The sequence below is a fragment of the Populus euphratica genome, unplaced genomic scaffold, assembly GCF_000495115.2.
Source record: "Populus euphratica unplaced genomic scaffold, PopEup_1.0 scaffold81.1, whole genome shotgun sequence".
NCBI classification, from domain to species: Eukaryota; Viridiplantae; Streptophyta; class Magnoliopsida; order Malpighiales; family Salicaceae; genus Populus; species Populus euphratica.
In genome coordinates this window covers 161,210-231,572 of record NW_011499945.1, presented here as the reverse complement: position 1 = coordinate 231,572, position 70,363 = coordinate 161,210, and the positions used below count along the sequence as shown (strand labels likewise).

Below are 70,363 nucleotides of genomic sequence, written 5' to 3'. Positions count from 1 at the left end.
AATAGAGTCAAGTTCCATTTTGAAAAGCTCACTACGATTTCCAGAAAGCTTTATGAGAAGATGAACCAAAAACTAACATAGTCGAACAAATTGTTTATCATCTTCTATCTGGAATCAACTTTATAAAAATATCATCTTATCAAAAACTCACAAAGTTTCACTTTCACATAATTTATAAAACAGGAAAAGAAGATGAAATGCAATAATAATTGCTTGGAAATTAAAATCAGCCAATCTTGAACTATTATGGAACACGAAACAGACAAAAATTAACAGGATAACAGCAAATAATGACATGTGTTGAAAGGAATAAAGAGCGAAGGAGGATTCTCGCAATGTCATTATGATGGAGGAAGAGAAAAAAACTGAAATGCATTCAATGTGCACAATCAAAAAACACGTACCAAAAGTCATGAGAGTGCCAGTACTTCTTTCAACCTCCTGCAAACCCAGGGTAAGAAAAAGAAATTAACAACAAAAAGAAATTAAGAAAAAATAAAAAAGAGGGAAAGAGACAGCGCAATGACTGACCTGAACCATTAGCTGACGAGTTCTGCGAAGGCTCTCTGTGATGCTCTCTGCAGCGGATGTCATCCCAGCCTTTGTCCTGATGCAAAGCAACAAATCACGCAACAAGTGTTAACAAAACCACATAAAAAGAAGAGTAACAAGTTGCCCATTTTCTTTAAACAGTGCATGATATAATTTACTCCTTAAATCTATAAAGAAAACAATGAATCGTTACAGTATTCTGATTGGAAGTAAAAAGAAGAAGACATACTGCAAATTTCGCCTGCGAATAGTGGACTCTTCTCCACCACCAAGAAGAAGCTCTCTCTACAATGATTAATTACTATAATTTAAAACAAAACACAATCAGATTTAAAACAGAACAAATAAAATAGAAAAAGAGAAGCACCTCTTGTTGAGCAGCTTTTCTCATGTTAGCCTTGGCTTGCAAATTAGCATTTCTCAAACTCACCCGCAAACTAATTCCAAATAAGACACACAAATTAGTGTTTATTAAGAAGACAATTAAGGGAGAGTGTAAAGAGAAAGATTTACTCATGGTAAAGCTGTTTCCAGGAATCAAGTAATTGGAGGGCGGATTTGATTTGATCATCGGTAGGCAATTGAGGAGCAAGGAGATCGAGCTGGAACTGCAAGGATTGAAGCAAAGCTAAACAATCTTGTGCCAAGCCATTCAATCTCGGAAGAGAAACAGAAGAAGAAGAAGATTTGGCGTCGTAATCTTGAATTGCTTTCATGTGTTGTTGTGCTTTAGAATACGTCTCTTCCCATTCTTTCTTCGCCTTCTCCACTGCCTCCACTACCTCATCCATATCGCCCTCGTCCTCGTCCTTCGAAAGATGTTTCTTCTCCTCCTAATCCACAACCGCTACCGCTAGGAGTGATCTCTGCCTGTAGACCAAAATAAAATAAAATAATGAAGGGATAAAACTGTAATTTTCTTAAGGCCGTGTTTGGTCAGCAGTTAAAAAGTTAAAAATAAAATAAAAATTGAGGTAGTGTGTGCATCCAGTAAACACTGAGAAACACACCAATCAAACATGCTTTAAAAAGCACTCGGAAGTAATTTTAAACGAATTCCCAAACATCAGTGTTCAAAGAGAAGGGTAAAGGTGTAAAAAAATGGATAGATGATACGCTGGGCATGTAAAAATTTAGTTGGAATAAGTAGGATTCAATAAATATAATTAAAAAACAATAAATTAAAGGGATAATTAGTCTCTCAATAAAGACTCAGGAACTCGACGGAATAAACCATGAAGACTCGACTACTTAAATTGAAATCACACAGATGTTTTTATTAAAAAGCAACACCACCTAAATCTCCAAAGTTATTAAGAAGAGGGCTGTGATTGTTGAACTGATCTATTTATTTATTTATTTATTTTTGAAATGCGACACCTTTTTACGCACATTATGGACGACACCATAATGAAAAGACCAAACTACTGGCAAGCAAGCGAGTCTTGTGACCAATCATCACTTCTCATAGACCAGCTTTCCGTGTTTCTAAGAGCTTCAGTTCAAGAATATCCAGTGACAGGCTACATGCTTGAGGCATTGAATACAGTTGCATAATTAATTCGTTTCCAAAAATACATCGATGGGCAACAAATTTGCCCTCTTAACTGGGCCAACATACGAGTTACAACTACTGCTAGTGCTAGTGGAGCAACTGGGATCAAAAACAAAATTGCTGCAGCCACCGCTGCACTGCTTCCATATCACTTGCCATATACATGTAACGGGAAAATTATCCTTTTCATATACAAAGGATGGAATTGGATGGCATTTCCTCTCATCTTAGCAGCTTCTGCCAAGGCAAAGAAATAAAGTTGATGCATTAATGGAAAATCACACCTCCACAGACATGGTGGTGCCAAGTTTCAGCTATTTACCATAAGCAACACCAGCCAGTTTGAAGCCTTTAGCAGGAAGCTGGTTGATAAGAAGAGTTTCCAGTTGGCTAGCAATGCTCTTTCCGGGAACTATAAAATAAAGAAAAGAGGTGTGGCTTCTTTCTCATATACATAGGATGGGATTTCACAGGATTTTCTCCCATCATAGCAGCTTCTCCAAAAGCAAAATGATAGAGCTGTTGATGCATTAATGAACAGTCACACTTTCCAGAGAGAGATTGGTTGTGCCGAAATTCCGATGCTTACCATCAGACACATTTGTCAGTTTGAATCCTTTAATAGGAAGTTGGTTGATGAGAAGAGTTTCCAGTAAGCAAGCAATACTCTTTCCAGGGACTATGAAATAAAGAAAAGCAGCATTGTCCATTCCTTCCTTTGAACGATGTGAACGGATTCGGCTTTCAAGATCATCTGTCTGTGGCAATCATTGAGCAAAGAGTGTAACTAATAGAAGTTTGAAACTCAATAAATCAAATTGATGAGCTTAATCCATAACCAGATGCTGGAAATGAAGGTTTATTATCACACCTAGTATATCTGGGTTATTTTTATAGACATCTTGAATCAATGACAAAAATAAACCCTCGTGTGATGATCAATGTCTGAGTGTGAGCTCAAAAATAATAACAGGAAAGGAATATGTTAAAAGAAAGTACCACTCCAACATATAGCTTCTTGTCGGGTCTCAACATCACATAGACACATGAAGCACTGATTGCTGATGGAGGTGGCTGTTCCCTGGCACCAATAGCAACACAGTGGAAGGATACAACTTCTGATGTGTTTTTCTGTTTGTAGAGCTCAATCAGCTTCTTCTGGCATATCATGGTCATAGCTTTTTCAATATCTTTCTTCTCCACAGTATCCACTGCCTTTGTTGAATGGGTACTAGGATGAAGAGAAGCTGTGGTTCCACTCGATAAATGGGCTTCATCAGAATCATTAACAATCCTATCAGAAGATAACTGTCCGACACTGTTGACTGTTTTTCCTGAAATAACTCCGTTAGCATAAGCTGAAAAATACAGGTCTTCGGCTCTTTGGATTATACTTTCAGGGATTCCTTCCTTCTTAGCTGTTTCAAAAGCGAGACTTTCTCTGCAAATCCCATCTATCAACCTCCAAGTTGGTTTTGTTCGTCCATCCACATACTCTGTTCCCATTGCTTTATACACGGTGTTGCTGGTATCAAGTGGCAAATCAAATATGCTGTGCAAATGGGTGGACACAATTCCAAGACAACCAATTCTATCAAGAGTTTCAACAATGCTTCCAGCAATACAAGCACCCTTAGCTGTTTCTGTTCCTCGACATATTTCATCTACAAGCACAAGGCTTCTTGATGAGGCTCCAGTTACAAGGGACCGGATTTCTGACATTTCCACCTGAGCCATTAAAACAAGATAAAGAGAAACTCAAACAACCACATCTGTACAACCCAATCTGCAGGGTAGACAACAATTAACAAGAGATCAAAAAGCCACATAAATTGTAATGGAGCATAAAAAAGTCAATACCTGAAATGAACTTTTTCCATCAGCAGGACTATCGTAAGATTTCATGTGAAGCATTATAGAATCAAAGTTAGGAATCAAAGCTGACTCTGCAGGCACCATAAGTCCACATATTCCAAGTAATGCAGATGCACAGATTGATCGAAGCAAACTAGATTTACCACCTCCGTTTGGTCCTGTCAAAAGAAACAAGGACCGCATATCCACTGTATTCTGTACAGCACTGCCTTCTGCAGCATTAAACCAATATGGAGACAGACCAACTAATTTCATCCTGTTAGCACCATCCGAGGATTTCACGCCCTGCTCAAACCATCAGCATCAGAGACTAACAAATGCATAGCAGCTTGATGAGATAAAATCTTACAATACAATAAAATATTGTAGGGCCATAGTGTGACATATCCATCAAGTATAACAGCTACAGCTAGAGAAACATCCTTGAATAAAACTTCTAAGTAGCACGGACGTCATTAGACACTGAACACTACTAGGCCAGGTGATCAGAAATGCAGGAAATTGTACAATATGAATCAAGTGCAGCACATTCGCTTTGAAATAATCCATGTTCAAAGGACCATGCAGTATTCTATGATTCAGTTTTTGTCATACAGCAACATAATACAGAGGAAAACAAGATCAATCACCTGGTTGCCATTTTTAGTTTTAGTAAAAGCAACTCCACTAATAATAAGTAAATTATAGCTTCTGATGATAATTAATGATATTAGAGCACACCAGGGATCCAATAGCATGATGCAGTACATGTCTGATTGTTAGCATAGATGGAAACACAAAATTTGTGTTCCTTTTAGGCAGCTCCAATCATGGTTACACAACTAGGAGATGGGAAACAAACATTTGCAGTACATTCAAAATCTTTGTTGTTTGATGCAAAAGTGAAATGATAGTGCTAGATAGTACGCTTTGAAGGTTCTATACTGCAGACATGAAAAACAGCAATGTTAATTTGACCTGAAATTGACATGTTGCATACTACCTTTGAATCATTGAACCCAGTAAGAGTGGGAAAAACCCATTTTCTCCGTCTCCCTTCACTGTAATAAAATTGAAACCAAAATTAGATGTGGATCAAAGAACACCAAATATTTAGGACAAGTCAGACATGATAGTGAATCAATTAACAAAAGATTCACAACTCCAACATTTCAGATTACTAAGTCCCAAAATATTCCAAAAAACTTTAATTGAGATAATAAAATGGAAAAATGAAAGTTTTTCTTGCTGTTAATTACCAGCCAAACCCGTAGGAAAATGACCAAAGTCAATTGGGTTTGGGCAGGCATAACGCCCCACCTCATGAAATGCAGCCCACAACATTCGTGAGCGCGCACACGCGCAGCGGCATTGTCATTTCAGTGGAAGAATATGCCAGATAAAAAAATATGCATTCACAAGTTGATGTTGAAAAGTATAAACTTGTAAAGGCATGAACTCATCCAAATCACTTTGTGACATCAAATAAAAAAAAAAATTGCCTTCTGCACAGTTTGCTGGTTGAGCAAACCATTTAAGAGGTAGGTCAACTTATGAAGATGGGTTCGGATCAGCTTTATGAAGGTAGATAGGATGTTTCACAGACTGGTGGACTGTTTGTAACTGATAACCAGTGAGCCTAGTCTAAATCAGGTTTTTATCCAGCAGCCAAAAACAATACACATAAACTGACATTCCCATTCTCTTAGCCCATCCATAAGAACCTGTCAATTAAAATGGGGATTGATATTTTGTTGTTGTTCTTTCTATTATGGGTCAAGTAGATTCACTAAATTGTAAAGTATTTTGTACTCTTTTGTGTTTGTCTATTCCAGCAAACTTTTCAAATAAACACCACTGCAGAAGACAATATCATTCATCAAACAGTAATAAAATAGTTTCTGATAAGATTAGCAATGAAATTATGCTCAAACTCGTAAATTTCCAAAAATATGAGCAACCAACCTCACGTGAGCAAATAATGCCTTTGCAATGACAAGCACCATTGATGCAAAGACAAGGATATTGACTTTTGTTTGTAACTCAGCAGAAAGCCCCCTCAACAATTCCAAAACCTTTGCTTTTGCTTTCTCGCCTGCATCATGATACCTGAAACAGAGGTGGCATGAGTTGATTATTGAAACAGAACTAAATACAGAACAGAATCTAAGAAAGTGAAAGGGGAACATCACAGAAATCTTCTTTCATAGTTTCAAGTAAAAACAGCACACCTCGTTAAAGCATCCTCCAACTTAATTGTAGTAAACCATTCCTCACCAACTTTTCTGCCTTTAGAATCTACAGCAGGTTTAAGCTGTTTAATTTGTTCTTCCCCGGGGGTCCCAGCCCATACTGCTGGTGCAAACCGTTTTCCCTTGAACCAAACAGCTCCATGCTCTCGAGCATACAATATTTCTCCCTTTGGACCACCAAAGGGGGATGTGGTTGCTTTTATTCTTGAAATGATAGGAATGAAATCTTCAGTGACCTACAACAATGATGGAAGCCTATATTTTATGAACAAAGGAATATGCTTCATGCCTGTATCATGTTATTCATATTTAATTAACAAACAAATTAATTAAAAAAAAAAAACACCCTGAAGATGACAAATTTAGTCAGGTCAAGTCATAAAATTCCAAGGTTGATCGGAAGTGTCAACTTTTTTTATACAGGAGATGCCAAAATAAATCTTTCTGCACCAGCAGATTATGTTGTTTATGGAATAGTTGTTGAGATTGTGGAATAGTTGTTGAGATAATAAAAATACATGATATCAAAGCACCAATGTCTATCTATTCCAATTACAAGACCCATCAAATATCACTATGTTAGATTATTTTTTTTAAAAAAAAAAAAAAGATAATGATCCATAGAGTTCAAGAAATAGGACAGCACATTATACTGATTCTTGCCACTGGCAAGAATCCAAGCTGAAAAGCAATGATCTTAACATGGCTTCCAAAGTCTATGCTCATTAGAAGTTATTGATTAAGAAAGAGTTGACATGTCTGCACTTATTTACCTACTCTGAAATGAAAATTCACCTATTTTAAATTAATGACCGAATCAGGTAGAATATTTGTAGTAGAAGAAATCAAGATCCCACCATTTACCATCCTGTGCCGGTTATTTTTAATTTTATAGACCAATCACTCGTCCTAACTCTATATAGCAAGTCAGTTTATGTAGAACAGGTTAGTTGGTTCATGGACATCCCCAAAAACAGGGGCAGTGCAAGGAAAGAAGTGAAGGGGGTATCATTTAACATAAAAAAGGCATCAATCAGATAAGGGATTGTTGAAAATATAACTATGCAGAAATATATTTAAGACATTATGGCATTGAGACATAGTGCCTGAGACTACTTCAGATTGCACAGTTTTTTTTTTCTTTTTTCTACAGAGCATCCTATTCTACCTTCTCATCTTCTTAGATTTTTAAAAATAAAAGTATAAATGCCCCTTAAGTTAAGGGCTTCCCATTTAGTCTAGAACACTAAATAGTATATCTTCTCTTGTCACAGCATCCCGTTGTGCTTTTCCATTTCCTTTTTAGATTAAGCTTTCATGTGTCAGTTGGTCTAAGGCTGCTCAAATTACCCTCAAGTTAGGCTTTATCATCCGCCTTTTCGGATAATTTGTCAAATATCTTAACATAAAAATGGTGATACACCATGGGCCTCCAGAGTCACACTGTGAGCTATTAAATATAAAGCACTATGAACCAAGACTGGAGTCGCTGATAAACTCATAAATATGCATGATATGGATTGTGCATGACAGTGAATTTCTGATTCAGTAATGAACTACAAAATAAAAAATGAATAGACAAAGCTGATAGCTATGAGTTTATAAATATACCATCAAGAACATAAAAACAGAAAAAACAAATACTCTTCTAGGAGCATTGACAATTAGGGTAAGAAGCAAGGTGTCTACTCATATCATGAAAAGTTTTATTCCAGGGACTTACTGCTAAAGATAAGGCCTGTGCAGCCTTTTCCACTTCTGAAAATTCCTCCTCTATGTGGACCCTTTTCACACGACCTTTCCATGAAGACTCCATATCCTCAAAAAATTCACTTGGTACAACAGGACAGGAACTTATCATTTGATCACTTTCACCATCTAGGGAAATCATTTCAGAAATTCTGCCTGAAGCCCATTCACATTCATTAACCTGGAAAAAACAAAAATAATAATGAACACAGCTTACTGAACCAGGAAATCCATACAAGAAGAAAAAAGAAAACATGCCAAAAACATTATTATTGGGTCATGTTTAATTAGCTGTAGACGCAAATACAATGGCACTAGATTTTACTGCCACAAATTGAAGAGCTTGTTACAACCATCAGCACATGAGATCTTGTTCAAAAGGCTACAACTTAAGCTAAAAAAACTAAAGCATTAACCCAAGTGATCCAAATGGAATATCTGCTTATGGTGTCAATATTTCTTTAAAAAATCTAATTAGCATTTGAGATATAATTATGAACAATAAACAAATTAATAAAATGTTTCTTGTTAAAAAGAACAAATAAATAAATAGAGAAAGTAGGATCTTGATAGGTGCATTAAATCCATACAGTCCTTGGAACCTTGGAAATTTCTTGGGAGAGCCCCTCCTCAGAACAATCCCTAACCTAATAAATTTTCTCCAAGTTGTTATAATTTTTCGCCCATAATCTATGTTATTCAACTCCTTAAAAAGGAAAAATTTTCTCAATGGCCCTCCTTAGCAGAGTGGTGGCGTTCCACCACTGCCTTGGACGTTGTATCAATTATACAGAAAACAACAAGAATGATGAGAAAAATAAAAAACACTGCAGCATTTAAGCAGCCTTGAGACTGCCAAGACATTAAATTTGTTTACAGCTGCAAAGAAGTAAATGATGACACATAGTTAAACATTCTGGTAAAAAATATTAAATTGGTCTGATATATACTAAAGAAGTTGATGAATAAAAATATAAGTTCCAAATTCTAACAAAAAAGATACCACACTCCATGACTGCTTCAAGTGTCAAATTCAAGTTTTTCCTCTGCATTACTGAACAGCTAATTTTATATTTTGGTGAACATCAGCACATAATGCATCTTAAACAAGGCAACCATACAAGATAAAATCCAATGTTCTTCATTTAATGCATCCCACCCATCCCAGCATCCAAAGCATAATCTAGTGTTTATTGAACAAGTAAAGGAAGAAGTTTATTGAAAGGGTATCAATAACATATAGAAAAGGATGCTTCCACTTACTAATGTCTCAAAGTCAATTTTCAAACCAGTTGCCATCCAAGCAGGATCCATCAATGATTTCAGTATTTCATTGAGCTCAGAGTTTCTATACATGAACAATATTTCATCAAGTACATTTTTTATTCTACAAAACTCAATATGATTGGCTTCCTTCTGTTCAAGTAACTTCACAAGCTGCATCATATAAGAAACCAAGAATCAGATACAGAATTTGAAAGTTTTTGAGATTCAGCATGGATATCTTCAAAAAAAAGAATATTAATAAAAAATGATGACCATATATTTTGCCGAATTTAGGCAACAGTAAACATATTATGTTGTTATCATCTTCATACTGATTGAGTTCATGCAACCATTATTACTTCCCGGGTACATCGAAGGCAAATAGCAGGAACAGATATAACAATAAACAATGGTTTCAATCCAACAAATGCACTTTTACAACTGGGTAATAATTTCTTCATAGAAATTAACAAGCTCAAATTTTAAGAGCTTATTGTTTTTGAAGTTTTAACGAGGGCAATCACTTAACCATCATAGCAAGAGTCCAGGTCAAAATGTCTGAAACTCCAACAATTTTTTAAGAAATTTCCAGATCCAATCTTTCCCTCAGCATCATGAATGTGACTTAAAAATTGTAGTTCTTATCTTTTATAAATTCTATATTGACTGTATCAAGTTAAACAAAAGAATCGTGCCCTCCCAAACACATGATTTGAATTCAGTCAATTCACCATTACAATTTAACAAACGATTTTAATCAATCATCAAGAAATCATAGTAAAATCCTAAAACAGCAAAACATGGGGAGTAAAGAGCCTAACAAAGCATTAATGGGAAAGGAAACTCATGTACTACATTCCATTATAACTCTAATTCCAGTGAAGATGGAAGCCAAAATTAAGATTAAACAGTAAACAAAAAGGAAGCGAAAGAATGCAACATGCAGTTATTTTACATCAAACAAATTAAAAAGGTAAGTTAAAAACAACCTTTGCAGAGGACACACAAGTGAACTCCGGAATTGAGCATGTTATATTGCTCATAAGTTTGCATGTTGCTGCCAAACAAGAACAAAATAGTACATAAGAACATGATTGGCACTACCATAAGGCATAAGAACAGCAGAAATTCAACAGTCAAAAACTGAACAAAATAAATTCAAAGGGGAAATCCCATAAACTGCCCTGAGATATTGCTAGTTAAATTTTGCCATTATGCACTTCTCGGTATAACTTATTTCTAGCAAGACGTGTTGCCTTCTCTGGAATCTATATTTGTGCATTCGAACAAAAGGAAATCACAGTATTTAGTAATTCAGCTGAAATGAATACACTTCCAGCACCCAAAGCGTTTCTAAATTAAGATTAGTATGAAGATTACGTTGTCGAATATTTCCAATTGTTAAGAGAGACAGCGAGCAACTTTTTTGGAGTTAAACTCACAACAAAATAATTTACAAGTTAATGAGTTAAAGTAATTACAACCATGAACTTCATTTTGATGCAATTCAACAACCAATGAATAGCCTATATAAAATGCATATCAGAACTCACCTTGAATTGTTGATGCAATTTCATAAGCAGGAGGATTGAGAAGCAGATCTCTGACATACCTGAGATATCATGAACAATATTAAGTAAACATGAGCCTTATTACATCGCAAAGACAACAAGGGAACAGAAAAGTGGGTGCACCTTCATCTTCTAGATAGACCAAGGAAAATAAAAACTTCATGCAAAGCTATCTTGAAGAACATAGTTCTAATAACAACGAAAAAAGAAACAAAGGAAGCTTGAGGAAAGCTTCTTTGAAGTGGATGATAAAAAATGGCTTGGAAATATAGAAATTCCACCACCATATAAACAATTATATGCACAATTGAACAAGCTTTAGATTTAAATGGCTCTGCCCATGAAAGAATAAGTGCATACAAAGATTTGCATAACCTGAACTAGTTTTGATGTTTCATCCACCTTGATCAACATCCACTCCCCTGTCCCTAAAAACATCCTTAATAAGGAAAAAACAGATCAGGATGACCAATTTCCTGAAGTACTACATTTGATCATTCTTGCTTATTCTCAGCTTCCTTAATCAGAGAAACCTCATCCATTCTTTTGGATGAACTGCAAAGCAGTCTTCAAGGCACAATACTTTCATGTCTACCATTCCAAGGAAAACATTAAAACAAAAATTTCAAAGAGTTTGCAGATAATAAAATCTGGTACAAGAGTGCATTTGAAAAGCTCAGCTCCAATAGCTGACTTTCTTTTGTTTCACAAGTTTCCTAAAGACTGCAACTATATTGTCAATAATCAACTTCTGCTCAATAATACTAGTAATACAACAATTTTTAAAATCTGACCAATAAAATAATGACACTCTTAAAGTTTCAAAGTAAAAAACTTTTTATCTCACAAGAGAAAAAATAAATAATTAATAGAGGATCCTTATCACAACACACTGAAAAGGATCTTCATACCTTGCCTATCTAACCAATGATCATACTTAAATTCTTTGCACTCATTATGCTCCCAAATAAATTTCAAGCACTAGATGAACATTCAAAGAGTTAATTCACATCAAAACTTAGTTTGCAAGAACTACTGACTGCCAAAATTCTGTACATTTATGGTGTTCCTGAACTACTGGTCAAAAAAGAAAATACTAAGGAGTCAACTCAGGGGCAACTAGGGAACTTGAACCTTCTTAGAGAACCAAGTTCTAATTTAATCAACTAAATAATGTGGTTGACCATGGTTAATCAAAGTATCATGGTATCATTATTCATACACTGGGTACAAATTTGTGTAGGGACAGGTAGGTATTTTTTCTTCTTTTGAGAATTAAATTGAATGGATCCTTTATACACCACTTTCATGGGTGGGGATGACAAGCTCCCTTTTGCTTTATTCATGCCTTGGCAACAAGGAACATAGATTTGATACATTCATCAACTATTGCCTCTACATGGCTTTTTAAGAAAGAGGGTGAAAAATCACACTTACAGTTCAGGTAGACCTGTGCAATTTGATGGAAGTAACACCTTTAATAAACAAGGAATTCCTTCTGTTGGTATGGCACCTGGCAGTATGGAACAAATCTTGCCAAATTGGTTCGCATGTCGCAACCTGGTGCTAACGAAACAATTCAACATTAAACTGAGTAAATAAAGTTCAACTGACCAATTTGTGTTGCTGTTCCAAGGTGTAATGGTCTGGGCCTGTTTTCTGAAGACACATAAGCATTTCTGAACCCAACTTTATCATCAAGACCATAAAGCTCCCTGACCTAAAAGGTGTTGATATTCTTAGATTAAGTAACTATAATCAAACAGCAAACAATAGCACGAGCACAAGAAGAAATGTGTTTGAACCTTGAATAGAAGCTCAGTGACAGGATCTCCTTCAAACCATTCAAAATATCTGCCATTACATTCTCCCCACAACAAGCCACCCCGACCATACTCCCCCCAACGACAAGTTCCTGCAAAAAAGATGCTATTGTGAACAACAAAGTACATGGTATGGCCAAGAGAAGAGAAAATAACAACAAAAAAAGCTGCATGCTGTCACCGGTAATGAAGATTGGAACCTTCACCGAGTAACCCAAATATGGCTCTACAGTGCACTAAGAAAATAATATATTCCATGCAAGGGAAGCAAAACTTAAAGATGCATTTTTTAGGCTTAAGTTCCCAAGCATACGATGTACTTGCCTTTCTCATTAGTTTGCAATGATTTTAATATGATGTTATCACTGGAAATCAAGAATTGAACCTTCACTGAGTAACCCAAATATGACTCTATAGAGCACTAAGGAATAAAATATTCCATGCAAGGGAAGCAAAACTTAAAGATGCATTTTTTAGGCTCAAATTCCCAAGCATAAGATGTACTTGCCTTTCTCCATTAGTCTGCACTGATTTTAATACCAAAGAAGGGGATGACTGACATTTCAGACAAGGAAAGAATGAAAATTGAGGCAACACCACAAGTGAAATCTCATATCACACTCGAGAAAATCAAGAACGCTAATTTTTAGGTATGCCTAAAATAAGAAAAAGAACTGATGCGGTATGTGGGGAGTAAAAATTGATGTCAGTTTTTATTAAACAAACTGTGTCATTTCAAGAAAGTAGTAAAAGCCTGAAAAGTAAGAAAGTGCAAACCTGAGGAATTGTGTCTCAAGGATGTATGAAGGAATAGATGGTGGTACTGACAAGTACGAAGCTTGGTAACCAAAGCCTCTTCAGTCAGACCATCCTCTAATGAATATGTTTTCATGGTCTCTAAGACTGAGATCATGCAATAACCCCTTGCTGATTGAGATATCCCTACAAATGCCAGAAATATTTTACAAAAAGATAAGTTCGCTTTTTTTTCCTCCAATCTTATATGCACTGAGTTAACTAGATTAATGATGATGATAGTTTTTCATACCAACCACAGGCATTGGTTCTGGAAATTCAAGATCGTGATCAACCCCAACAAGTCCAAAAACATATGGACTCCCTGGACGTGCATGCCTAAATCCACAAAGCAACAAGTCAGAACAAGATATGGAAATTGTAAGTAAACAATAAAATTTTACATGAATAACAGGAACACAGCCTATCTTTAATTTATATGATCCCTTCATTTCTTACAATTTTCTCAATTGCAATTATCATTACAATCTATTTCAAACATCCAAAACAGATTTTATACATGCAGAATTTCAATTTATTTCAGTGCTTATTTTATATCAATCTCATTGGTGGTTCATTTCAACTGAATTTCACAAAAATAATTAAAAGCCAGCTTAGGCCAAGTAGACATTATCCAGTTTGAACAAGAGACAAAAAAAGAAATGCAGAACATAACACAGATCCTTGGTGTTATGTTGGTAAGAGGCAGACTGAACCTGCAAGAAAGTTAAAAAAAAAAAAAAGACTTCCTAGTGAAACACAAATTTAAAACGTAATGGAAAAATTATTGTAAATGACATAATGCGTTTCATGTTTTGGTCTTGCTCAATGCCATTTCTTTTGCGAAACACTGAGAAATGGTGCAAAATGATCTGCATATATCAGATACTATTATTGTTCCCACTAGAAGTACATAAGCATGCCTTCCAAGCATTAAAATTATTTTCTTTAGAAACAAATTAATGCAGAACACCAAGAACAACTTGCATGGAAAATGCATGAAACAAACATCAAACTCAACTGAATCACTTGTACATATTAAGTTAATTCCAAACATGTTCCTGAGTATGGGCAAGGTGAAAAGGCTTTAAAACTACAACATATATTTTATCTATGTCTCATTGTGACCGGAACAATTTTGAATAAATTGCTTTGGCAAGTACAAGACCATGGCCACCAACACCATTGATAGCATAACATTAATAGTGGGTGTTTTCTGCGTGATTACCCAGAAATGAAACGACCTTTACGTGAACGAGCTTGTGTTGGACCCTGAACCTCCTCCACTATGCACTGTAAGAAACATAATGGAAGCATTGAATAAAATCAGCCAGTAAAGGTTCATACCTTAAAATGGTAATATTAGGCATGATAAAATTAACACCACAACTACAACCACCCTCAATCCCAAACTAAATGGGATCAATGATATTGAATTAACACCACATGATGAAATAAATAAATGAATAAACAAAAGGGTCAATTTTAGTAATGCAACACTAAAATTATGTTGATCGAAGGAAAATAGAAGGATCGAAAATGTTAAAGTAGTCAAAACATATAACTTTTCCCTGAGAAATTTTAAATTATGTAATGTCACATTGCATGACATCATCAGTATTTTCCTTTCCACTTCCAACCAAAAAAATAATAATAAAACTTATGCAGCCTTAAGGGTTTCGATGGCAATACATTATAAAGGCACAAGACTTGATCTCTCATGCCACATTAAATAAATAGGCTTAAAAGGAAAAAAGGTTCTACAACCTTTGTGTTTAGCTGAAAAAAGGAGATCTGTGCGACAATTTCCATACTTACCACTGAATACCCATTCCGTGTCAAGTCATCTAAAGTTTGCCGAAGATTCTGCAGGACATTTTACAATGATTAAAGTTTCACCAACAATGAGAATGAATGGGATTAACAGAAAGCATCTTTACTCATTCTTCAGAAAATAATGCAGGGGGTAAAGAAAAGAAAGGGTAAAGCATGAAGTTTGTTAAACTAATAGGGTAAGTAAGATTTCTAGAAAAGAAAAAAAAAAGAGACAAGATCTATCCTCTATATATAAAATCCTTCTTCACATAACTGAAGAAACTAGGAATTATTTATTTATTTATTGAAAAAAGATTGACACAACTTAGAGGACAACTGCAAAGAACCTGATATATAGGGTTAGGATGAAAAAACAGCAAAACATCCATGTGAGGATAAACTGAATAAATGCGTGTGTGTGTGTGTGAGTGAGTGAGTGAGAGAGAGAGAGAGAGAGTCTCGCAGTAACACAAAATTGGATGTAATTCAACATCCCTCCTAGGACCATCTTCTAGATGCCACATTGCAATCAGAACTAACATCCTTTCTGCTGCATCATAATTTTGACCAATCACGAAATAGTACATTATGTCATTCCTTAAACTCAACAAGAAATCTTCTCAAGACTTTTGCTTAGTCATGCAAGTTGGGGAACGCAGCTTAATTGGCACAGGAGGCTGTAAGTTAGCTAAACATGAGTCTACACATTTTTCCCCTTCCTGTAAAAACTAGTAATGAACATGGCATGTGCAAACGTTGCAATAAAGTTCATAAACTTTCTAAATCTAAGAAATCTACTGTAACAAATGAGGGTTGTAAATCCAATACCACAACAGGGCAGCCAGCTCTAGGAACGCTATCAGATCGCAGCCCACCAAAAGGATTTAAACCAGCATATTCAACAAGAATACAAGCATCTATTCCGATGGCTTCATAGAAATCCCCAACCTGGAAACATAAAACACTAAGTTGACTTTCATCAACCAATTATAAACAAATATGCAGTGCGAAAGAAAAATATAAATATTAAGGGAGACAGACAAATAGGATTCATTGTTGTCTTGGATGAACCATTTAGGAGATTATGGAACACATACCCTGCAGAGCAAAACCTCGCGTGGAAACTTTGACTTGAATTGCAATATTTCCCAGTTGAGATTTCCTTCCTTCAAACTGCAACCAGAAAATTAAAGGTTTTCGTAATTAGTCCTTGTGCAGCAAAACAATAATAAGTAGCCTAAAGATGCATTGTGAGAGCGTACCTCCCATTTTTCAAGCTAGCATCCAAGCCGAGCAAATTGGAATACATAAGCCTTTTAACCAGATTAACAGTAGAAGGTTTCCTGCACCGCTGCAACTTCTGCGGTAATAAAATAGCGCGTGCGCGCACAAAAAGAAAAAAAAAATTACATGTTTCCAATTCTATTCCATTTTCAATAAAAGAATGGGAAAAGGAAAAGAAATGGAAGCTCACCTCCTTCCACCATATAATGTGTGAAAGATCCTTGTCGTCGAGAACATTATTGGATGCTTTAGATTTCTTACTATTTCTTGCAGTTCCTTTCGGATTTTTAAAGCAATAAATAGGTTGAGCCTGTCCGATCCTGCTGTAACTATCAGTATTTCACAATTTTTTTAGATGCTAAAACACAAAAAATATAATATAAGTTTGAATTAAGAGAGAGAAATTACAGAGGCGGTGGCGACAGGCCAAGTGAACTGCATTTGAAAGGAGCACGGAGGAGGAGAGCGAAAGAGCGCCACTTGGGAAGTGAAACGACGGCATTTCTAGTTGCTAACCAGTACATATTGGAATCTTGTCTTTCAGTTTTGGGGAGAATAATGAATATATTGAATTGATGATTTCTAATTCTAGGGTTTTTGGGGATTTGAGACGTTTCTCTGTATTGCTTCTGCTCTTCCCGCCACAAAACAACAGATAAAAGAATGCCAAAAGATTAGCTCTTATTTCTTGCTACTATTTTTTTTTACCGTGGGGACCACTAGTCACGAAACGGCGATTTTTCTGCTTCGTTTTCTTTTCAAATAATTATAAATTTTTAAAGCATTTTTACTTTTTCACCGTCGATAATGGATTTTAAAAAAAATTAGCTCGGCAAGTTAAAAAATTTAACAATTATTTAATAAAACAATATATTTTTTTCTTGGGAAATATTTATAAAATATTGTTATTTTTAAAAGTGATGAAGATAATTTCAGAGTAATGATAACTTAATACTAACTTTATTATTAATTACCTAACTTAAACGGTTTGCTAATTAATCTAGTTATATTTACTAATTTATTATTTTAAATAAAAAATAATAATTTTTTAAATTTTTTAAATATATTTCACGGGTTAAAAGATATATTTTTATATAACTTGTAAATTAAAAAATATATTTCAATTAAAATTGTAAAAAATTGATTTTAAATAATTAAATATAGATCTACTATAAATAAATGAATATTTATTATATGCATATTATATAAATAATCTGATAAATATATTAATTGATTGATATAATTAATCTAAATTTAATAAAAAATCAGATCACGTATATACTAGAATGATAGCTTGAAAAAATCCTAACTTTTTTATTATATCGTTAGATTATACTTAAATTTTTATAAGATTTTTTAGATATTTTTTCTTCAAAATACTTTTTTTACTCAAGTTTCTACCTTTTTTTTCGATTATCAGATCTTTAAATTTTAAAAAACAGATCTTTAGATTTTAAAAAACCGGTTCCGTTATGGCAATTTACTGATTTTTCTTACCGATAAGAACAAGGCATGCAAGCGAGAAGATGATGGTTGCAGGAAGATCGTTGCTGATAGTTGGTTCTAGCGAGCAAGAATGAGATTTTTTAAGATGATCTTCTCAGCGGACAATTGGATCTTATGGTGCTGTTTTATAATGAAGTTCATATGCTCGTGTAAATCTGGCTTGTGCTGCACGAAACCCGTCTATGTTGGAGGGGCCAGACGGTGTACGTGGAACTTTGCTGAATTCCATGAGAATTTACATGAAAGGGGAGCGCTAAGACCACTCACTGGCAAAGAAGCTGTTTGTGGCCAGCAGTCTCGTAGTGACCATGTTCTCTGCTACTGTCTTACTTGGTGAAAAAAGGCCTTTTTTAATTATCCCTTTCTTCTTCTTCATCATCTTTTGTTGAAGAATAAGTTTTTTAAAAAAAAAACATCTTTTCTCCTTGAAAAACAAAAAAAAAAAAAGGTTTTTAAGGTTGTTGAATTCAGCAAACTTGAAAGTTGTCGAGATGGATTACCTTGTATAAAAAAAAATCAAAACTTAAACATGAATTAACCCACTTAAATAATATATATTAAAAGATCCTTTTCTTTTATTATAGCATCATTCCTGTTTATTATTTCATATCACTTATAGATTGTAGCAGTGATTTTTAAATAATTTTAATTTGATACTCAAATTTTTATTTTACATGATTTAATTTTTTAAAAGCATTTAGTTGTATATTTTTTTTAGTTGAATTGAATAATAAATAAATGAAAGAAAAAAATAGGTGAAATGGATGGTGACCTTTAAATTTATCTTAAAAAGTTATTTTCATTCCTTGTTATCTTTTAGCTTTTAGATAACCAACTCATTTAATTTTAAAAAATTTAATTTTGATATAAAATTTGATTTTTTTCATTTTCTTGTTATTATTTAATGGAGAGGGACTCACTAGATTTTGATATAGATAAAGAAAGTTATTATTAATAGTGATTTCAGCTATTAAAGTGATCAATTTTATGTCAAATAATTTCACATAATGAAATGAGTTTAAAGTGCTTTTTTATCTTGAAAATACCTAAAAAATTAAACTCAATAAGATATTTGGTTTCGGGTTTCGAAGTTTTTTTTGCGTTTTTTCATGACATGAATTGGTTAAATAAGGTTCACAGGGTGTTTTCCATGTATTTTTAAATCAAAAATACATTAAAAATGATTTTTTTGATGAATTAAAAAACAAGAATCTTGTTTTTTAGACTATTATAATGACCGAAATCTAGGAATCTTGACAACATGTTATCTATTATTTTCGAAAGAAACATTTCTCTTGCCCCATTAATTTAAAAAATAAAAATTGGTTTACCAAGCTCAGTAGGATCTGGCCTTTTTTTTCTAATTGATAACTTTTTATATGTTTTTTTTAACATAATTTTTAAGTTTATGTTTTAATTAATATCCCTTCCTTTTTTACATATAAAAAATATATTTTTAAACTCCAATTTCCCTTATACCCCTTTGAAACCATTAATTTTAAAGACAAAAAAAAACCTCTTTATCCAAAAAAATAATCTCCCTGGTAATATTATCATGCCCCAGAACATATATTACTATTTATTACAATAATGTAGTTATTATTTTACCTCTCGGTCATTTTATCTTTAACCTTTACTTTAGGGTTAAGGTGATATTGTCACCACGACATAAAAATGTTTTTTAAGAATTGTATTGGGTTATTTTAGTAATTATGCTCGGTAATATATAGTAAAATTATAAATGCAACCCTTGAATAAAATAATCTAGTTTTTTATGTATAAGGGTGCTTTCGTATTTTCATGCTTTCCAAAACAATTGAATTACTACATTAACTTTACAATTTGTTTTTTTAACCTTGGCTTTAAGGGCTTGGTTGTAATTTCATTGTGGTTTGTTTATTAATATTATCTAGTCTCAAGGACATTTTCAATTTTCGCATAAAAAAAAGTTATAGGTGCACACCTCACATGTCAGCTATTCCATTATTTTCTAACAACATTTGTGACTAGCCCTAGTCGTTGTAGCCGTGATTCCGCCCTAGCACTTCATTCGCCATGGCATCCATTTTCTTTTTGGGTAGCGTATGTATGATGGTTCGACGTTTGACCTGAAAATACGTTTTTTTTTCCCTTTTTTTTCTTCCTTGAGTTGCATGCTGATCATGTAAAAGTTCATATCAATCCTTCAATCTATTTCTTATTTCGATTTAATCCCTCTTATCTTATTTACATTGATTGTTTATAATTGAATTTTATTTTTGATTTTATCTCTGATTATTTGATTTTTTTAATTTGTTTTCATACTTGATCCTCACTCTTCTAGTTTCTATTTGTTTTGTTTTAAATCATTTTATTGATTGATTTTTTTTCTCTGATTCCACCCATAGACATTCATTTTTATTTAATTTTTATGTCAAACTTTGTCATAATTTTGTTAATTACTATTTTAATCATTTTTTAATGATTTTTTTTTACAATTCCATCCCTCAATACATAATTTCTTTCGATTTTCTCTAAAACATTTAATTTCATCTAATTTTTATGTCGAATTTAGTCGTGATTCTTTTAATTGTTATTTTTTTATTTTTTTGATTGATTTTTTCTCTTAATTTCACCTCTCAATGTGTACTTACTTAAGAATCTTGTTGTTTTGTTTGTTCAAGTTTGCCTTTGATGGGTTTACCCAAATCTCATGATCTAAATAATAGATCTAAAGAACTAGCATGAGTTGACTTTTATTTTCTTAAAGTATTTTTTATTTTTGTTTTTTTGGCTGGAGTTTTTTTTCCGCATTCCTATATGTATACAGGGTCATTCAAATGTTTGATTTGTTGACTTATGTTGACTGTCGAGTTTGCTCAAGACTTTTTTTGTTATCCTTTTTTTTTCTACCTAGAAAAATTTGTAAATTGGTTTATAATAAATTTCTTGTCTGAATTCGGATCTAGAGTTTCATAAGTTGCAAGTTTTTTAAGATCTGACCATGTTTAGGATGTTTGTTGGAGTTTGCTTGATTTTTATAAATGTTTTCAATTTCATCACTTATGAATTTTTTAATCTTTAAAATTTGATACTTATTTTTTTAGTTGATATTTATTTTATGTGGGATTATTTGTTTTTATTTTTTCATTAAATTGCATCATCTCTCGGGTTTTTCTATCAAATTTTATCATTGTTCTTTTTGTTGTTTTACAGGTTTTTTTATTAATACTTTTCTACCAGTCTTATATTTAAAAATTAAATTGGTTGAGAATTATGTTTCTTAATTGAATCCAAGTAGAAAATTTTACAAGGTATGGTTTTTAGAAATTTTGACTAAGTTTAAGAGATTTGCCCTTTTTTTTTCGGAATTGATGTTGTCTTATTTTATATTCTCTTTTCAACTTTTCTTTTGTTATTTTTTTATTTAATTCTATTAAGTTAGCCCACAACAATTTTTTCTTATATTTCACCCCTATCATTTTTAAATCTATAAATAATCTATCATATTACAAATAATTTTTAGTTTCATCCCCTATAATTTTTCAAGTTTGGTTATAAATCTTTTAATTGTATTTTTTTTTGTTTGTGATAATTGTTTTTTGGATTTCATTCTCATCAAGTTTTTTTTTTCATATTATAGTTTAGCCCCATTTTTTTAAATTTTTTTTTCAAGTTTTTTATACTAATTTTTAATGATTTTATCATTTAAAATTAAATTGGATGCTTGGGTTCATAATTTAATATGTTATAAATTTGTTATGTTATACTAGATTTAAAAAATTCGGCCAGGTTTGTTGCCCTCTCCTTTATGTTGGTGTTTTCTTCTTCAATTTTTTGGAAGTTAGATTTTTTTTGGAAGTTTGACTTTTTTTTTCCTAGATAAGTTAGTATTTGTTTGTTTGATAATTTGAATAAGTTAAAGTGTGGTTTTTGTTGTTTTTTTTATAAATATTTAAAATTTTAATCTGACCAATATTCAGGACTTAAATTATATTTTTATGTGATTTTTTAACATAATAAAATATCTGGCCTGCGGAAGGAGCATTTTTTTCATGTCCAGTGAAGATCTAAAACGCTTTTTTTCTTAGTCGTAATTTACTCGGTTATTTTCCTCTTGGACTGATGATTAAAGCTATTTTCAGCAATAAGCTTCTCGCATTCGTTATATAAAAAATATCTTCTTTTTTTCTTGTAAACTACTTAGCTAAGCAACCACAATAATCCTTATGTTAAATCCAATTTGTGAAAAAAGATAGGTGCAAAGTATTTTTCACTTGAAAAAAATATTAAAAAGTATTTTTTAATTTTTGATATTAATAAGTAGAAATCATAAAAAAGCTAAAATAATATTAATTTAATATATTTTAAAATGAAATATTTTTTAAAAACATGCCAAAATATAATTTCAAACCACAAAAAACAAATGGTGATTTAACTATAGAGTTGCCGAATAGACTTTAGTCCACCACATCGCCCACATGGAAAACATATCACGTGTTCATTCAATAGTTATCAAATCCAGGTTGGGCTGATGGATGGACTCGTGGGCTTGATTGGTTCTGAATGTTGTAAATAAGGGCCTAAAATTGACCCATGACCCAAAGGAATCCTTCTTCTTCTTTTTTTAAGAAAAATTGAATCTTCGATTTAACTTATATTTTTTTTATACACGGAACAAAAATTACATTTTTCTTAATAAAATAAATTAAATCAATAAATAGCAAAAATATGTGCATTTCCTTGCGTGCAATGTGGCAATTAAAGGTTTTCCTCTTATTCAACTTTTTTTTATTAGTTACTACTTTATATCAACTTTTATTATATAAAAATTGAAAGCCTATTAATATATATATATATATATATTTTAAGTTTATAATTAAAAAAATTATGTTTTTCTATTGTGGGATAAGAAATATTTTTTATTTAAATATTTCAACTTAAAATAAAAATATAATATTTTTAAAACATGAGATAAAAAATATTTTGAAATAATATCTTAAATTTTATTATTTATAGTATATATAACATGCATTCATATAAATTATTTTTTATTTTTTTGATGATTAATATTAAAACCTCAAACTTTTTTTTTAAAATTTTTTCAAGGTTAACTGAGGTCATTCTATATAACATGAGACCCAATTCCTTTGTTAAGTCAAACCCTGTGCTTGGTTTGGTTACATACGTGAAAATATTTTCTCCATGTATATTTGTTAATATTTCATCTTTGCTTCCAATTTTTATTTTTTACCTGAATGTTTCTTCTACATTTACAAAAATGTTTCAATTCTCCCCTTGATTTTGAAATGGTTAACCAAAACTAACTTTTTTTTCTCATGTTTTTCTTTCATTTTGTTCTCATTCTCGCCTCCCAGATCCGTATAAATATTATAATAGCTAACATAACACTTTAAAAAACTTCAACAAAAATTAAATTAAATTAAATTTACATAGGATAACAACGAAACAACAACTAGTTATCTGATACAAACTTTACTGCAGGCCATTTTGTTTTGAAAAAAAATCAATATATAGGTTTTTTTAATATATTTGTTTGCATGAAAAAAATCTTAAGTGCAAATAAAAAGTTTATACATGTATATAGTGAAATAAATTAATAATTATTTATATCAATAAAAAAATCATTAACAATAATTAAATATATAGCTAGAAAAATCAAAAAATAAATATAAATTAAAATATTTAATCTTGTAATATATGTTATTTACTTGGTTGTATTTAATAGCTCTTTTATTGAAATTCATTTTAATTTTATAAAAAATTAGTATAGGTAGACACACATGAAATTAATTCAATAAAATTAAAGTAAAAAAAATATCATATAAGATTGTACTTATTATAATAACTATAAAAATTATTTTTTATTTTTAAAAATAAAGTTTATTAGTGTGTGTACACATGTGTATAAATCTTAGATGAATTAAAATAATTTTTTTAAAAAATACACCAATACAAAATAATTTTCAAACAACTATAATTTAAGAAATACTAAATAAAAAAACAAGAGAGAAGGGGTATTATTTTAAATATTTGTTTTTAAAAAGTATTAAAGTAAAACATGTAAAAAGAGCATTTAAAAAAAAACAAGCAAAATTATATAAAAAAAATATTAGGCGTTATTGGACCTCATGAGTCAGGCCAATATACCTGATCAATTTTAAAAGAATTCGTGCATGTTAAATTTTATTTTTTTAAAATTATTAATAAAATCAACAATATGTTGTCTATCTCAATGGGTTTTTTTTAAAGAAAATGATGTGTCATATACTTTTTTCCATATTACGTCTATAGTAATGGTTAGAAAAATCGAGATTTGTGGTTTTTTTTCTTATTAGTTCAATTTTTAATCTAATTTTTTATCTAAAATATTTAAAAATATTATAAAAACCTTGATAAATTCATCAACAATCTTAATTAACCAAAAATACCATATAAAACCTTAAAACCAAAAATCTTGTCTCAAATGCCCATATATTTTAGTGTGTTTTTATAGTTATAATAACAATGTACTAGCGATAACATTAAAAAACTAAGAGATACATAATCACAACTAGGGGTGTTCAAAAAAATTGAATATCTGAAAAAATCGAGAAAATAGATAGAAAATAAACATAGAAAACCGAATTGAGATGAAAAACAAATTACTAAAACTAGAAATCTTTCTGGTTCGGTTTGATTTCGGTTTTGCCACTGAAACTGGTGAACTAAACCGATCCACCCATAAAATAAAGTTAAAAATGACCTAGTATAAATAGTACAGTAAACCTAAACCTAAATGACATTACAATTTACTTCTGAAGCCGCTGCCCACACCAGACCAGTTCTTCTTCCTTTCCCCTTCAATTTTCATTCTCTTTGCCTCTTGCCCCTTTCATGTGTCTCTTCTCTAACCAATCAATAAGTAAACAACCCACACCTCCACATCCTTCTTGTATGCTTGGCTACTTGCAGCTGAAAAACACCCGAACAAAACCCATTAGCGTCTCTCTTCATTTGCAGGAGAAAGAGTCAAAAAGGTAAAGTTTACTGTTTATCCATGTGTTAATTTGGCTTGTAAGCTATAATTGTAACATTTGTTCCATTAGAGATCTCTAACCTCTGCTTCTTCTTTTTCTGTCCTCTTGCAGCTAGGTTTTTTACATCTTTCTTTAGGTTCGCCCCATTTCCCCAACCCTCTCTCCTTTCAGGTTTCATGTATCAGTTTATCTTGATTGCTTTGATCTGTATTCTTGATTTTTTATTTGTATTATTGGCTATCAATCTGTTTTTATCTTAATTGCTTTCTTTAGGTATCAATTTGTTTTCGGTTGTATTAATTATGGGCTGCTGGCAATAAGTTCATTATGTTTTATCCTAGCAATAGGTTTATCCTGTTCATGTATGATCTGTTAAATGTTAATTGTAATAGACGTTGGTATCAAATGTAAAAATAATAATAAGAAGAAAAAAAATAAAAAAAGAACTCCACAGCTCCCTCCACTATTAGAATTCGGTAATTAGGCGTTGGTATCAAATGTAGAGATACCGACTAGTGCTGAGTTTGAAACAAGTCGTACATGTGCTTGTAATGAACCATTATAATTTGTGTAATGTTTAGTCCTGCTAACTACTAAGTGCTAATAATTATATAAGAGAGTAGGGGTGTTCAAAAAAACCGAGAAAACCAAAAAAATTGAGAAAACCGAACCGAGATGAAAATCGATAACTAAAACCAGAAATCTTTCTAGTTCGGTTCAATTTCAGTTTTGCCACTAAAATCGGTGAACCAAACCGGTCCACCCATAAAATAAAGTTAAAAAGACCTAGTATAAATAGTACAGTAAACCTAAACCTAAATGACATTACAATTTACTTCTGAAGCCGCTGCTCATACTAGACCAGCTTTTCTTCTTTTCCCCTTTAATTTTCATCCTCTCTGCCTCTTGCCCCCTTCATCTGTCTCTTCTCTAGCCGATCAATAAGTAAACAACTCACACTTGACGTCTTTCTTCATTTGCAGCAGAAAGAGTCAAAGAGGTAAAGTTTACTGTTTATCCATATGTTAATTCGGCTTGTAAGCTGTGATTGTAACATTTGTTCCATTAGAGCTCTTTAACCTCTGCTTCTTCTTTTTCTGTCCTCTTGCAGCTAGGGTTTTTACATCTTTCTTTAGGTTCGCCCCATTTCCCCAACCCTCTCTCCTTTCAGGTTCCATGCATTGGTTTATCTTGATTGCTTTGATCTGTATCGTTGGTTTTTTATTTGTATTATTAGCTATCAATCTGTTTTTATCTTGATCGCTTTGTTTAGCTATTAATTTGTTTTTAGTTGTTTTAATTATGGGCTGCTGGCAGTAAGTTTATTCCGTTTTATCTTGGCAATAGGTTCATCCTGTTCATATATAATATGTCAAATGTTAATTGTAATAGATGTTGGTATCAAATGTAGAAATAATAATAAGAAGAAGAACAAAGAGAAAAGAACTCCACAGCTCCCTTCACTATTAGATTTCGGTAATTAGGTGTTGGTATCAAATGTAGAAACACCGACTAATGCTGAGTTTAAAGCAAGTTGTCCATGTGCTTATAATGAACCATTATAATTGTGTAATGTTTGGTCCTGCTAACTGCTAATAATTATATAGGAGAGTAGGGGTGTTCAAAAAAATCGAGTAACCAAAAAAATAGAGAAAACCAATGAAAAATTAACTAAGAAAACCGAATCGAGATAAAAAACCGATTACTAAAACTAGAAATCTTTCTGGTCTGGTACGGTTTTGCCACTGAAACTGGCGAACCGAACCGGTCTACCTAGAAAATAAAGTTAAAAATGACCTAGTATGAATAGTACAGTAAACCTAAACCTAAATGACATTACAATTTACTTCTGAAGCCGTTGCCCACACCAGACCAATTCTTCTTCCTTTCTCCTTTAATTTTCATCCTCTCTGTCTCTTGCCCCTTTCGTTTGTCTCTTTTCTAGCTAATCAATAAGTAAATAACCCATACCTCCACATCCTTCTTGTATACTTGGCTATTTGTAGCTGAAAAAACCCGAACAAAACCACTCGACTTCTCTCTTTATTTGCAGCAGAAAGAGTCAGAGAGGTAAAGTTTACTGTTCATCGATGTGTTAATTCGGCTTGTAAGCTGTAATTGTAACATTTGTTCCATTAGAGATCTCTAACCTCTCCTTCTTCTTTGTTGTACTCTTGTAAGCTTGCAGCTAGGGTTTTTACATCTTTTTTCAGATTCGCCCCCTTTCCCAGACCCTCTCTCATTTCAGGTTCCATGTATTAGTTTATCTTGATTGCTTTGATCTGTATCGTTGGTTTTTTTTTTGTATTTTTTGCTATCAATCTGTTTTATCTTGATTACTTTGTTTAGGTATCAATTTGTTTTCGGTTGTATTAATTCTGGGCTGCTGGTAGTAAGGTCATTCCATTTTATTTTGGCAATAGCTTTATCCTATTCATGTATGATATGTTAAATATTAATTATAATAGACGTTGGTATCAAATGTACAAATACCGACTAGTGTTGAATTTGAAGCAAGTCGTACATGTGCTCATAATGAACCATTACAATTTGTTTTAATCTTACTAATTGCTAACTGCTAATAATTATATAAGAGACTAGGGGTGTTAAAAAAAAACTAAGTAATAGAAAAAATCAAGAAAATAGATGGAAAATTAACCGAGAAAACCGAACTGAGATGAAAAATCGATTACTAAAACCAGAAATCTTTCCGGTTTAGTTCGGTTTTGGTTTTGCCATTAAAACTAGTGAACCGAACCGGTCCACCTGGAAAATAAAGTGAAAAATGACCTAGTATAAATAGTACAGTAAACCTAAACCTAAATGACATTACAATTTACTTCTGAAGCTGCCACCCATACCAAACTAGTTCTTCTTCCTTTCCCCTTCAATTTTCATCCTTTTTACCTCTTGCCCCCTTCATCTATCTTTTTTCTAGCCGATTAATAAGTAAACAACCCATACCTTTGCATCCTTCTTGTATACTTGCTACTTGCAGCTGAAAAAAACCCGAACAAAACCCCTCGACGTCTCTCTTCATTTACAACAAAAAGAGTAAAAAAGATAAAGTTTACTGTTTATCCATGTGTTAATTCAGCTTGTAAGCTGTAATCGTAACATTTGTTCCATTAGAGATCTCTAACCTCTGCTTCTTCTTTTTCTGTCCTCTTGTAGGCTTGCAGCTAGGGTTTTTACATCTTTCTTCGGGTTCGCCCCCTTTCCCCAACCTTCTCTCTTTTTAGGTTCCATGTAACGATTTATCTTGATTATTTTGATCTGTATTGTCAATTTTTTATTTGTATTATTAGCTATCAATCTGTTTTATCTTGATCGCTTTCTTTAGGTATCAATTTGTTTTCGGTTGTATTAATTCTGAGCTGCTGGCAGTAAGTTTATTCTGTTTTATCCTGGCAATAGGTTCATCGTATTTATGTATAATACGTTGAATGTTAATTGTAATAGACATTGGTATCAAATGTAGAAATAATAATAAGAAGAGGAACAAAGAAAAAAGAACTCCACAACTCCTTCTACTATTAGAATTTAGTAACTGGGCGTTGGTATCAAATGTACAAATACCGACTAGTGTTGAGTATGAAGCAAGTCACACATGTGCTTATAATGAACCATTATAATTTATGCAATATTTAATCCTGATAACTGCTAAGTGCTAATAATTATATAAGAGACTTTATAACATCCAAGAAACCTGACACATATAAAATTCACAAAAAAAATCTCCTTTCTCTATTGAGAGAAGATCCACAAGGGCCGAGCATTTTACTAACAATTCACAATGAAATATCCATTTTGACATTTCAAGTCAAGATCTATAAACTATTTACCAAGGGCAATTCGATAATTACATAATTGTTCATTGGCCATTGTCAAATTTAAAAGGGATAATTAAGTATTTTTACTTTCATAACACCCGGTGAAATGAGTTCAATATTCTTAGATTCATTTTTTCAAAGCTTGCATATAAGGATATTTTTGTATTTTTCTTTAATTTTTTAACGCATAGCAAAATAACTTAAATACCCTTAAAAGGAGAGTTTTATTCAATCTATGTCCATATGCATTTTTATCCATTTCAAACTGACTCGATGTCTTCTTAATTCTTGGACAATATGTGTAATGGATAAAACTATGTTATGGCTCGATGACCTTAATTTCTTATTATTATGGCACTATAAACTCTCCAAACAACCTTTTAATTTATATTTTTATTTATTTTATTTAAAGTAATTTATAATTTTTTTTAAATTTTATTATTTTTACATATTAGATTTGGTTCCTACTTTTCTGATTTATTTTGTTTCAACTAATTTTGATGGTTGGATTTTTTTCAGTGATTTTGTTCTTCAATTTTTTTCCTTGTCAGATATAGTCTCTATTTTTTTATTGTTATTTATTTTACTTTAATGAATTTTATAAATTAATATTTTATTTTATATTTTTATCTTTCAACATTGAATTGATTGAGAATTTAGTTTATTGTTTGAACTTGCATCTACAATTTTACTAGTTTGAGTAATTAATATGAGTTTATAAGATTTAAAAGGGTTTTGTTTTTTTTTTAAAAAAATATTTCATACAAAAAAACCTCGCATACTTTATAGCTGTATAATTAAATAAAAAATAATTTTTAATGTAAAAAATTTATTGAATTTGATAATGTCCTTGACTTACCTATAACCTGGGTTAGTTGACTTGAATTTACTAATTTTTTTTATTAAACGTATTTTTTACCAATTTTATCATTTAATGCTAAGTTAACTGGTGATTTAATTTTTTAATTTGGTTTTTGCAAGATCATTTCTGTAGGTTTCACTAGTATACCAAAGTTAACTTATATAAATTTAATATATTTTTATTTTCATATTAGATAAAAAATTATTGTATGCAGCTGAATTCATAGTTAAATTTTATTTGTTTTTCTAGGAAACATGTTAGTGATATTTATAATTTTTTTTGGTATTTAAGAATTCTTTTGCTCTTACTTTTGTTGTGGTGTAGAGCAATTTTGTTATTATTTGATTAAATAAATAATTTATTATAAAAAATAAAATAATTAGATATAATGGAATAGATGACCCATGTTAAAAGATAAATTATATCTATGTATATCTATTAACCTTTTGAGTTTATATTTTAGTTATTATCAACACTTTTTTATGGGCACAAAAAATCATATAATTAAATAAAAAAATATTTAAATAAATAAAGTTATTAAAATAAACCATCATGTAAAATTAAATATTTTCATTTGTCATATAAAATTAAATATTTTAATTTATATTAATTTCTTAGTTTTCTCAATTCAATCTTTATTTATTATTAACATTATTTTTTATATTTATTGATATGTACAAACTTTTTATGATTGAAAATACATTAAAAAAAATTATATATATATATTTTTTAAAAATTAAATTACTTGACATGTGATGAAATATGGGTCAAAAAATAAGTGATTATTTAAAAATATAATTGTGATTATTTTTTAAAATATTTTTTATTTAGAAATGTATTTAATTTTTTTATTTTAAAAAAATTATTTTTAAAATTAAAGAATTAAAATAATTTAAAAATATTAATTTAAAATACAAAATATTTTTTTTAAAATGTTTTTCAAAAATTAAACACGATCTAATTCATATTTTTAATAGGGTAGGATACAAAATAAACCGGACACATGAGCCACAAATCGCATCCCTGTATTACTAGCTGACTCGTGTGTCGAGCGTGCTCTTCGTCTTCTCTGTAGCAGCCTCCATTTTTTCTTCCTTAGGACAAGACAGGACAGGAACCAAACACGGCATTGCTAACCTAAAACGCTAGCAGAGCAGTGGTTTTTATCATCAAACATTGCCAGTCATGGCTTCCTCTACCATTTCTCCACACTCCACCTTCTTCATCACCAAAAAGGTTTAGACTTTTTTATCACAATCTTCTTCCTTTTTACAATTTTTTTTTTTTGTTATGGTTTCAGTTACTATGCACTCGGGTGAGATTTGTTTGTTTTCTGATGCTGAAGGATCCGGGTTTGTCGGCCTTTTCTTCATCATCACCATCACCCTTTTCGATCCCCAAATGCAAGAAATCAATTTCAAAAAAAATAGTATCGGTTATGGCTCCTCAGCAATCTGAGCGCAGGCCTGCCACAACTGGCTCGGTTAGCTTCCTTTTGTCTTGCTTATTCTTTTTTTTGGTTCTGACTAGGTGATGTAAATTTTTATTTTTAATTGCTGTCTATTTCATTTTTCCAATATTTGATTTGATGTGTTACCGTGGTGATGGTTTCTCGCATGGTGACTTTGTAGGTCAAGACTGCGTTGACAATGACAGAGAAAATCTTTGCTAGAGCCTCTAAGAAGCCCCAGTTGATCCCAGGTGAGAATGTATGGGTTAACGTTGATATCTTGATGACCCATGATGTTTGCGGCCCTGGTTCTATTGGGATCTTCAAGAAAGAGTTTGGACAGGATGCTAAGGTATTCGATTGTTTTAGACTAGCTTTTTTTGCTTTGCAAGTAGTTCTCGGATTCTTTTTTAAGAAAATAGGGTACTTGAACGGGCTCTTGTTGTTTTACTACATGATAACTTGATAAATTTAAATAGATTTTATGATTTAGCTTGGATTTCCTAGTGTGAGTGTAAAACAAGGTGTTCATCATGATACGGGTGTTTGATGCTGCATGAAACGGAGCCTAATACTTTGGAGGCTCTGTTTTCTTGAATATGGCATGAAATACCAGACTGATTCAATTTCCATTTGATTCCCAGAAACTCCATTTATTACTTAAGAGGTTTCAATAAATGGCAAATGGTGTTCATTTCTACCCAATTTTTTCCCATTGAGCATAATCTTTGAATTAATTCTTGAATTCAAGAACTGACATTCTCAATATTCCGATCCTCTCTCTCTCTCTCTGTTTGTATCTCTAGTCTTTTTTAATCTGTGCTCCAAAGTACCTACCTGATTCACTCTTTAAAAATTGCAGGTCTGGGACCGTGAAAAGGTTGTCATTATACCAGATCATTATATATTCACTAAAGATGAACGAGCAAATCGCAATGTGGATATATTGAGAGATTTCTGCAATGAACAAAATATAAAGTACTTCTATGATATCAAGGATCTTGGTAACTTCAAGGTATGGTTCAATGACAATTTATTTAATTAAAAATCCTATACATTTAAGTAATGAATTCGTGGTTACTGCTATTTTCTAACATTGAATGTGCATATTACTTTGTGGCTTTGCAGGCTAACCCTGACTACAAAGGTGTATGCCATGTTGCTCTTGCCCAAGAAGGTCATTGCAGGCCTGGAGAGGTGCAATTTTTTATCCTCACTGAGTTGTCAAATTTATCATTTATATTGAAGGAAAGCCAGTAATCATGCATTGTGAACTACAGGTCCTGTTAGGAACAGACTCACACACATGTACTGCTGGAGCATTTGGCCAATTCGCAACTGGAATTGGCAACACTGATGCTGGTTTTGTATTAGGCACTGGGAAGCTCCTGCTCAAGGTTTGGAAAATTGATCCTTTATTTTGCATCCTTATTCTTATAATGTGTAGGGTGCATGAAATACCTCATCTTATGACTTCACATCTATAGGATCCAGGCCTTTTACCCCTCCTAACTCCTCATGTTCCCCTTTGACCTTTCAATATGCTGGTGGTTTTGTTTCCTTTTGAGGAAGCAAATTAATTCTATTTGAATTAAGTCATCAGCCTGTTCTGTTCATTCCTTGTGTATTTTTAAACTGCAAGTAGCTGGTGCACTTTCTACATTCTTGCACCTGGATGTTCTAAAGGTCACTATAAGCCATAGCTCTCAAAAGACAAAGAAATTGATGTTTATGAAAAGTTAATCAAACTGTGTGGTTATTCATATTTTTTTAAGCTTGTAGATGTGTTAATTTTGTCATTTCTAAAAATTTGTTTTATGATCTGGATTGAATTGATTGTGGTATTGCCAACTTTATTTACCTATGATTTTGCTTCTTAAAATTGCAGGTGCCCCCAACTCTGAGATTTGTAATGGATGGTGAAATGCCTGATTATTTGCAAGCGAAGGACTTGATTTTGCAAGTAAGTTTACTGGGGTCTTAGGCATTTGTTTCCTTTAAATTGCCACATAACATATGCTTAAAAATAATAACTTCTATTTTCTGTATCAATTGTGCGATGTTTGTTGTCACTCTTCAGATTATTGGTGAAATATCTGTTGCTGGTGCCACATATAAATCAATGGAGTTTGTTGGCACAACTGTTGAAAGTTTAACTGTGAGTAACCATTGGTATCCTTAGGCGAGCAATATGTGTGCTTCAGGTTCCATCTGTGCTAGTTAAATTGCACTTCAATTGATTTTTTTATTGTTCTGATTGTCTGTCATTGATATAGATGGAAGAGCGGATGACATTATGCAATATGGTTGTTGAAGCTGGGGGAAAGAATGGTGTTGTCCCTGCTGATAGCATTACATTCAAGTACCTTGAGGTATGCCTCACTGATTTTTAGATGGACTATTCATCATTGCTTAGGTTTTCTTTGTTTTCATTATGGACGATATTTTCTTTTGCATGATTCTCAGCTATTTTTCCTAGGAAGAGTTTATAATGTTATATTTTGTTGTGCACAGGATAAAACGACTCTGCCATATGAACCAGTTTATAGTGACGCGCAAGCAAGGTAGGTTTGTGCAAACTACATGTTTTCCAAGAATTAATTTCTTAAGTTCTTAGGGTTCTTTTTTTACTTATTGTTTTAGTTACCCTATGATGTTTTGAGAATACATTACTGACTGACTGGTTTCTCCATTCTTTCCATTTGGAATTTGAAAAAGGTTTTGAAAAAATCTGCCTGATGAAACTACCTTAGACAATCAAAGTATTGAATCATTTTTAATAGAGTTTTTTGGGTGGTAAATTAGGGCTTTCCCAGCTGAAAATAGTCATCAAGAGTCTCTACTTCATCTGGTTTTCTGGTGACTCTATAATGGAATCTGTAAAAATAAAACAAAATGCTCTCATATATATACTGTTTATAGGAAAATGGTCATATATCAAAATTCTTTTTAGATTTTGGATCAATTTTTCTATAATCATGATCAGTCATTAACTAAATAATCTAAAGCAATTAAATTTTATAATGTGATATGGATAATTAAAGTTATGGCATTGAGCATATATATATATTGAGTTGACTTTTTGTCTTTAAGGTTGTCTATAGCTGTATTTTACTCCAGGCAGTCAGTGCCATAATTTGGTCATTTAGAAACTTTTTTACTGATTTGAAAAAAAACTCAAAGGTCATTGAACACTATATTATTTTTTCTGGAGGATCATGACTTTAACTTTATTATTGTAATAGGTAGTCACTACTAGAATATTGATAAGAAGTTCTGTGTCATGATTTTGGTATTCATTTATAGTGATGGCATGTTTCTTTGGCTTCTAGATTTCTTTCAGAGTACAGATTCGATATCTCAAAATTGGAGCCATTGGTTGCAAAGGTGGGTGATTTTTTTTTTTTATGTTTGAGTTTATGGATTTTTTTTTCAATATTTACAGTGGGGGACAAAAACTTTGACGGACCTATATTGATTCTATCACAAAAGCTGTCATTATCTCTTAGTTCTTAGAGATTGCTTTTTTACCATTGAAAAAGTGATGCAATCTTATATTTTTGCAGCCTCATTCTCCTGACAATCGTGCTTTAGCAAGAGAATGCAAAGATGTCAAAATTGACAGAGTATATATTGGATCTTGTACTGGTGGAAAAACAGAGGATTTTATGGCTGTAGCCAAAGTTTTTCTAGCTTCTGTAAGACCCATATATCTATTTAATTTATTTCATGATGTTATTGCTGCTGGACTGTTGGGTTGTTATTTCATCGCAGCATGGAGTTAATTGAAGCAGCAACTGAGGAAGAAATTTTGCTTTTACTTCTATAATAATTTCAATTTGATTTGGTAGAAGTTTTATGTGTGTTGGCATTTTAACCATGGTCAATAAAAGTGTAAATTGTATCATGTCGTTTGGTTGATATTGATTCCTAATTAGACTGGGCTTAATTTTTTTCATCTTTTTAATTTATGGATATTGGGGTATTTTTATTAGGATTATATTTATAAATCTGTACAGTTCCTACTGTGGTTGTCTGGTATTTTTGTTGAATCTAGAATCTTCTAGGAAGTCTTTTTTCGAGTTCTAAGTTAGCCACTTATGGCTCAATATATGTAGTTTTGATCATAGACAGCTAAGAAAAATATTTTTCGAGTTCTATCCCTCTTCTCAGACTTGATTTATCCTTTTGATTTTTGTCCAGGGTAAAAAGGTCAAAGTTCCCACATTCCTCGTCCCTGCTACCCAAAAGGTTTGCAGTGCTTATTAACTGTCTTCAAATGCGTGGATTAATTGTAGAGTACTTTGTTATACATGTAACATTGCATAATCATATCATAAAATTTATAGGTTTGGATGGACGTATACACTCTCCCAGTACCAGGATCTGGTGGCAAGACTTGCGCCCAGATTTTTGAAGAAGCTGGGTGTGACACGCCTGCGAGTCCTAGCTGTGGTGCCTGTTTGGGAGGTCCTAAAGACACTCATGCTCGCATGAATGAGCCTATGGTAAGTTAATTTTTTTCTCCTACTGCTACATCTTGTAACACGTATAGGTTAACCATTCTGCCTTTCTAGAGTTTCTTTCCTGATTTCTGCTATAAATAAGCTCTAGAACATATCGTGCTGGATTATTAGCTTGTTGAGGCCTTGCCTGATTCCAGAGAACAATTGAAGGGAAATGCTGACAATAGCATTTTTCTTGACCTTTTTTCTTCCCTTTCTTTCCCTCAAATCACTGTGGACGAGACTGTCGGGTATATAAATCCAGTTGATTATTTTACCAGTCCACTAGAAGTTACCCTTATGCATTGCTAATAGTTGCCTACCATGTGTACTTCTGCGTTATACTCTGACTGGGAAAAGATTGAGGGAGGCGTTTATGATTTTCAGATATTCTGTTAACTGCTGCAAGGGCTTTGTCATTACAGGTCTGTGTCTCGACCACAAATAGGAACTTCCCTGGTCGTATGGGACACAAGGAAGGCCAGATATATCTTGCCTCTCCTTACACGGCTGCAGCATCTGCTTTGACTGGTTTTGTCACTGATCCAAGGGAGTTCTTGCAGTAGGCATTGGTGTCATGTTACTTTGCACGCAAAACTGTACCGTAATTTAGTAACGTGGGAGAATAAATAGTTGGTGCTATTCCGAGTCCTAAAATTTCTAGCATGTCTCTATCGTTAAGCTGCTTGAATGTAACATGTTTACTTGAGGTACTATTCGCGTTTTAACCATTTTCAAGTGTTCATGTACAAGGGAATGGATTGTGGTATGGATGGAATATGTTGCTTATAATGGCACTCTACCCTATTTTACTATGAGATCAGGGGTGTTTGAGACATAAAGAAGTATTAGTAGGAAATATATTAAAATAATATATTTTTAAAAAATGTTTATTTTGACATAATTAAAAAAATAAAAAATTTTGAAAACTCTCCAAACAGGGGTATTTTAATCTGAATGATAATATTATTTTTTCAAGGGTTAGGGTAAGTGAAATGGTGATTTTTTACTGGAAAATATATTAAAATAATATTTTTTTATTTTTAAAAATTATTTTTAAAATAGTGTAATAAACTAATCTGAAAATATCAAAAAAATTAATTTAAAATAAAAAATTTAAAATTTATAGAAACACTACTCTTTTAGCCATAGAAAACACTTGTTAGGCAATGGTTCGTCATGTTAAGATGGACATTGGAGGAGTAGCTTAACCTGTGGTTATCTGGGCATGGCTCTTACTGTGGCATGCAAGACAATTTCAATAGGGTTCAACTTGAAACCGTTGAATCGCATTTCGTGTAGAGCATGCATGGAAAGCGAAGATCATTTAGACCCCATTTGGTTCCCAGGAATAAAATGAGTCAAATTATCATTTAACAGTTCGTCCAGCAATCATCCATTACCACTCTGTAGCCTGTTGTAGTTCCTACACTGGGTGCAAATACCAGATGGTGGACCAATCTGCATTGTAAGGTAAAAGTATTCAAGGAAAAATGCATCAAATGTAACGATCTTATAAACACTTGTGCTCAATTTAAATGTCTCAGCTCTCAAATGGACATAATTGCTGCTTTACTCTCTTTCACCTGTCAGCACATTCCTATGATTGCAGTGGAGCCAGTATGCACATATATACACAAGATGCTATCAGTACGACTGGAAAGCTTTCCAGCTGTGGGGTTCCAAGGCTATTATTAATCATGTTTTGCTTGATGTTCTCCATGTATGACGAATGTTTGGGAGACAAAAGTGAAAGAATGGACCTTAGATGGCGGGTCAGTAATTTATACTTCATGGCCTGGCTGAGAAAAGTATATTCAGTCTTCTGCATAAATACAAGACATCTTTTCATTTTACTTTGCAAGTTGTGGGAACCAGCAATAAAATCCTCAGAACAGTTGAAAGAAAGTTAAGAAAGAACTAAGCATGAGGCCTTTCACTGATGAGGGTTTTCATGTAAAGTAGTAGAATACAGTTGTCCCTTGATCAATTACTGTTATAAAGGAAAGTCAATAAGCTAATGGATCGCACTATTAATCAATTTAGTAGTCTGCAGTCAAAATCAAAATGATCACATAATCTTAGACATCAAGTTTGTCTCAATTCTTGGAGCAAAATCTCCTAACCCAGATTTCACTTATTGGCTTATATGCACTTGAACCCAGGTCCTTTGGTTTTTAGTTCCCTTCTGTTGTCTTCTCCTTTTTCTTTCAAAAAACAAAGAAAATAACCCCATCAACTTGTTCCTGCCAAAAGTTCATCACGGGGTAATGTTTTTTCTTCAAAAGGAAAGGACAGGACTCAAAGCGAGGTTTATCATGGAGTAATATTTTCCCCTTCAAACAGGAGAAGATTATCACCGAAAGACTGCAACTGAATTACTATTAAACATGCTCTACGTCATCTACTGGTGAAATTACTGTTGTTGCATTGTTTTGGTTACGTGAATCTCAGACTTACCAGAAGAAAAAATTAAATTTACATAATGAATTTCTTTGACCAGGTTTAAGTAAAAAATCTCACGTTTCTTCGACCATTTTCCTCTTTTGTCAAGTTTCCATTTTGGTGGATAATCACAACCACTTATTCTTAGCCACTCTCTTAATTTCTGCCAAAACTGAAACAGTTTGGACAAGGTAAAATTTACTGATCGGCCCTTCTTGGTTTAGTGTATTAATTAGGATTGCTGTGCTTGAAAGAACGTGATGAACAGAAAATATCATCTGTTGCATAATTGGAAGAACTGTGATGGTGGAATTTACTATTGATGGTGGCTTGCCAACTATCAGAATTGCGTTTTGCAGGCTCAACTATCAAGTAACATAGCTGCACCAGGTACTATACGAAGTTTAGAGTAACTTGAAGCGGACGTTTTAGTCGCAAGAAGATAGAATTAATCAATGCAGTTATGCCAACCCGCAGGCATACAATCAATGGATTAAAGTATAAGCATGTCAAAAACATGGCCAACCGATAACATGAAAACTTTCAAGCATTAAACCACACAAGCACTAAACTGAGTCCACTAGATTTCAGCAAACTCCACTCTAGATATCAAGTACTCCCATATTTACAGTATGAGAAGCAGTCAAGTGTGCGATGCCGGTTTGGCAGCACCACATAAGATGAAAAAAGAAGAAGCTAAAATGAATATCGCCTACAAAAACCAAAAACCAGCTAGAACCAGATACTGGTTCAGCAAAAACCCGATAAAACAGTAAAAAGAAGGAACAATCTTAGCAAAATATTCTGATTCATCAACTTCTCTATCTGTTTTCAAGCAGTGAGTGTCTCCATGTTACAGGAGTTTAAAATGATGAGGCAGCAGCGGCTAAACAGGCTTGCTTCTTTGTTTCTCATTCCTATCCTGGAGTCTTGGAGCTGCAATCAATTAAGCAGTCTTAGATTGTTAGAAGAAGCAAAAATAAGTGGGAAAACTAGGAAGCAAACACTGAACAGTTGATTGAAAACTTTGCATACCAAGTCCATTGGCCTCTGAGGTCCTCATGATTCGAAGCCTTTTTACAGAGGTAAGGAACATCCTGGAAAAAAATGAAAAGGAAATCACGCAAGAGCATTAGAAATTGAATGCTTGAACAGTGCAATTTTTTTCCTATTCAGAGAGGAAGGGTCGATACTTTTCTCAGGAGTTCTACATACAATCGGTCAACCTGGTTAAACAACTGAGGACTGATGAGAAATAATACATCACAGCAGATGGAATCATGGTCCATCAGTGCGAAAGCTCAGCTGACGGAACTAAATGTCTTGATCCACATTTATCTAGAAAGCGAAATGTTGCAGAACATGGTATAGGTAGAGGAATAGCGCACACCACTTAGCTTAATATGTGGGGGTGAGGTAGGCTTAGTTCACAATCAGAGTGACAGCTTATTTTCTGCTCCCCACTGATTGTCTCAATTGACAAGGTCGCCAAGAAACAAAGACATAGACACACCTGCCTGCTCACCCACCACACCGCCTCCTCTCGTCTCTCCTAATTAGTAATATGAATTTACAGTTAATGATAGTTGCGTACCCCCAAGGAACATCTCCCACGAGCATCCAGTCTCCCTCTTTATCTTCGTAAGTGAGCACAAACTCAGAAGACCCATCCAATAGCTTAGAGGGCTTTGATAGTTGCTTCTGTCCACCTGATAATTAATACAAAATCAACAAAACAGTATAAGAATACATCAAAATATACAGTACAGGTACTGGTATATAAATAACCGAGCTAGTTTTTCTTATGTTTGTGAAGCAATCAAACGTGTACAATACTGTGCTTAATGTCATTTGCAATGGAAATTATGCCAGGTTTATCGCCAGGATTTTTGTAGGCAGGGAATCTGTGTACTCATTTAATTTGCATTGCAATTGATGAAAATAAATACGTGGAGGGAAATAAAAGATCAAATCCAAGCTTCTATCCGACTTCAAAATTAAAATAGAGAAATTAAGGGCACCGTCTCACCGATGGAATTGATAGTGGTGGTGGACCTGAAGAACATTTCCTCTAATGCCTGGGCTAATGTTTCATAACAAGCATGGGCATTCAAATCTACCTTCCTTCCAATTGGAACTCCATCCATATTCACCTTGACAAATCCAAGATGCCCCTTTTCATTACCAGTACCAGTGGTCTTGTTACCATTACAGATTTTCTTCTTCAAATTCTCCTTAGATTTATCCTTCTCTCCAATTCCCTTGTCTTCTTCAGCTCTCGCAGCCTTTGCTTGGCTCACCAAGCTATTCATCCGATAAGCCCTTATAGGAGGCCACCCCACAACCTGACTGCTCCCAGGAAGAAATTTAATATAATCAGAAACTTAAACCATCGAAGGAGAAATTAATGAATTATGAAGGGAAGTGAGAAAATTCGCACAGACAGATCAATTCCCTGTAAGCTAGCTATGTATATTAACAAAAACAAAATTCAAGATTTTCTTTCATGTCAAAGGAGGAGAAGGGACATGAACATGGATAAATCAGGAAACGTAGGCAAACAAGAAAAAAATATTATCAACTAGCAAACAACCAGATACAAGGAAAAACAACTAAACAAGGGACGATACAACACATCAAGTGTCAGTATTGTAAAAGAAGCAAGCTTTATAAAACGACTTGCTTAACAAAATATAAAAGCAAGCAACAGAGAGAAGATAAAGAAAAATTGACACTTTATGGATACATACATACATATATATATATATATTTAGTTCTACGATAGAGTGGTAAGAAAATAAGAAGATTAAAGAAACCCCTTAGACCAGAGAGAAAAAGAATGCACTATGAGACACAACAACAACAACAACATATAATCACCAGGTAAGAAAATACTGTCAAAATATGCAAATTTCACCTAACGTTTCTAGTAACTGAACAAAGTAGATTCAATCTGAAGAAAAATAACAGATAAAAAAGAATGGAGTCGCCACCTGCCAGCAGTAGGGGATCCACCCTCATGGGAGACAGAGTCAGCAGCTCTCTTAGTCCCAGAAACAGCACCAACAACACAGGTAGAAGGCATAGGGTTGTTGTTGTTGGGCCTTTGAGGCTGAGAGACCACCGAAGGAAAGTCCTTGGCAGTCAAGATTCTACCACACTCACCCCATGCATTTGCCTTACCCTTTCCTCCTCCACCACTACCAAGACTCAGCCCCAGACCCAACTCTAGCTCAGCTTCCACTGGGTATGAACTTGCCTCAGCCTCGACCACCTCCACTTTTGACAGTGTGGACTTATTCGTGGAGGCCCCAGAAGAACCACCGCCACCAAGTAAACCAAGACAGCCTTCCATCATCAAGATACAGTCTTTGAATTTTCAAGATTCAAGAAAAGGTTAAAGAAGTGTGCTTTTTTTAAAGAGAAGAAACCAGAATGCGTTACGGTATAGGAGACAAGGAGAAAAATACCGGGCACCAGCACTAGAAGTACAGGAATTAGGAGGGAAAGGGGAGGTAAGATGTAGCTAGGGGTGGAAGGAAGGTGGTGGAGGAAGTGATGACCGTGGGGCCATATGTCTGCTAGTGCGCCAAGCACTCTCAACACAGGTCCACAACACACTGTCAATTTTTCTTGACATGATCATCATGTCTGTTTAGAATCTGATTTTCTCTGTTGGTACACAAAATTAAATGAAGAATTCCCACCCATAACAATAAAGAATTAAACATTTTTTCTTAAAAAATAACCTTGGTAATTTAATGTTTAATTTCTCGAGAGGAGACCTTTTAAAGAGACTATGATATAGATGCCTATTGAGTTATAAAAATCAAAATCTAGCTACTTGTGTGAATTTACCAGCAATAATATTGAAATATAATCCTTCCAAGTCCAATCGATTTATTTTAGAATATCTTTTTTTTTATCGAGAATCTTAAAAAATAAGATTTTTGTTTCAACTCACATACATATACGAGTACCAAATCACTACAGATAAAGATAGAGAGAGGCCTTTGGCTAAATTGGGGTTACTGTGCAGCAAAAAAGGAGTATATAATGTATGATTAAAACTAAGAAATGGGTAACAAACTATAATGATTCTAATTAAGTTGTAGTGATTTTCTTAGGAATATCGTAATGGATGCCTAAATAAGATAAGAATTCTTGAAAAAAGTTGCAGATGTAGACGACGATGATAATTTAATGACTCGTGATTAAAGAACAAACCGAGACTTTAATTTGGGCTTAGGTGTGTCTTAGCTTTAATGTAAAAGCATAGGTTAAAGTCTAAAGCTCGAGTCTTTTTACAAGCAAAAGCATATACTAATCTCTACTGGGCTATACACCTTCCTTTCTTCCTATGTGCTGTCTACTATTTTAAGGACAAACGGCACAAACCCTTGTTTTAGAAAGTTGAGACCTAAAGATCAGATGCATTATCGATGGACAGCAGGGCTGCCTGCATGAAAAAGCTTAAGATAAATGGCAAGAAAGGCACAGCAATACTCTTTTTTAACCAAATATTTATCATTCCAAGCTATCTTGAAAGGGACCACTTCCACATGCTGTGTATTTTGTTGGCCAGGGAGCTGGTCTCTAACTCACTTGATTGTTTAATTAGCAAATAAATGGAGATTTAATAAATCCTGAATTAATTAAGTGAAAGTGTTGCTGATATATAGATATAGAAGTTGCTGGTTTTTCTGTCTCGTCGATGATATTCTTCTGAAATGCCTCCATCATCATTAACAGAGAGTTTTATAAAACAAAAGAAAATCACAACCTAATCCAGGGGTTGAAGAATCGAATCTACATATATTATTGATGTTACCTGACACAATGTCACCGACTGCTGAACCAGGCTCTCAAAATATTATAGAGCCAGTGTTAGGTTTCTGTATCCTTCGTATTTCCGGTGAAATGCAAGCTTGTGCATGCATAGATCCTTACGACATTAATACATAAATACACTCAGAACCCGTTCTGTATTGTATATCTATATCAGTGATGGTTTGTGTTTTTTTGTTTGAAAATGTATTAAAATAATATTTTATTTTTTAAATTTAAATTTTAATATTAAGACATTAAAATAATAATATATTATTGAAAGTAATATTCTAAATACACCTTCCTGTTTTTTTTCCCTTTCAAACACCGCAGAGTAACCACTGCTTTATTATACAAAGTAATCCCATAACCCACCTTCTCTTTCTTGTCTCTTCTTTCACCTTCTTCACTCCTCCATCATTGTCTAGAGCTTCATCTTCAAAAAGTAGAAAATGAAAAGTTCCAATGACAAATGATTTTACTTTGGAGTTTAAAGAAATGACTAAGTGCAATGAATAATATTGCAAAATATATTATCAACACAAACCATCAAGTTTAAAAGCTGGTCGGCAGGGATAATTGAAGCAATAAGAAAATATTAGTGATATTAAATATTTTTGAAAATGTTAAATGACTTGTAAATCATCTTAATCTTGTTGAAATACTGAAAGGAGTCACGTTTGAATAATTGACAAAAAAAAATAAAGAAAATAGATTGGAAATACATAATATGTAATATTTATGAAAGTTAGAAGTAATATTTATATAATTACCACAAACTTATTTATGTATTTTTTATAAATTTATTTTGAAGTTGAAACTTCTTATTTTGTGGTGATGTCTTTTGAATTATTAGAGCTCTAACTTCGGTATCTTTTTGAATTATTAACATTATTAAAATTATTTTAATCATTGATTTGTCTATTTGAATATGTAATTTGTGTTGATTTGATATTTATTTTATTTAATTTTGATTTGAGAAAAAAACAAGAATTTTTATTGGGATATTTCTAGAATTTTTTTCTTAACATTCCAAGGAAAAGATTTTAATGGGGAAGTTTTTTCAACACATATATATTTTCAACAAATATTTAATAAACAATTAATATAATATAGGTCTATTTATATCTTCATTAAAATGTCTATAATTCATGTCATTTTAAATAAATATAAGGGTACTAGTAAAAACAAAAAAAATTAATGTAACAAAAAAGATTTTTAAATTAAAAAATAGTTAAGATTGTTAATTCGATTTATTTCAAAATATATTTCAAACAATATAATTGAATTTAACTGAGAAGTTTAGTATTTTATTATTAACATAAAAATTATAATAGATTATTAATTAAATTCAAATATGTTTATACATTGAAATCAACATGCGATTTGATTCTAAATAAATCATAAAGTTTGGGTTATATTTACACATTTACTAATTAGACATAAATACATTAATAACAAAACTTAATTAATTAAATAATTTCTCTTCTTATTGCAAGAACCAACAATCTTTGGAAGGTATACATTAATGACTTTCTTTTGCTCCATCACTGCTTTGTGACACCATACTATAAATAATTTTTTTTATGATTAGAGATATTTTCAGGTATGTATTTTTCACACTAAAACTGTTGATACATACATGCATGCATGCATACATACATGCATGCATATAATTATATATATTCTGACAATTCATTTTAATATTAATATGATTCAAGGATTGAATATAATTACTGACAAAGCAAAGTGTGAGCAGAGGTTTGTTAATATATTAGCAACGCTATAAACGCATCACCGCAGAAAGTATCTTAATTATGTCTGCGAACAGGAAAAATTTAACTCATTCAAGTGCAGCAGCAGGAAAAAAAATAAAATAAATAAATAAATAAATAAAAACCTTCGATTATCTACATAAAAAGTCCTCAACAGGGAATCTTTCATTACTGGTTTGCCACGTGTCTGCTCTGTGTTATTTTGCATTTCTTCTATTTAATCCTTCATGTTGTTATTAATTGTATTTTTTTCTGATTGATTAGTAATAGTAAATTTCGGATTCTCATTAGTTATGTTATTTCCAGGTTTTTAAAAATATATTAAAATAATTTTTTTATATTTGACATCAACACATTAAAACTATTAAAAAATATCAAAAAATATAAATTTAATATTTTTTTAAACTACAAACGCACAAAAAATGAAATATAAGTTATGAAGTGTTAAAATGACACAGATTATGTTGTTGTTTTTATTTATTTTAAATCGAGGTTTGTTAATATACTAGCAACGCTATAAACGCATCACCGCAGAAAGTATCTTAAGTATGTCTGCGAACAGGAAAATTTAACCCATTCAAGTGCAGCAGCAGGAAAAAAAATAAAATAAATAAATAAATAAATAAAAACCTTCGATTATCTACATAAAAAGTCCTCAACAGGGAATCTTTCATTACTGGTTTGCCACGTGTCTGCTCTGTGTTATTTTGCATTTCTTCTATTTAATCCTTCATGTTGTTATTAATTGTATTTTTTTCTGATTGATTAGTAATAGTAAATTTCGGATTCTCATTAGTTATGTTATTTTCAGGTTTTTTAAAAATATATTAAAATAATTTTTTTATATTTGACATCAACACATTAAAACTATTAAAAAATATCAAAAAATATAAATTTAATATTTTTTTAAACTACAAACGCACAAAAAATGAAATATAAGTTATGAAGTGTTAAAATGACACAGATTATGTTGTTGTTTTTATTTATTTTAAATCTAAATACAGTGAAAACAGAAAAATTAGAAATTATAATTAGTCAGAAAAAATGGAGAGTTCACAAGAAAAATTAAAGTTATTAAATTGCAAAAAAATTACTGGCCATCCAAACACACGATAATTTGAGAAAGATTCTTAATAAATCCCACTAATTTAAAGGTTTATAATATCATCTGTTGTAGTGAAACAGCTTTGCTGGAAAAATATTACATTGGTACTGGAAATTAAAAAAATTAAAAAAAAAGAAAGCTAATTGCACAGTTGGAAATGGAAGGCAGGGGATTAATTAAGTGAAATGAAAATTAATTAGGATGGGAAATCCAAAGATTAGGGAAGGTAAAATGTTGTCTGATTCAAGGGACAAGCCGACAACGTGGGAGCCAATCCACGTGCCTCCAAGCTACCAGCTAATGCCACGTCAGTAGACAGGGTACGCGGCTGGCCGGGGGGGCTTACGGGGAGGTTTTGGGACCAGAAAGCCCTCCTTCGAGTTTCTCAACCCTAGATGGCTCGACACTTTTTGTTAAAAGCTTGTTCAGGAATGGGATAACTACAAATCAGTCCCTAGTCTATATAGAGATTACGAACCAGTATTAAATCTTTGTTTCTTTTCTCTTTCTCTCCCTCAATTTCTCAATCATTTATATTTGAATATTTTTAACTCTAATTTTAATCCAAGTGATTATTAATTCCAACCTATTTAAGTTGTAGTGATGAATTCAAAACAATGAGTTAACTCTTTCATTCTAAAACTCTACCCCGAAAAAAATGTATTTTAATTTGAAGAATACTTAAGTCCTCCGATTATCTATTTATTCTGAATACTCATATATATATATATAGGGGACTCAAACGAGAAATTATAATAGGTGAAGGATTAAATTAAGATGATTTCTTAATCGAGGAATATAACTGAGAATTAGTCGATAATTAGGAGACTAACTTAAGAGTTTTCCCTGCACATTCCATAATCTCAGGCCTCTTTATTTTGCAGGAAGCGGGGGACCAGGAGTAGGAGTACTGGCAGTAAGCTTTTGGGATTCTTGTTTACAGATTATAGCTGGGAGGGCAGAGAAGGCTAAGGCGCATGGGGTTTCTCCCTGGACGAGTAGCTTAATCAAAACCTAGGCAGTGGCCATTAAAATGATGACTTGGTACGGAAGGTTTCTTTCGAAATGGCCCCAGAAATGTGGGAGCAAGGGACTTTGTGCTTCCAAAATGAGTAGCTTAATCTTACTGCCTTTTCGAGGCCACTGCTATCATTTTAATTTCTTTTGTTTTCTCCCCACGCCTCCTCCCTCCCTCCTCCCCTACCTGGTTCTTTTTGCCGGCCGCCGTTCCTTCTCTTTCACAGTTTAACCAAACCTTCTCTCTCTCGTGCATTCACTCGCTTTTCCAACTCTCTCCTCACATCAATATATATATAAAACTACAGACCTCATACTTAATTTAAATCCTCTCCAAGTTTTCTTTCTTTTCGATCCTAGGTACAAGTTTGTGAAATCTTATTAGCTTGGATGGTAAATGAATTCATTTTCATGTTTGGGTTATAATCTAACAGAGAACAATAAAAAAAATAAACTGGGTGAATATATATTATCACCAGAAAATTAGTAAATATAAATAAAAATATTAATAAGTTAACTCTATTCGATAAATTATAATTAAATTTAACGACTAAATATTTCATCTCATCGTTATATTTCTTGATATACACTAAACAAAATTTTTTATTTTTTTATATTAAGGGAATTATAGTAAAAAAAAAACATGGATCCTAATTCCTCATTGTTAAAAAAAAAAAAGAGTTTTTATATTAAGGGAATTATAGTAAAAAAATAATATGGATCCTAATTCCTCATCGTTAAAAAAAAAAAGAGAGAAATATTATCTGCTAATAACCTTAAAATGGACATCCTTGGCTGGAAGATATATTAGTGAATTAATTAAGATGTAGCTCTTGTTTAATATTGCTTCCAAACAAGTATTGAATAAATTTTAAAATTATTTTATGTTTTTAAATTATTTTGATATGCTAATATTAAAAATAATTTTTAAAAAATAAAAAATATTTTAATATATTTTTAAATAAAAAATACTTTTAAAAAAATTACTACAATAATTTTACATGTCTTATAACAAACAAAAAACCAAGAACACAAGTCCTGAACAATACCTAAAAAAATGTCTAGGAGAGCTGGGAAGCCTTTCTTTCAGTCAATGCTAACAGTTTGTTTGGTTTATATTATTTTTTTTTACTGTTTTTTTTGTTTTTAAATAATTTATTTTATTTTTTTAATAAAAATGTTGAAATGCTATCCTCAATAGTAATGTACTTGATCTAAATAACATACCAATAGATTATCAAATATTAATTGAATGAATTTATTTAAATATTCTTAAGACATAATGCAGCACTCACAGCGGTTAAATAAGCTCTAAAACAATGCCTTTTAATTTTGACATTAACGCCTAATTCCACTGTTTTATTTCATCTTTAGGTCTTGACTGCAAGTGTACAACAATAGCTAGAGAGGAAGGCCATTAAGCTTAAACAATTGGCATGAAGCGATAGAAAAAAAGTAATTTGACATACAACGGTTTGTTATAACATTCCAAAATATCCTAGAAACTTGGAAATAAAGTTTATATATATCTTAGTGCAAATAATTTATTTTATTTTTTGAGCCAAAATGTTTAGTAGTTTAATAAATAATTGGTAATCAATCGTTGATATCTATAAAAGATTTTTTTTTAAAACTCAAGAACTCTTATATGCTTAAATAAATATTATTTTAGAGAAAAAATATAATAATATTTTAGAGAAATAGATTATGAAAATTTATATGCTAAAAATGTTAAAAATAAAAATATTGTAAACATGAAATTTGAAGGACTCATGATATATTTATAACCTTATTCTATCATGAAAAGAAAGAGCTGAAATGTAATTTTATTTTTGTGATATTTCGAGTTATATTCTACTAAAAATAATATATATTGGATTAATATAAAATATTAAAGGATTTGGATGAGAATTTAAAAAAATCTCCAAGTAAGTGTTAGACATATATATTGAATTAATATAAAATATTAAAGGATTTAGATGAGAATTTAAAAAAATCTCCAAGTAAGTGTTAGACTTGGACAAAATATCTAAGTCCATTAAATAATGATTCTAGACCTACTATCTAAATCCAAAAATATTGAGCTTGGACATGATAGCCTAAATCAATGTAGGTGTTGGCGGGCATACCCAACATCAACCTTAGCAAGTTGAGTTTGGACATGGTCCATGTTGGTGAGTGCTGGGGTGCATGCCTAGCTTGAACGTGCGTCTAACGTTGTTTCATGTTATCATCTTCGAGTCTTTATCCCTAGATAATCATGAAAATAATTTTTAAAAATTTTTAAATTTTTTTTCATATTAAATTTAAATTTATCAGTTGGTTAATTATAATTTTAATCTCTCTAACAAAGCTAAGTAGCATTGATGACTTGAAAAAAAAATATATAGTTGGAAGATATTTGAGATTTTCTAAAAAAAAGACATAAGTGACTTATTTTATCGTTTTATTCGACAATAAACATATACTAAAACTAGTTTATACTTTAATTAAAACTATTTTTTAAAATAATTTTAAAATGGTTTTGTCAACGGTGCATTCATAAAAGTTAAGTGACTAATTGTTTTTGGGTGTACCTCAAAAACACCTTCCTGATACTTTTAATGAGGTTGAAACGGATCAAACCAAGCATAATTTAAGGGGAAAAAAACCTTTTTGCCACGGTTCTTAAGGAATAACTTTCTATTGAGAGAATGTTTATCTGAATTCGACCTCTCTCTATCCTTTATATCGCTAGCCAAAGTGATAAGATTATTGTTTCAAATCAGTCCCCCTCCTCTCTTGTTCCCACCCATTTCCAGTTTCGTTAACTTAAATTTACTTCACAAGGAAACTTCAGCAAATATTCATTCCTCCAAAATGTTGTAAGATATAGCATAGTTACTATCGTCTTCATGGAAAAATCCTTATGGTGCTACTCCATAGCTTATCATAAATGGAATCCACTGATGCACACTTTTTGCTAGCTGATACTGCAGACTGCTTTGACATCAAACAGTATCAGAAAGGAACTTGCCTAGACAAATCAATCAATGAATAACATCAAACTTAATTATCAACTGTATTACGAGTAAAATCTATCTACTTTCCCGTATATATAGCTAGCAAGGTGCCCGTTTTTTATAGATAAAATTATCCTACTCTGTTGAATACAAGTGTTTCTAAGAGAGACGATATATCAGAATTACTCTTGAACTCTAAATTTAATGTCCTTTTGTTCATCAAGTTATCTTATTATGTATCTGAATTATTCATAGATTAGTACAAATACATGCACTGAAACTACTGTAATCTAAGTCAAAGTTCAAGTCCTTGAAAAAGCTAGTTCAATCTTGTGAGGCATTTGAAGGATTAGTTAGAGCATGAACGTTGGAGAAAGGAAGAAATCAAGAAAGTAAACGACCAATAGAACCAAGAGTGAGTGGATGGAAAAGCGATAAAAAAAAAGAATAGCGATGCATGCAAGCTATGAAGCCCACCATAAGAATTGATTTGATGCCTTGCATCAAAAGACATGGAAGAAGCCAAAAGAGGCTAACCGCAAGCTGCCCTTGCACAAGAAAAAGAGTGGTGTAAAGAAGACCAAACAAATAAGAAGAAAAGAGAGATTTTTCTAAAGAAAGAGATGAAAAATAATCAATGAGCCAAGATAAAATAGCTACTTCAAGAGCTAAATCTCGAAAAAAAAAGGTGTTTGGTAGGAAAAAAGTTGTGATGAACACAAGAAACAAGAAAAATAAATAATAATAAGATAAATATAATTGTTTCAGTGAAATTTTATTAGCTAATCATGATAAAAATCATTTTAATTTAATAATTTAAGTTGTTAGATAATATTCTAAAATATAATTTATATTATTTTTTAATATATCCTCTCAAATAAAAATTGTTTAAGCTTCAAACTTGTATAAATCTATATTATTTAAAGCTTAATATTTATTATATAAATAAAAATAACGAGATTTAAATTTATGGTCATTTAATCATCAAAGCTTTGATATTATATTAATGAATTATTACAATTTAATAATTTAAATTATTAGATGATGTAATAAGATATGATTTATATTGATTTTTAATAAAAAAAAAGAAGAAATTTTTGAAGATGAAAATGAAGGATTAAAAAATATATACCAACAACAACGTGGTTGTCAATAAGATATGATTTATATTGATTTTTAATTAAAAAAAAAGAATTTTTTGAAGATGAAAATGAAAGATTAAAAAATATATACCAACAACAGCGTGGTTGTAAAAAAAAAACAGTAAAAGAAAAAATTAAAATTTTTGCTATCAACGAGAAACGAGAAACGTTTAGTCTAATAATTCTACAACAAATTTAAATTTCAGAAGTAATGAGATTTTCAAAAATAAAATAACGTGTTAGAATTAAATTTAAATATTAAATGAGTATAAATAGCCCTTGAAACTTCCTATCTTTGAAGAATAGGATGATATGAAAGAGTGTTGTCTTCCACCATACTTCCCTTCCTACCTGTTCTCCCTTAATTATTTCCAGCAAAAATTATCATTCTTTGTTGAATACAAGTGTATTTAAGAGAGACGATGAAATCTGATTTCCTGTATTGATGAAATCTGATTCCATCCTACTTAACTTTCTATTGATTTCCTGTATCTGATTTATGATTTTAAAAGTACAGGGAACCATGAATGATGCAGAGTAGTAATATTTAGCATGGCTCCTGGGCAAGAATGACAGGCACAAATGGAACAAGGAGGATTCTGAAACATCTGGCCTTACTATTTAAACAGGCCTTCTTGATTAATACTGAAGACAACAGAAACTCTTTAAATTTGACAAAATGCAAAAGAAATTTGGAGAACAAGAGAGAGAGGGAGAGTGTTGCGGTGTGATTAAAGTTTATATCAGATAACAGAAACAACATACAAATTTTACGCAGGCAAAGCAAAGTGAAAACATTCCTGGCCAGCAGAGAATATGATCTGAAAGCTAGCATTGCTAATTTCAGGAATGGAATGTGACGAGATTCACATATACAGTCAACAACAGTCATTTCTGTAGCAAAGAGCTGTTTTTAACTGATCGGATTATCAAATCACGAAAAAAAATAAATGATCCGATCAGTCACTCAGGTAAATTTAAACAGTGTACCTCAAATGATCCATGGAATGGCTCCGAATCCCCTGCCTGGTCTTTTTCTTCCTGGGAGGGTCGCCACATACAATTGAACACTCTAAACCGCAAAATCTACCGAAGCAAGAAAACGTGCCATCATCATCCGTGTGCCTGTGGTTGTGTCGTTTAACAAGGCCTCCTTTACAAGTGCCACTAGTAGGAAAACTTGAGATATTACTGGCATCAAAAGCAGGAGGAAGCTCTGTCCTCCATCTTTCCAGTTTAGATTGAAGAGCCTCCATGCTTCCATCCAAGCTCATTTCGCCAATTATCTCGCTCTCTGTCTCTTCCAAGCGACGATGTTTGTTTCTTGCAATTACTGCCGCCACCTCAGATGCTGATGGCCCCAATTGTGATTCGGTAATAACTGGCTTACTCACAAAATTTGCCTTTTTCGGAGTTGCATACCTGAAGTTGTTGCTGCATGGAGAACCAAGATCCAACCCCGTAAATTTTGGTGAGGGTTTCAGAATATGATCCAATTCGGTTGATTTGGTATCTGTTTTTGTCAGTGATTCAGAGGTCAAAGAGGCTTTTCCAAATGCCCCATTTTCGTCCTCCTTGACAAACTCCGAGCCGCTTGTCAAGGAACTAGCTTTTGATCTACCTTTATTGAGCATGTTCCTCTCCTCTACTTCCGAGCCACTAATCATGGAACTACCCTTCCCTTTCATTATCATTTTTCTTTTTGCCATCACTATTGACCCAAACATGGAACTGGAATCACTCTTCGTACGTCTTAATTCAGGTTTCGGCAGCCAAGGAAGCAAGAAGGAATTGGAATGAATACCACTACTTTTATCGTCAGAATCATCTTTATGATGATTCAACTCCTCTTCACCCATAAGCTGACGATACCCAACGGCGGATACGCTTATCTGGGAATACAATGGCATGCTTCGCATTGAGCTATCAAGAAGCGCCACGCCAATGTTGAGAATCCCCTGGGGGCGTCCTGATGGCCGGCGGACCTGGAGGGCAACAAAGCGCATGCCAAGCTGAAACTGGTTGTGATGGTGTGGACGAGGCGGGGGAATCAGGTTCCCAACAATAACACGGACGGTGCCAATATGAATGTCACGGAACCAATGAAGGGCGTAGATTTCAATCATGACAGCGGAGGTGTCACCATGGAGGAACCTGTCATCAACACGGAAAACAAACTTGTCATTCCAGGTGGGATTGTTGCATCCTTCAGAGGTGACTCTTGTCGAAAGTCTCCGGTCAGGGTGAACCCATGCAACTGCATAGGTTTTCATCTTTCGCGAGACCTTGACGAGATCTTGTGCAGAAATAACATTGAGTTCCAATAGTTGAAAGGGTGACAGGATCATATGAGACATTGTAATGATCAATGATCAAAACAATTGTTGTTGCTGTAAACTGTAATGGAGATTTAAAAAAGCCTCCACAGTGTCGTCCAAGAAAAGGACGAAAAAAGGAGGGCTGGCATTAAGCGGACAAGACCTGCTCTGGGAAGTTGCATTAGGGTCTGGTTTCCTGTCTCTGTGTTTTTATTTTTTATTTTTATTTCCTTCTCTCTCTTATATTGGCTGTGGGTTGTAAAACCTGCGAAACAAATGGGATGGCCAGTTAATAATTGGCTCTTCGTTTCTGACCTAAGCACCACAACACAGGTTTGAAAAGAGAAGGTTTCAGGTGGGGATATGGTAGCTCGGTCGTGTTGCATATAGGTTTCCTCGAGTCAGACAAGACTGGCTAGTTTCCAGCTGTTGGGGTGGGGAGATTGGCTTTTCGTTTCCATTTTTTTTTTTTTTAGTTCAGAGTCAATATCAGAATTAGACTGGCTATGATTAGAGAACATATTTGTAGTCAATCCTTGTAAAGGAAACACGTACGGATTTGAGTTGTCTCGGTGCTAAACTACATCAGGGCAATCTGTTCTAGAAATGGACCAAGTCCAGAACAGTGAAAGTGCCAGAATATCTGTATTATTATCTACTTGGATTCGAATTTCATGTCCAGAACAGATTCAGGCCATTTGTGATACTGCTGGGCTGTGGATCTTCATAAACTTAGGCTATTGGTAATGGTCCAAGAAAAATGTCGAAGCCCTTGGTCCAATTACTTAACAAACAGCATGCGTGACATGTCATTTAGTGCTTGGAGGGTGTGCTTGAAATTGTAATAATGATTTAAAATATTTTTTATTTTTATTTTTTATTATTAGTCTAATAATTTTTTTTATAATGATTTAATTTTTTATTTTTTATTTTTATTATTAGTCTAATAATTTTTTTTTTATTTTCTTCATTCTTTTGTAATATTTATCACCTAATAAAAAGAATTGTTAATTGCCCCTGTATTAGTTTAGGCAGTGTTTTAAGGAAAGAAATCTTTGAATTCCTGTCAGATCAAAATTAATAAAATACTAATAATTAAGAAAAGCACAAATGAAGGGAGCCATACTTAATTAAACCAAGTGGCCTTAAATGTGGGTTAGATCCTAGATCAGTGGAGGCTTCCACAATGCTCGTGAAAACCCTCGTCATTTATCATGTAAAGCCTTGCTAGCAACCTTTTCTTGTTCGAGCTATTCCATATCGGTTATGGGAAAGATTAGTAGAGAGTTAACAAGGGAAAACCTTATCTTATGAGCTAGTTTTTCGGAGGTAAATATGTTAATGACCATATATGAACAACGGGTATCGGAGCTCAGGTCTGTTAACAAGTCTAAACCCTATAACTAGGACTAAATTGAATTTTTTCGGCTCCGATCCCGGGCAAGATGTGTGGAAAGGAGATCGTTGGAGTTATCCCGTACCGGTAGAGACTTTGCAAGTGTTAGCGAAAACCTCTTTTCATGAACTGGCTTTTGAGAAGGGAATGGCCTCAAGATCACCTAACATCCATGGACTCATTTACTGGTCTAGAAAACACTCACGGTCATCTTGCTATTCTACAACTCAAGAGAGAAGAGACCAACATGAAAAGAAATATTACTCGCTCGTGACAATATTTATGGTCATCTTTTCTTGTACAGTTTGAAATAAAAGAAACAATCAAAAAAGTAAAAAAGAACTCTTTACGTAAGGAACAATTTTCACCGGTAGTTAATTTGTGCAAGGTCAAAGGAATCTCGAGCCGGCATAAGACAAGATCCAATAAAAATGCTTCTGAGGAGCTCACCGCTTCAGCTTCAGCAACTGGACACTTGTTTGCACCCTTCTCAGACGGCCCTAATAGAGACTTAGAAACTACTAACACCAACCACATCGAACACCACCCGTTCTTTCATGATCACAAACTATCATTCCGTCACGGTTTGCCCCACCTGAACTTGACACCATTATCAGGCAGCAGCTCATCTCCACTGTCCGAACTCAATCAAGAAAAGGGTAGTTAATTTGCGATTTGACAGCTTTCGAAGGGCTTGGTCGGATATCAACTTGGAAATTTAGTCTATACATCTTGTGATCAAGAAGAGTTTCATAACTCTACTACTACACCAAACAAGTTTCAATATAGACATCACAAGAGAATGTTGCTTTCTTCACCTTCTTTATCAGTATTTAACAAAAATGAAGGGCCAGAGGATGAAGAACAAAGTGGACTAGATATGGGAACAGAAGAGGAATTGATGAGAACCATTACTATCGGAGAAAATATAGAATCTATTGGTAGTGGGGATTTCAGTTTTGGAAAGAAGAGCATGGGGTTAATAGAAGAGGAAGGAGAGGAGCAGAAACAAGGTTCAGATGGGATTGAGAATTTTGATAATGAAGAAGTAAAGGATCCGGTTAGTCCTTCCATGTATCTTGCTGGAGGGCTTGGGATTGATGATATAGATTTCGGTGGTGATAGCGGCGGCGGCGGCGGTTTTCATTTAAGTTTTCCAAACTTTGACGAGGGTGGTGATGCGGAAGAGTACTTTAAGAAAATGATTGATGAGTATCCCTGCCACCCTTTGCTTCTATCAAACTATGCTCGGTTCTTGCAGGTATGATTGGTGTTTTCTTCTTTTCTGACTTTACTCTTGAATAATTGTCACTTCAAATCCCTATTTGATATAACTCACACCTGCATTATGATCTAATCAATCTTACCGTGGTTGATTCATCACCAATTGTCGTTGTGTTTACCAGAGAAGCTTCTCGGTTATTATTTGACCTCCTTATTTTAGAACATGTGATCTAAACTTTGAATAATCAGGTCCTAAAAATGATTGTTATTTCTATGTTCAGATCTTTGTCAAGATCCAATTATTTAATGATAAAGTCCGGTCATGTTCAGTAGGTTTGAGTGTCTAAAGTAAATGTCTTCTTGTTGGTGCTTCTGTGTCAATTTTGGAGTAAATTGTAAGGTTGGCTTGGGTTGCTAGCTGCTATTTTTTCAATTATTCCTGCTGCTGCAGGTACTTTTTGTACTCTTGCTTTATGCAAATCTTTGGATGTCTGTTCGCTACATGGCAGAACAATCGATAAAATATTGAAATACTTCTAACCGGTAAGAATGCCCATCTAATTTTTTATGAAGGAAACGAAGCATTCCAACAAAAGTTCTCATTTAAGTAAGAATGGTGTTCAAACAGGCTTACTGTTGATAGTGTTGTTCTTTAATATTGTAATTTCTCAAAACATTCTGAGAATGGACATTTATATTTTGTCGAGGTCAAAAGAAAATGATCGGTTTTTCATTGTAAAGCTTCTCTTTTCTAACAGTCTAAGGGAGAGCTTCGTGGAGCTGAGGAATATTATCATCTTGCCACACTGGCAGATCCTACAGATAGTGAAATTCTGATTCAGTATGCGAAACTGGAATGGGAGCTGAACCATGATCAAGGTAGAGCATTAGTTAACTTTGAACGAGCAGTTCAGGCAGCCCCTCAGAACAGGTGACTAAGAACTTGCTTTCATCTAGCTCCTTTGCAAAGTGTTGCAAATCTAATTACCCTTAGTAGCACCCTGTCTATTTTTGCGGTGGAGGTACTTTTACAAAGTGCTTTTGTGCTGAAAATGCACCATATTGATGCATTTGTGTGCTTTTGATATGGTGTTGCGAAAAGCATCCCAGGCATCAATTTGATGATTTTAAGCGCAAACGCTCTTTCAGCTGCAGTGCCACAAGATGATTATCCTGCATGCACTTTGAGAATGATCGCAACCGTATTTTAATTGAGATGAATAAGCATAACTTTCCTTTCCATATTTTCAGCGATGTTCTTGCAGCTTATGCCAGTTTTCTCTGGGAAATAGAAGACGATGGGGAAGGGGATACATCTCAACCAGAATACATCCAGGTGTCTCTTCTGGGTCATAAATTTGTGAATGTTTTATCATATGGTTCTAATATCGTTTTGAAATTGTCGAAGGTTAGAGAGGAGGCAATTCCAACTAAGCTTGACAGCCTAGCCACTAACTAAGATTTTAAACTCTTGCAGCTTCCATCTGAGCTTAATATTGACGTGGAAGACCATGCTGCATCTGATGCCAACGAGGGTGGCAATGCTGAGGAGTATTGTAGGAGGATGGTTGAGGAGAATCCTTGCAACTCTTTGGTTCTAAAAAATTATGCTGAGTTTCTGTATCAGGTGACATCTGTGCCCACTTTTATCTCTTTTCTTCGTAAGGTCACTCAGTTAGTATTCTTGTTGTAGAATACAAGGAAAATCTACAATCGTGTTTGAGCTTTGTTTTCATAACTGGATATATTTTCACCAGATTTCATTCTCTAGAGGTGAAGCATGGTGGAAGAAGAGATTTATGGCTCGCTTTCAAAACTATTGTATGGAATATCTTTGTACTGATGCCTCTAGACTAATTAATTCTTTTAACAGTTTGAATACGTGGAGGGATGTTTTGCTAGCCTGAAAAACTGTTTCAAAAAAGTTAAGAAGATCTGGAGAGATTTAATAAAGGACCTGTAGTTTGATAAGGACATACCTAAACTAGGTAAAGGACACTTTTCCATGACCATGGCATACAACTACAAGTCGATCATCAAAGAGGAAAGTCAATCTTATGATCCAAGGAAATAGATCTTTCCAATGGGGGTGAGCGACTAAACGTATAATTCAATATGCCATCTGGAACACATTCCATTTAGGACTAGGTGTTAGTCACCATTTATTTTTCTTGAGACAATATTCCTGGGTTGAGGGTAGAGATATATATTACTATAGATGTAGCTCTGACATGGAAGTAAGAGAAAGAAAGCCATTCAATGCATCCATTTGTTACGCTGGCGTATTTACAATTTGAACATATTTAGGCTATAATAGCGAAATTCATTGAATCCCATGATGGATTGAGTTGTCCTTCAACTGTCATTGCACTTCATCATGAAGTGTAGTTAGAAAACACTATCTGGAAAGATTAATCAAAAAAACATGCACAACATGTATCATATGTCTCGTTAAAAAATCAAGTAAAGCAAGTTTTGCAAATACGTGAGTTGCAGTTAAGACATGGCTTAGGACTTGGCAGATCTTAAATTGTGGTAAAGATAATCATTCTGTAAAAGGATGCAAGGGTTTGGCACTGGAAATCAAAATCTGAAAAAAGCTGCAAACGGTGAGAAAGGTAAATAAACATGTTAACCAAATCTAAGAAACATGTTTAGTGATATATAAGTCCTCTATTTTAGGCTTTCGTAAACAAAATCAAGCAGTGTCCATGTAATCTCTAATGCGGAAACGTAAATACAAGTTTATGATGTTGACAAGGATGATTTTGCGAATGTGTTCTGTATTTAGAGTAACATCCCATGTAAAATTGAAGAAAGCATGCAGCATGGGGCGGAGATCACAGTGCAAATTTTTTCTTTGGTGTTGTGGGAACAAGCTATGTTGTGGACTATAGTGTACTGCGAGTTATGCTTCGTTTACTATGTTGTTTACTTCTTTCATGTGAACTTCTACATTGGAGTCTGGAGTTGCCATGAGTCCACTGTCATTCTTCACTATAACAATTGTTTTCAACTGACAGTCCAAGAGAGACCTTGAAGGGGCTGAGGAATACTACTCCCGAGCCATACTGGCTGATCCTAGTGATGGTGAAGTCCTGTCGCAGTACGCAATATTGGCGTGGGAACTTTATCATGATCATGATAAAGCCTTGAGTTTCTTTGAGCAGGCAGTTCAAGCAACTCCTTCGGACAGGTACATCCCTTTCTCCATAATTTAGAATTCTTAGAACTCAGGGGGGTTTTGATATTCGTTAACATTCATAAGATGGTCCTTCAGAGCTCTTAAGTTTACGGTCTTCAGTTGGAAAATGTACAGTGTTGATGCTGGGCCTCCTGTTTCTTTTCCTTGCTACTCTCTGCAAGTATGTCTATCAATGAACATTCACTACAAGGAAGAGACTCTCTCGAAGAAAAGGGAGATGGTAATAAAGGAGTCTAGTTTTAGAGATTAATACGTGTTTACCGGCCACTCGTTTCCCTATAGAGAACTTTTATGTTTGGCAAGTATATTTTACTGGTCCGATGATTTGCATGATATAAGATGCTTTGATTGTTTGATAGGAATAGCAGCTAGATTATACCTTCCAAGACTGACTGATTCTTCGCCTCGTTTTTTTCTTTCTTTCTTTCCAGCAATGTTCTCGCAGCGTATGCTAGTTTCCTATGGGAAACAGAAGAAAATGAAGATAGCACAAGTCAGTTTCAGATCCCCAATCACCATGAAGGTGCTGCAGCAGCTGACAATGCTTAAATCCATCATAAATACTAAACCAGGAGTATAGTTACTAGTACTTTATCGGAAGTAAAACAACAATAATGTGTTAAGATGGAAGCTCCAACTGAATAAATTAAAACATTATTAAAACTGAGAGAAATTGCGACCAAATTAACAGCATTTTCTGATGACTTTTCCATCTGCTTTATTCAGTTCCCAGCAGTCTAGAACAACATTTCTGTAGCATCAATGGGTTTCCCTTATATTTACAGATATAGTGTTGTGTGTTGCATGCACAGACTGTGTAAAGGAGGGTGAGGCCATTTTTGTGCAATGCATGATCAAGTGACTTCTAGGACAACTAGTCCTGCCATATTCCTCAAATGCCAACACCTTGCTTTTGGGGCATGGAACACGTAGGGTTACAGGCCGAAGGATAAAGCTATTGTGTTTAAGAACTATTTAGGTTGAAAGTTGGAAGAGGGAGTATTATTACAACCACGCATACAATACTTCCATGACTTGAACAGAGATAAAACACTCCATGCCTGCCCTGTGCAGACATCAATACTTTTGGACCTGTGCATATGATCTGCATGCTAACATCACTATTTCATAGTACGTGGGAAATAGAATGACCGTAGGAGCGCTCAAGAACCTTAGAAACATTGAAAAAATTTAAATAAACAAATAGATCCAGCTTAAGGAGCTTCATCAACCAGAGGTGCTCACATCAAACAAATGATCTCAAAATTGCAAACATATTGCCTAGAATAATAAATGTTCACTAGAAATAAGTATCAAGAAACCCCAGAAGAGTGATTCATATGGGCAACATCTAAATCAACCTGACCTGAAAATATCAACACATCCTTCTTAAAACTAATAAATGTGAATGTGACTGATTTGCAACTGCTAAACCAAAAACTTTTGCTCTCCCTTTGTTAGGAAACCTAAACTATCTAATCTGTTTGATCTTGTCCATTTCTTGTTACTTGGTGACCTGAGAACCCTCTATCTTGGCGTGGACCAGGCCTGTAATAACCATTTCCTTTTGGTCTGTTGTAGTCCCTGTCACCTCCATCATAGCTACCTCCTCTACCAGAACTCCGAGAGCTAAAACCACCCCTTGGAGCATTTGTTGGGTAGCCACCCCTGCCTCTACCCCTTCCTCCTGTTTGGAACATTTCAATCACCACAAAATTACAACAAAGATGCAATACCACACAAGATAACTGCTCAATAGAGAACCAGATGCTTTGTATTGCTTCAACATTCCAACAATGCTTATCCTAAAAACATAGAAAGAGAGAAAATTCCCGACAACAAAAACTGTTCATATATTGCATATACCAATGCAAGATGTTATCATTCACTCTGCAGGTTTACTGGACAGTTAGATATTTATTGCCATCAAGACATTTCTGTCACCATGCTTCCACAAGGAAAGCCAGAGGGAGAAACAAGGAATAAAGGTTTATAGTAAATATCATTGTCAAGCTTTTGTTATAATTATGATCAATAGAAAGCAAAGTGGTGGTAATAAATGATGGCAAGAAAAAAAAAAAAGTGACAGGTCAAATTGGGGACTTGGCATAAACAAAGTCATCCAAAAGCTCCCAGGTAATTATTAAAATTATATATAATAAAATCATGAAAATCTAATTTTATGCAGCAATTAACCAATAGCAAGCTAATAAGGAACATAATATTAGTGTTAATGATAGTGGCATGGGAAAAATACGTACTTACTTCCTGCTCGAAATGGGATGTTGCTCTTTGGTCTTCTCTCTTCAATGTAAACTTGCCGTCCACCAACAATTGCACTACCCGCCTATAGATATACAATAATATATAAGGATGTATTGCTACATTACTTAAAAAAAAAAAAAAAACTACTAGCCTTCAAGGAAGGTTTTTTTTTTCACATCAATGTTATAACCAGAATTAAAAAGACATTACAAAGTGAAACAATGGCTTTTCAAAAAAAAAAAACCAAGCACCCAAGAATCTACTAGGTAGGGAGAAAAGGAAACACAAATGAAGTGGCAATCAGTTCACAAAAAATAAGCCTCCCCACCATCAAGAAAATGATCAGCAGAAAACTTGTTTCTGATGAGGAATTACAAAGTAGAAAGACATGAGAAAAGGTTCCGAATGCCTCAAAATTGTACAAAATGCCTACATCAGAAAGCTTGGTAGAAAAAAGCACCAAATGCCTCAAAATTGTACAAATTTAAACTGAGACTCCAAAATGTACATTGGAATTTTCTTTTTAAGAGAAACCGTGGATGTTACACATCCTTCACATTTGAAAGGAACACGGTTAATCAGTGAAAGTTCTTAATTACAAACTGAATGATGAGAAAGAGTAACACGTGATGAAAAACCAAGGTGTGATAAAAATGCTGATTTTAAGGTTATTTAAACTTATTTATACCTTGACTGCATTATGAACACCAGCCATATCTTCAAATTCAACAAATGCATAACATACACCAACATCCTGCATGTAAACAAGAATCAACCTTTCAGCACAACAGATTTAAGGAAGAAAAGCAAAAATATACAGACAAAACAGGCGCATGGATTTAACCTTGCGACTTCGAATGACTACTCCATCAGGCATGATTTCACCAAAATTCTTGAATTCCTCTTCAATCTCAGCTTCTGATAAGGTAGGCAGCAAGTTTCTCACATATACAGACCTTATTTCATCTGAAAGTGATTCACACACCCACCCACCCCATACCAAAAAAAGAATCAGTTTGAAAGCTCCAGAAATTTAAGGAAGTCGCTTTCAAGTTCCAAAATATAAATAAAAATAAAAATAAAAATACTTGTGCAGGTCTACTTTGTTGGGGGGGGATCAAAGTCATAATCAATTCAACCAAATTGTTGTGGATGTTGAAAGTGGCATGATTTATTGGAAATATCAATCACTGTGTCAAAGTGATAAAATGTAAAGGCAGAGCTCAAATATAACCTTCATGAATTTCCTCAGCTGTCTCTGCCTCTGGCCTTTCAAATGAATCTGACATCACAGTTGATTGTTGAACAGGGGCCTGTGAAGCGTGATTCCATTCTGAAGCAGGAGGTACAATCTTATTGACAGAAGGCTGGGGAGTCACTGATGTGGCAGATTGCCCCTTAGCAACACGTAACTTTCAATAGAATTTAGGAAAAAGGAAAAAGAAAATTCAGTCTTCTATATATAGATGAATCTCAAATACTACAGATACATATTTTATGCATATATGTGCTATTTATTGAATCAACATAACTACCATCTATGGTACATACAATAGAAGCATATGTGTGTTTTTGGTGCTCTCTAGCAGGTTCCTCAACAGAGGCAGGCTGGCGGTCTGGTGCATTGCTTGCTGTATTTTTAAGTGAGCCATTTGGATTTTCCACAGATTTTTCCTCCAGAATGTTTCCAGACTCAGACGCTTGCTGCAACCTTTTCTCTGGGAAAGTATAGCTGTCAACAGGACCATTTTCTTTGGCGTCAGCAGGGGCCACAAATTCCCTAGCCTGGGTTTCTCCACCCATTAAATAGGTAGGAACTGTAAAGTTGTAGATAAAAAAAATTATTTCCTGTATCTGGTGAAATTGACTTTTGGCCACACTTGATTTTAACTAGAGATATTTCGTAGCGTAATTAGATTCCAGTCATAGCTTCACAACTCCTGACCTTGAAATTAAATATGCATCCAGTAGCTGTACACTTTCCATTACTCTATTGCTTAGAACTCGAATGTCAATCACACAGATTCCATCAAAGAACAATGACAACATCAGTAACTTACTTCCTCCCAATCTATGTTGAATAGCAAAGCAATATGTGAACAAAATCCAGTATTCATCATAGAGACAGTTCAGGCTAATCCATAATACCTGGCTCAGGAATGGCACTTGGAGAATTGATTTTGGAATCAAGATGGATCTGGGCTAATAAGACTGCAGGATGATGGTGAGTTGGTTGTTCGTCAGTGAAGTGAAAAACATCATTAAGAACAAAATAGCCTTTCTCCTGAGGGGCAAGAAAAAATGTCTCTACAAATTTCCTCTTATTATCAAAGCCTTTTACTTGCATGTAACCAGAAACCATCACAAGAACACCTCCATTCCAAGAATCTAGGGCATGCGCTGTCCTGATCTCAATTCCAGTATACTTGAGTGACATGATGAGAGCATGGATTTGCTGCCGAAAAAGAAAAGGAAAGGGAAACTGTTATCAGGGTCCTAATTAATACACATCCATGCATGATATAAGAGATGTACAGAACAAAAAAAGGGGTCATTGCCTGGAAAACTATAAACTTCTCAGGTTTGCAACCAAACATCATTATGCATCAATGTTAAAGACTATGTATCTCCATATTCTGTCCAGGACCCCACATCAGAAAAACTTTAATTGGCAACGGTCTTCTATCAAAATACAAGTAGCCAGGGAGGGGGGAGAAGAGAAACTGACATAATGTTAATAAAGCATACTTGCTTTCAGGTAACATAAAAGCTTGGAAAGAATGTCTGTGTGTGTACATCTGTGCCTGCAAGGGAAATCACATTCCGCCATAAAGGCACAGAAAGGGAACTACAGTTTCCCAAACCCATTCAATTAATAGAGCCTAAATGTTCAATTGTAATAATATTTATATAAATTAAAAAAATTCCAAGGGCCCATCTGCTAGTGCGGTGGCTTATATAAAAGTACTATAATTAGAAGCTCTGCGCTTATAAGAGGTTTTGTAAGGAGTTTATGATGTTTTAGCTGGCATGATTTCAAAAAAAACCTCTACAACAAAGAATAATGTGTTTTCTTATCCTTTGGTAAATAAAAGGTACAAGAGTAACCATTCTTCATACAGAAAAGTTTATTGAGATTATAACCTATTGTGCATCCTGTCCTTGTGAAATCACCACTGGCGAGCTCTGAGCCTCTTAAACTCTTAACTTTAAATTACTTTTAAAGCAAACCAAACCCTTACTAAACTTTATGCAGCAACCAGCAAGCAACTTGAAATCAGCTTAACAAACCACCAAACAAGACCCTAGGTTGTCTTCTAAGAAAAGCTAAAATCAAATTGTGAAAATTCATCACTATATGATGGAATACGAACAATAATTTCCCATAATAAATGAACTAACCTTCTCTTTAAGAAGAATGTAATTTATAAAAAAGATTAATAAAAAAATTTCAAGAAAACATTTATAATTTAGGTCATAAATAATTTAATATTTTTCTTTTCTTTTCGAATGTTTCTGTTTGTTGATAATAAATAACAAAAAGATCCTTAATATGAGTTTGTGGCTAAATAAGCTATGGTTTTTATCTTTTAATTTTACTACGTGTCACATATCTTTTAAATGCAAATATTTTTGTATATCAAATGGGTGTGCCTTGCTTAACACCGTGCATGCATATATGCTCTGCGCTAGCCACATTGGATTCAACACGCAATCACAAACATGGGCATGTATTGATATAAACACAAATGTTCAGTTTACAAGTTGGTTTTATTTAATGCTCTTTGTGACCTTATTATGTCTCCTTGGAGATGGTTATCAAAAATTTATCCCTAACAAACAGTAAAATTTTGCTTCAGGGTTGTAATAAACAAAATGCATAACACAGCATAAAAGAAGTAGAAAATGCTGTCACTATCGTACTAGTGTAGTGAAACGTTTATTTACTGATTGAGAAAAAAAGAAAACACACACACACAACTAAAAGCTATGTCTCTAATGATGGAAAGTAAAATCAAATCGTAAATCGCTGACCATTCTAAACAAGAATACACAGGACATCATCGTTTGCTTAATTTTCCTTCTTTTCTTTAGTTAATTAGCGTTAAAAAAGAGCCATTACCTTGTTGCCATTTTTTTTTCTAGTAGCTAATTTGATTCAAAACATGCATACATTTAAGGGTACTCAAAATTTTAGCTTGTATTAAAACTGGGAATTTCTCGTTAAAGAAATCGAAAGACACCAAATAAAAAAAAAAATAAAAAAACAATGATGGCACAAGTAAAGCAACTGCAAAATGGCCAATCAAATATTATAGAAATCAATTAAAAGAGAGAGAGAGAGAAAAGGAAGATTACTGACGAGCATTGTAGCAGCGGATTCTCTGATAGAGCCATCAATACGAAGCATAGTACTGGCATCGCTGTAGAACTGGTGAACAAACTCGGGTTGTTGCTGTAATACCTGATAGTACTGTGCCACAAAGAAAGTCCCTACCTACAAAAACCAAACATTTCTTTATTTTCAGTTACAAATGATAACGTAAATAGTATAAAAATACATGTTTTTTAAGGAGCCAACGGACGAACGAACCTGAGCAGCACTGACTGGAATGTGATAGGGCACCGATGACGACATTTCCGAAAAAAAGAAAAACCTAGATCTATAAATGTCCCTCTCTCTCTCACTCTGTGTCTCTCAAGATCTGCAGCATCAACACACTGTCTAAAAATAGAAGATAATAAACAGAGAGAAAGCAGGATCTGAGTGGTGACTGTTGTATTTGCTAGATAAAGAAAGAGAGATACCTGAAGACTCACTCACGGGAGGGAGCGAGGGAGGGAGGATAATACTAATACCCTACAAGATTCGAGTGAAGAAGATTTTCTCCCACTCCTTTCCCCCTTTTCTTTTTGTTTTGATCATGTGTTGTTTGTATTACTATTACGTTGTGTTCTTTCTTTGCCCTTTCTTGGTTCCTTTGGGACAAATGCATCATCATCTTGTCCCTTAGGTTTCGGAGATCGGTTAAATTAACCCCTTGTAATTTGATTTTAACATAACAGTCCTTCTATTTTTATTTCGTTGTCTCGTATGGTCTCTCTTACAATTAATGAATGTACAGATGTTTGTTTTTGCTGTTAAAAAGTATTTTTGTATTTTTTTAATTTTAAATTAGTTTTTAATATTTATTATTATTTCAATGTGCTAATGTAAAAACAAGTTTTAGAAAATAAATAAGTATTATTTTAATATATTTTTAAATAAAAAATATTTTAAAAATTAATTATTATTATAATTTAAAAACTAAATCTGTATTGTTAGTTATTATTCTTAGACATTTGGATATAAAAAATAATTATAGATTAAAAACTATGAAGGTTAGCCTAGAAATCATAAATACATCACTTCTCTTTTATTGTTATAAATATGGAATTTATCATAATAGAAAGAAATGCAACTTTTAATATATTAATTAAATTTTAAAAAAATAATATTGAATATTAAAAAAAACATTAACATCTATATTATTATTATTATTATATTATTATTATTATTAGTATTATTATTTCTTATACTTACCTCGTTTTAGTCTAAAAGATACTAATTTTTATGAGTTTAAAAGTATAATTATAATTATTTTTTAAAATATTTTGTATTTAAAATAATATTTTTAAATTTTTTAAATTTATTTTTAATATTAATATATTAAAAAAATCTAGAGGTATTAAAGAAATATTAATTTAAAAAAAAAATCCTAAGCAGGAGGAGAGACCAGACATTGTCCTTGGCCCCCTTTCCTATGATGTCTGTTAGTGCTGGCCGTCAAAATAACTATAAAAATAATAATTAAAGGGACTTTTAATTTACTTGCTAGCCCCACTGCTTGGTGCTATCTTGCGCTCGTGGAACATGGCTCGCTTTCCTTTTTGTCTACCTTTTCATTTTCTTTCAAGGACTCCCGAAAATAAATAAAGAACAATTATTACTTTCTTTTTCATATGGCTTTCTAATTTGAAGCTTGTTTGTTACTGTTTTTTGAAATATTTTTTATTTTAAAATATATTAAAATAATATTTTTTTATTCTTAAAAAATTATTTTTATATCAGTAAAATATATTAAAATAATATTTGTTTATTCTTAAAAAATTATTTTTATATCAAATATTAAAAAAATCTTAAAAATAAAAGAAAATTAGTTTGAAGTAAAAAAAATAGATTTTTTCAAAAATATTTTACAACCGGGAAAACAAATAATTTTTTTCTTTTTTTAGCAAATTAAGTTCAAACTCAGGTTATTGTCATTGATACATTGAACTGAGCTCATCTGAGATGATAAAAGAAAATAATTATCCTCCACCACTTTTTTCTTTTTTTAATGAAACAATAGGTGTAGCCATGTAGTGGTAACAAAAAAAAAATATTTTTTCTTGTTTATTTTTATTATTTTAATAAAATACTTAAAAAATATATTATAACTTGTAATAGTTGTCTTAAAATTTTGTATTTAAAAAATTTATATTGTTAACCAAAAAAGAATCAAATTTATAATACTAACTAAATATCAAAATATAAAAAAACAAATTTAATTTCTTGCATTGTTAAGGAGTTTCCATTAAAAAAAATTGAAAAACAATAAAAAGCTTTTGAAGAAAACAAAAAATTTCTAAAATATATTTTCCAAACTCTGCTTACATTTGAAAAAACGAAAAACTAGTTTTAACATAGATTTATGGACAATTACTTCATCATTTAATCAAAATAAAGGTATTTATCCTACAGTGCAAAATGTCATCACCATATTTACAGATTAATTTTTGAAAGGACAATTCAGATCTTCTGTATCACTGCACGAAGGTCATTTGTTGTCTGACTCAATCATAGCAATGCCAAATCTGTGCTTCTGCTAAACACTGTCGAATACTGTGTTTGATTCCTTAATAATATAATGCTGCTGTTGTTTCTTGTTTATTCCATACTAAAATGGAAAAGTTGCCCCTTTTTTGTTTCAAAATGAGGGACATCCGGGATCTCCAAGGATCTAATGGCAAGCCATGGCAGAGACCATGTCTCTAAAACATCATCATAGAAAATCATGACCATCGGGTGTCCATCCACTACAGCTTATTCTGGAAAAAAACTAGCAATTGTAGATGAAAGTGATGCACAGGTCTTTTGTTTGTCAGCATTGTCAAGTAAAAATGTTATCTAGGTATAAAATGCAGCAATACAAGCTGCATGGCAGCATCTCGCTTACACGAGATTTTTTCTTTTTCTTTTTTGTAGCGTATTCATAGCCTTACCAAATAAAACCACAACAAATTTCATAAGGAACTTCCACTCATGAATCAGAAGTGGAAGATCAGGCAAACACAATAGACATGAAAGAGAAGAGAATCCCAGGTTGCCAAGGTACTGCAATAGCAAAAGTAACTATTGTTTCCTTTCGCTGATTCTCGGTGCTATCGGCATTGATGTTCAGCATCCATTCAAAAATCTGCACCTTTTCGTCCACAATCTCATGATTTTCTCCCTTGAGCTAAGCTTACGCGCAATGCTCGTCCCTCTAGTTCCTAAATAAGGAACACAAGAGCCATTGATTAATTGCTTTCTGAAGGAAAAAAATGCTAGTAGTAACTGAGAAAGTATTCAGAGAGTAGAGGGAGGTGGACGGTACCACTCCATCAAGAGATACAAGGGCTGTTTGCATCTCTGCTTTTGTTGAATAACATACAAAACCGTAACCACGGGATTTTCCTGTCTCCCCATCATATAGAACCCTTGCTCCAACAACATTACCATATTCTTGAAAGGCTTGTGTCAAACTTTCAGATGTTGCTGACCAAGATAAATTTCCAACAAAAAGTTTGTATTCTGTTTCTGGATATAATGGTTCTTTAGGATTAGGATTGTCTGAAAAGTTCACCCTCAAGATGCGACCCATGTATTGCTGAAAAGGAGAAAAATATCGAAGCTTGAGGTCAAATGACTTGTACATATTTTAAGCATTCACACTCACTCACAGAGAGAGAGAGACAGAGAAAATCATAGATGTGAAAGATGAGTTATTACGCTTTCATCAAGATTTTCAATGACTGCATTACAATCTTCAATGCTGCTCATTGTCACGAATGCGAAACCTCTGCTTCTTCCAGTTTCTCTGTGATAGAGAACCTGCAGCCATGCTCATTCTTCAGTAAAGGCAATAAAACACTGCTATAGAATCCCATGAAAGCATTAGTAGCGGGAATAGGGCAAATTGTAAGCTAAAGAGTAAAGAGTAATCAATACTTGAGCACAAGTTCTAAAATATTCAAAGCATTTCATTACCAATAGTCAAGTTTCCATCATGATATAGTACTTAAGCATCAGTGTCCCGGGAAAAGTATGAAATCAGCTAACAAGAGAAGGGCTGTCTAAATTTGGATGTTCAGGAGTCTTGAAAACAAAGGAAAATCAATGCAGTGCTTTATTGCACACTGAAGCGGATTTCACTCTTTCACTTCCCCAAACCCCGTGAAGCAGTGAAAATTGGGAATAAAACTTCTCTAGCAGCAAATGTGAGTTCACCAGTTAAACAATCATTCACCTCCCTTTTTTCAAAGGCAACAATTATGCACCTCCTCGTGCATCGGTTCACATTGAACAACCTACTTAGTTACGACTCATCCTTGAATCCAAGTGAATGTAGCAGATAACAAGGAAACTGTTGCCACAATGATAACATGTGGCTCCTCCTTCACTACTTGTACCATAGTTTTTTTCTAGGACAGTGGACCACATTCCTGACTGATGGAGTGATCGTGATAACAAGGGAATAACAGCATACTCAAGCCTCCAATTTGCCGATCCAATCTTTTCAAAGAGGCAACCTACGACTTTGTCTTGAGATTATAAAACTGAATTATCAGGCTTGTTCCATTCATCCAAGTTCAAGAAGCTCATAAAG

The 70,363-nt window shown here is 33.2% G+C and overlaps 7 protein-coding genes and 1 pseudogene across 12 annotated transcripts in view; 2 read left to right on the top strand and 6 right to left on the bottom strand.

The window, feature by feature from the left end:
* ATSEC20 (Sec20 family protein) overlaps window positions 1-1,449 on the bottom strand; it is a 2,771-nt gene extending 1,322 nt beyond the window's left edge. Inside the window, exons 1-5 of the mRNA XM_011043153.1 lie at window positions 1,066-1,449; window positions 920-989; window positions 782-837; window positions 532-607; window positions 405-441 (exon numbers count right to left, since the gene is read on the bottom strand). Coding sequence (XP_011041455.1) covers window positions 405-441; window positions 532-607; window positions 782-837; window positions 920-989; window positions 1,066-1,343 — 517 coding nt within the window. The 5' untranslated portion in view covers window positions 1,344-1,449. The remainder of the gene's footprint in view (window positions 1-404; window positions 442-531; window positions 608-781; window positions 838-919; window positions 990-1,065) is intronic.
* A 543-nt stretch (window positions 1,450-1,992) lies between these two features.
* MSH1 (MUTL protein homolog 1) lies at window positions 1,993-17,185 on the bottom strand. 5 transcript variants are annotated; one of them, XR_844584.1, is made up of 23 exons: window positions 16,925-17,185; window positions 16,707-16,845; window positions 16,495-16,592; window positions 16,330-16,405; window positions 16,061-16,180; window positions 15,236-15,283; window positions 14,646-14,710; window positions 13,671-13,756; window positions 13,400-13,564; window positions 12,605-12,714; window positions 12,414-12,519; window positions 12,237-12,312; window positions 10,782-10,840; window positions 10,218-10,285; window positions 9,226-9,399; window positions 7,937-8,143; window positions 6,193-6,449; window positions 5,927-6,070; window positions 4,965-5,022; window positions 3,968-4,267; window positions 3,107-3,835; window positions 2,430-2,865; window positions 1,993-2,344 (listed from the first exon to the last, which is right to left on the bottom strand). XR_844584.1 is itself a non-coding variant. In XM_011043148.1 (22 exons), the coding sequence occupies exons 1-22, from the start codon at window positions 17,038-17,040 to the stop codon at window positions 2,638-2,640; spliced, it is 3,429 nt and encodes a 1,142-aa protein (XP_011041450.1). In that variant the 5' UTR covers window positions 17,041-17,185; the 3' UTR covers window positions 1,993-2,637. The 5 variants fall into 5 exon arrangements, 4 of the variants coding, with proteins under 4 accessions (XP_011041450.1, XP_011041451.1, XP_011041452.1 ...); XM_011043148.1 differs by having other exon boundaries at window positions 1,993-2,865; XM_011043149.1 differs by having other exon boundaries at window positions 1,993-2,865; window positions 16,707-16,839.
* Window positions 17,186-30,728: 13,543 nt separating this feature from the next.
* Window positions 30,729-36,526, top strand: LOC105137423 (3-isopropylmalate dehydratase large subunit-like). The gene is made up of 15 exons (XM_011043147.1): window positions 30,729-30,972; window positions 31,082-31,219; window positions 31,368-31,538; window positions 32,049-32,201; window positions 32,315-32,383; window positions 32,467-32,583; window positions 33,075-33,149; window positions 33,267-33,344; window positions 33,463-33,558; window positions 33,701-33,750; window positions 34,519-34,573; window positions 34,753-34,884; window positions 35,390-35,437; window positions 35,536-35,694; window positions 36,117-36,526. The coding sequence occupies exons 1-15, from the start codon at window positions 30,922-30,924 to the stop codon at window positions 36,255-36,257; spliced, it is 1,533 nt and encodes a 510-aa protein (XP_011041449.1). The 5' UTR covers window positions 30,729-30,921; the 3' UTR covers window positions 36,258-36,526.
* Window positions 36,527-38,648: 2,122 nt separating this feature from the next.
* On the bottom strand, window positions 38,649-41,704 carry LOC105137421 (auxin-responsive protein IAA13-like). The gene is made up of 5 exons (XM_011043146.1): window positions 41,130-41,704; window positions 40,166-40,485; window positions 39,731-39,845; window positions 39,172-39,233; window positions 38,649-39,072 (listed from the first exon to the last, which is right to left on the bottom strand). Exons 1-5 carry the CDS (start codon window positions 41,492-41,494, stop codon window positions 39,023-39,025), a joined length of 912 nt encoding a protein of 303 aa, XP_011041448.1. The 5' UTR covers window positions 41,495-41,704; the 3' UTR covers window positions 38,649-39,022.
* Window positions 41,705-51,974: 10,270 nt separating this feature from the next.
* LOC105137420 (uncharacterized) lies at window positions 51,975-53,361 on the bottom strand. The gene has a single exon (XM_011043145.1). It carries the CDS (start codon window positions 53,359-53,361, stop codon window positions 51,982-51,984), a length of 1,380 nt encoding a protein of 459 aa, XP_011041447.1. The 3' UTR covers window positions 51,975-51,981.
* A 237-nt stretch (window positions 53,362-53,598) lies between these two features.
* LOC105137509 (uncharacterized) lies at window positions 53,599-59,999 on the top strand (annotated as a pseudogene).
* Window positions 60,000-60,303: 304 nt separating this feature from the next.
* LOC105137419 (putative G3BP-like protein) lies at window positions 60,304-66,376 on the bottom strand. 2 transcript variants are annotated; one of them, XM_011043144.1, is made up of 10 exons: window positions 66,222-66,376; window positions 66,007-66,118; window positions 65,776-65,910; window positions 63,561-63,867; window positions 62,964-63,229; window positions 62,647-62,824; window positions 62,257-62,378; window positions 62,101-62,166; window positions 61,413-61,494; window positions 60,304-60,834 (listed from the first exon to the last, which is right to left on the bottom strand). In XM_011043144.1, exons 2-10 carry the CDS (start codon window positions 66,049-66,051, stop codon window positions 60,623-60,625), a joined length of 1,413 nt encoding a protein of 470 aa, XP_011041446.1. In that variant the 5' UTR covers window positions 66,052-66,118; window positions 66,222-66,376; the 3' UTR covers window positions 60,304-60,622. The 2 variants fall into 2 exon arrangements, with proteins under 2 accessions (XP_011041446.1, XP_011041445.1); XM_011043143.1 differs by having other exon boundaries at window positions 66,007-66,375.
* A 2,147-nt stretch (window positions 66,377-68,523) lies between these two features.
* LOC105137418 (28 kDa ribonucleoprotein, chloroplastic-like) overlaps window positions 68,524-70,363 on the bottom strand; it is a 2,945-nt gene continuing 1,105 nt past the window's right edge. Inside the window, exons 2-4 of the mRNA XM_011043142.1 lie at window positions 69,487-69,588; window positions 69,092-69,364; window positions 68,524-68,987 (exon numbers count right to left, since the gene is read on the bottom strand). Coding sequence (XP_011041444.1) covers window positions 68,934-68,987; window positions 69,092-69,364; window positions 69,487-69,588 — 429 coding nt within the window. The 3' untranslated portion in view covers window positions 68,524-68,933. The remainder of the gene's footprint in view (window positions 68,988-69,091; window positions 69,365-69,486; window positions 69,589-70,363) is intronic.

What these genes read in the sequence shown, in the direction of transcription:
- MSH1 (XM_011043148.1), bottom strand. Translation starts at nt 17,040, where the DNA reads ATGTACTGGTTAGCAACTAGAAATGCCGTCGTTTCACTTCCCAAGTGG. An exon ending in ACATTATATGGTGGAAGGAG is followed by an intron (nt 16,593 to 16,706) that starts GTGAGCTTCCAT and finishes TTATTACCGCAG; the next exon opens with AAGTTGCAGCGGTGCAGGAA. An exon ending in TCACTGAGCTTCTATTCAAG is followed by an intron (nt 12,520 to 12,604) that starts GTTCAAACACAT and finishes AACACCTTTTAG; the next exon opens with GTCAGGGAGCTTTATGGTCT.
- LOC105137423 (XM_011043147.1), top strand. Translation starts at nt 30,922, where the DNA reads ATGGCTTCCTCTACCATTTCTCCACACTCCACCTTCTTCATCACCAAA. An exon ending in AGGATCTTGGTAACTTCAAG is followed by an intron (nt 32,202 to 32,314) that starts GTATGGTTCAAT and finishes GTGGCTTTGCAG; the next exon opens with GCTAACCCTGACTACAAAGG. An exon ending in TTACATTCAAGTACCTTGAG is followed by an intron (nt 33,559 to 33,700) that starts GTATGCCTCACT and finishes TGTTGTGCACAG; the next exon opens with GATAAAACGACTCTGCCATA.
- LOC105137421 (XM_011043146.1), bottom strand. Translation starts at nt 41,494, where the DNA reads ATGATGGAAGGCTGTCTTGGTTTACTTGGTGGCGGTGGTTCTTCTGGG. An exon ending in GGATCCCCTACTGCTGGCAG is followed by an intron (nt 40,486 to 41,129) that starts GTGGCGACTCCA and finishes TCCTGGGAGCAG; the next exon opens with TCAGGTTGTGGGGTGGCCTC. An exon ending in CACCACTATCAATTCCATCG is followed by an intron (nt 39,846 to 40,165) that starts GTGAGACGGTGC and finishes ATTAATTATCAG; the next exon opens with GTGGACAGAAGCAACTATCA.
- LOC105137420 (XM_011043145.1), bottom strand. Translation starts at nt 53,361, where the DNA reads ATGTCTCATATGATCCTGTCACCCTTTCAACTATTGGAACTCAATGTT.
- LOC105137419 (XM_011043144.1), bottom strand. Translation starts at nt 66,051, where the DNA reads ATGTCGTCATCGGTGCCCTATCACATTCCAGTCAGTGCTGCTCAG. An exon ending in AGCTGAGGAAATTCATGAAG is followed by an intron (nt 62,379 to 62,646) that starts GTTATATTTGAG and finishes AATCACTTTCAG; the next exon opens with ATGAAATAAGGTCTGTATAT. An exon ending in TAGTCATTCGAAGTCGCAAG is followed by an intron (nt 62,167 to 62,256) that starts GTTAAATCCATG and finishes GTTTACATGCAG; the next exon opens with GATGTTGGTGTATGTTATGC.